The 72,089-nt window shown below is 56.3% G+C and overlaps 1 protein-coding gene across 1 annotated transcript; it reads left to right on the top strand.

Annotated features, from left to right (window-relative positions):
- Positions 1-36,762: 36,762 nt before the first annotated feature.
- On the top strand, positions 36,763-48,389 carry LOC137310880 (U1 small nuclear ribonucleoprotein 70 kDa-like; the record flags this gene model as incomplete). The annotated part of the gene is made up of 3 exons (XM_067978430.1): positions 36,763-36,962; positions 47,684-47,833; positions 48,266-48,389. Coding segments are annotated over exons 1-3 (474 nt in total), but the record flags the coding sequence as incomplete, so codon positions are not given.
- Positions 48,390-72,089: the final 23,700 nt, after the last annotated feature.

The following is a 72,089-nucleotide window of genomic DNA, read 5'->3' on the forward strand; positions in this document are numbered from 1 at the left end:
ACTGGGGCTCTGGGTCAGTGTCAGAGGGACTGCGTCTGAGAGTCTGTGCGAGGATTGTCTGTCCAGGACTGTGTCTGAGAGTCTGTGCGAGGATTGTCTGTCCAGGACTGCGTCTGAGAGTCTGTGCGAGGATTGTCTGTCCAGGACTGTGTCTGAGAGTCTGTGCGAGGATTGTCTGTCCAGGACTGTGTCTGAGAGTCTGAGTGTGAGGATTGTCTGTCCAGGACTGTGTCTGAGAGTCTGAGTGTGAGGATTGTCTGTCCAGGACTGTGTCTGAGAGTCTGAGTGAGGATTGTCTGTCCAGGACTGTGTCTGAGAGTCTGTGTGTGAGGATTGTCTGTCCAGGACTGTGTCTGGGAGTCTGTGTGAGGATTGTCTGTCCAGGTCTGTGTCTGGGAGTCTGTGTGAGGATTGTCTGTCCAGGACTGTGTCTGGGAGTCTGTGTGAGGATTGTCTGTCCAGGACTGTGTCTGGGAGTCTGTGTGAGGATTGTCTGTCCAGGACTGTGTCTGGGAGTCTGTGTGAGGATTGTCTGTCCAGGACTGTGTCTGGGAGTCTGTGTGAGGATTGTCTGTCCAGGACTGTGTCTGAGAGTCTGTGTGTGAGGATTGTCTGTACAGGACTGTGTCTGGGAGTCTGTGTGAGGATTGTCTGTCCAGGACTGTGTCTGAGAGTCTGTGTGAGGATTGTCTGTCCAGGACTGTGTCTGAGAGTCTGTGTGAGGATTGTCTGTCCAGGACTGTGTCTGGGAGTCTGTGTGAGGATTGTCTGTCCAGGACTGTGTCTGGGAGTCTGTGTGAGGATTGTCTGTCCAGGACTGTGTCTGGGAGTCTGTGTGAGGATTGTCTGTCCAGGACTGTGTCTGAGAGTCTGTGTGAGGATTGTCTGTCCAGGACTGTGTCTGGGAGTCTGTGTGAGGATTGTCTGTCCAGGACTGTGTCTGGGAGTCTGTGTGAGGATTGTCTGTCCAGGACTGTGTCTGAGAGTCTGTGTGAGGATTGTCTCTTCAGTAGTCTGGGGGACAGGCGGTGTCTGTGTTGTGAGGCTGATATTTCTTGCCTGCAGTTTATTCAGATGCTGCTGCCTGTTTACTCACGGATTTTGGAATCCGCCCGATAAACAAGGAACCAGCGACTACAGACAGTCTGGGAGGTGAAAGGACACGAGACAGATTTCCAGACAGAGTGGAGGTTGGAGTGAGGACGATAGTGACACGAGCGGGATGACAGACTGTGTCCTTGTTGCTCAATGACACGGACTCGGCTCCAACCAGCGGATTCTGGGAGCAAGAATCAACATTCAGCAAAGGAGCAGAGTCGGAGAAATCCCGAGATAAACAGCCCAAGTCGGTGCATCACCTGCCCCTCCAATCGGACCCACCCGGGTATGTACCATCCTCATATACAGGATAGATGTGTACCATCCAGATATAGAATCATAGAAAGGTTACAGCATGGAAGGAGGCCATTCGGCCCATCGAGTCCGTGCCGGCTCTCTGCAAGAGCAATCCAGCTAGTCCCACTCCCCCGCCCTTTCCCCGTAGCCCTGCAATTTTTCCTTTCCAGTACTTATCCAGTTCCCTTTTGAAGGCCATGATTGAATCTGCCTCCACCACCCCCTCGGGCAGCGCATTCCAGATCATAACCACTCGCTGTGTAAAAAAGTTTTTCCTCATCTCACCTTTGGTTCATTTGCCAATCACCTTAAATCTGTGTCCTCTGGTTCTTGACCCTTCCACCAATGGGAACAGTTTCTCTCTATCTACTCTGTCTGGACCCTTCATGATTTTGAACACCTCGATCAAATCTCCTCACAACCGTCTCTGTTCCAAGGAGAACAATCCCAGCTTCTCCAGTCTATCCACGGAACTAAAGTCCCTCATCCCTGGAATCATTCTAGTAAATCTCTTCTGCACCCTCTCTAAGGCCTTCACATCTTTCCTAAAGTGCGGTGCCCAGAACTGGACACAATACTCCAGTTGTGGCCGAACCAGTGTTTTATAAAGGTTCATCATGACTTCCATACTTTTGTACTCTACGCCTCTATTTATAAAGCCCAGGATCCCATATACTTTTTTAACCACTTTCTCAACCTGCCCTGCCACCTTCAATGATTTGTGCACATATACCCCCTGATCTCTCTGTTCCTGGACCCCTTTTAGAGTTGTGCCCTCTAGTTTATATTGCCTCTCCTCGTTCTTCCTACCGAAATGTATCACTTCACATTTTTCTGTATTAAATTTTATCTGCCACGTGTCCGCCCATTCCACCAGCCTGTCTATATCCTCTTGAAGTCTATCACTATCCTCCTCACTGTTCACTACACTTCCAAGTTTTGTGTCATCTGCAAATTTTGAAATTGTGCCCTGTGCACCCAAGTCCAAGTCATTAATATTTATCAAGAAAAGCAGTGGTCCCAGCACCGACCCCTGGGGAACACCACTGTACACCTCCCTCCAGTCCAAAAAACAACCGTTCACCACTACTCTCTGTTTCCTGTCCCTCAGCCAATTCTATATCCATGTTGCTACTGTCCCCTTTATTCCATGGGCCGCAATCTTGATGATAAGCCTACCGTGCGGCACTTTATCAAACACATTTTGGAAGTACCTCCTCTTTATCAATTTTTAGCCCATCCAGTATCTCAACTATATCTTCCTTTACTGAGACTCTGCAGCATCTTCTTCCTTGGTAAAGACAGATGCAAAGTTCTCATTTAGTACCTCGGCCATGTCCTCTGCCTCCATGAGTAGATCTCCTTTATGGTCCCTAATCAGCCCCACCCCTCCTCTTACTACCCATTTACTGTTTGCAGCCTGTAGAAGACTTTTGGATTCCCTTTTATGTTGGCCGCCAGTCTATTCTCACACTCTCTCGTTGCCTCTCTTATTTCCTTTTTCACTTCCCCTCTCAACTTTCTATATTCTGCCTGGTTTTCACTTGTGTGACATCTGTCATACGCCCCTTTTTTCCGTTTCATCTTAGGAACACAGGAACATAGGAACAGGAGTAGGCCATTCAGCCCCTCGTGCCTGCTCCGCCATTTGATAAGATCATGGCTGATCTGTGATCTAACTCCATATACCTGCCTTTGGCCCATATCCCTTAGTACCTTTGGTTGCCAAAAAGCTATCTATCTCAGATTTAAATTTAGCAATTGAGCTAGTATCAATTGCCGTTTGCGGAAGAGAGTTCCAAACTTCTACCACCCTTTGTGTGTAGAAATGTTTTCTAATCTCACTCCTGAAAGGTCTGGCTCTAATTTTTAGACTGTGCCCCCTACTCCTAGAATCCCCAACCAGCGGAAATAGTTTCTCTCTATCCACCCTATCTGTTCCCCTTAATATCTTATAAACTTCGATCAGATCACCCCTTAACCTTCGAAACTCTGGAGAATACAATCTTACTCACTATCTCTTTTGTCATCCAGGGAGCTCTGGCTTTAGTTGCCCCACCTTCTGCCTCATGGAAATGTACCTCGACTGTACCCGAACCATCTCCTCCTTAAAGGCCATAAGAGATAGGAGCAGGAGTAGGCCATTCAGCCCCTCGAGCCTGCTCTGCCATTTAATGAGATCACGGCTGATCTGATTTTTACCTCAACTCCACTTTCCCGCCCTTTCCCCATATCCTTTGACTCCCTCGCTGAACAAAAATGTGTCTAACTCAGCCTTGAATGTATTCAATGACTCAGCCTCCACAGCTTTTTGGGGTAAAGAATTCCAAAGATTCACGACCCTCTGGGAGAAGAAATTCCTCCTCATTTCCATCTTAAACGTGCGACCCCTTATTCTGAGACTCTGCCCCCTAGTTTTAGATTCCCCCATGAGGGGTAACATCCTCTCAGCAAATAGTTGAGGCCCCAACACTGAGCCCTGCGGCACCCCACTAGTTACAGATTGCCATTTTGAAAATGACCCTTTTATCCCGACTCTTTGTTTTCTGTTCGTTAGCCAATCCTCTACCCATGCCAGAATATTACCCCCAACACCATGAGCTCTTATCTTGTGCAGTAATCTTTTGTGCAGTAATCCGTCCACTCTTCAATTACAGTTTTTCCTGCCAATCTTTGATTCCAATTTACCCGGGCCAGATCCATTCTCATCCCATTGAAATTGTTTCTCCTCCAATTGAGTATTTTTACTTTCGAGTGATCCGTGTCCTTTTCCATAGACATTCTAAACCTTATGATACTATGATCGCTGCTCCCTAAATGCTCCCCCACTGACACTTGCTCCACTTGGCTGGCCTCATTCCCCAGAACCAGGTCCAGCAATGCCTCCTTCCTCATTGGGCCAGAAACGTACTGGTTAAGAAAGTTCTCCTGAACACATTTCAAAAATTCCTCCCTCTCTTTGCCCCTTATTATTATTATTATCCCAGTCTATATTAGGATAGTTGAAGTCCCCCATTATCACTACTCAATGGCTTCTGCACCTCTCTGTAATTTCCCTGCAAATTTGCTCCTCTATATCCTTCCCACTAGTTGGTGGCCTATAGAATACATCCAGTATTGTAATGGCAGTAGTGCGTTATACAGGATAGATGTATACACTCCACATATACAGAATAGTTTATACCATCCACATATACAGGATAGGTGTGTACTGTTATAAACTGGATAGCCCGGTGGTGAAGGATGGAACACTAGAGCCTGGTCTTCAGTTGCTTCCAAGCCTTTATTCACAGAGCTCCACATTCCACCCTCTACACACCCTAGGTCAGCTCTCTTATAAATGGATACAAGAGTCCCCAATTGATAAGCACCACCTGAATACAATTAACACTAATGAATATAAGTCACATGGATACAATTAACATGTGCCGGAGGATTGGAGGACTGCTAACGTTGTACCGTTGTTTAAAAAGGGAGCGAAGGATAGACCGAGTAATTACAGGCCAGTCAGTCTAACCTCGGTGGTGGGCAAATTACTGGAATCAATTCTGAGGGACAGGATAAACTGTCAGTTAGAAAGACACAGAGTGATCAAGGACAGTCAGCACGGATTTGTTAAGGAAGGTCGTGTCTGACTAACTTGATTGAATTTTTTGAGGAGGTGACAAGGAGGGTCGATGAGGGAAACGCGTTTGATGTAGTCTACATGGATTTTAACAAGGCTTTTGACAAGGTCCCACGTGGCAGACTGGTCAAAAAAGTAAAAGCCCATGGGATCCAAGGGAAAGTGGGAAATTGGATCCAAAATTGGCTCAATGGCAGGAAGCAAAGGGAAATGGTCGACGGGTGTTTTTGAGGCTGGAAGGCTGTTTCCAGTGGGGTTCCACAGGGCTCAGTACTCAGTCCCTTGCTTTTTGTGGTATACATTAACGATTTGGACTTAAACGTAGGGGGCATGATTAAGAAATTTGCGGATGACACACAGATAGGCCGTGTGGTTGATAGTGAGGAGGAAAGCTGTAGACTGCAGGAAGATATCAATGGACTGGTCAGGTGGGCAGAAAAGTGGCAAATGGAATTCAATCCGGAGAAGTGTGAGGTAATGCATTTGGGGAGGGCAAACAAGGCAAGGGAATACACAATAAATGGTGGGATACTGAGAGGTGTAGAGGAAGTGAGGGACCTTGGAGTGCATGTCCACAGATCCCTGAAGGTAGCAGGACAGGTAGATAAGGTGGTTCAGAAGGCAAATGGAATACTTTCCTTTATTAGCCGAGGCATAGAATATAAGAGCAGGGAGGTTATGCTGGAACTGTATAAAACACTGGTTAGGCCACAGCTTGAGTACTGTGTACAGTTCTGGTCACCACATTACAGGAAGGATGTGATTGCACTAGAGAGGGTGCAGAGGAGATTTACGAGGATGTTGCCAGGACTGGAGAATTTTAACTGTGAGGAAAGCACTCCCTCAGTACTGACCCTCCGACAGTACGGCGCTCCCTCAGTACTGACCCTCCGACAGTGTAGCACTCCCTCAGTACTGACCCTCCGACAGTGTAGCACTCCCTCAGTTCTGACCCTCCGACAGTGCGGCGCTCCCTCAGTACTGACCCTCCGACAGTGCAGCGTTCCCTCAGTACTGACCCTCCGACAGTGCAGCGCTCCCTCAGTACTGACCCTCCGACAGTGCAGCGCTCCCTCAGTACTGACCCTCCGACAGTGCAGCACTCCCTCAGTACTGACCCTCCGACAGTGTAGCACTCCCTCAGTTCTGACCCTCCGACAGTGCGGCGCTCCCTCAGTACTGACCCTCCGACAGTGCAGCATTCCCTCCACACTGACCCTCCGACAGTGCAGCACTCCCTCAGTACTGACCCTTCGACAGTGCAGCACTCCCTCAGTACTGACCCTCCGACAGTGCAGCGTTCCCTCAGTACTGACCCTCCGACAGTGCAGCGCTCCCTCAGTACTGACCCTCCGACAGTGCAGCGCTCCCTCAGTACTGACCCTCCGACAGTGCGGCGCTCCCTCAGTACTGACCCTCCGACAGTGTAGCACTCCCTCAGTACTGACCCTCCGACAGTGCGGCGCTCCCTCAGTACTGACCCTCCGACAGTGCAGCGCTCCCTCAGTACTGACCCTCCGACAGTGTAGCACTCCCTCAGTACTGACCCTCCGACAGTGCGGCGCTCCCTCAGTACTGACCCTCCGACAGTGCAGCGCTCCCTCAGTACTGACCCTCCGACAGTGTAGCACTCCCTCAGTACTGACCCTCCGACAGTGCAGCGCTCCCTCAGTACTGACCCTCCGACAGTGTAGCACTCCCTCAGTACTGACCCTCCGACAGTGCGGCGCTCCCTCAGTACTGACCCTCCGACAGTGCAGCACTCCCTCAGTACCGACCCTCCGACAGTGCAGCACTCCCTCAGTACTGACCCTCTGACAGTGCAGTGCTGAAATGAATTAAAAATATCAAATAATAATCAAGGGAGATTTCAACTGGCTCCATATAAACTGGCAGGAAGAGGTCGGGAGAGGGGAGAAGGGGATGGAGTTTTTCGAGTGTGTGCAGGATTACTTTGTTACACAGTTTGTAGAATCTCAACAAGAGACGAATCACTGCTGGATCTCGTAATGGGAAATGAAGCAGAGAGTAGATAAGAGACGTCAGTGTATGGGAACATCTCGGCAATAGTGATCAGAACTCCTCTTTCCCATCTACCTGCTGCCCCTCGGTGACATCATCTGAAAACACAATGTCAGATTCCGTCTGTACGTTGACGACCCCCAGATCTACCTCACCACCACCTCCCTCACCCCTCCATTGCCTTTGATTTCTCACACTGCGACTCCGGATGAGCAAAAATTCCTCCAACTAAATATTGGGAAGATCGAACCCATTGTCTTTGGTCCCCACCACAAACTCCGTTCCCTCGTCACCGACTCCATCCCTCTCCCACTGTCTGAGGGGGAACCAGACCGTTTGCAACCTCGGCCTCCTATCTGACCCTGAGATGAGTTTCTGACCCCAAATCCGCTCCATCGCCGAGACCGTCTACTTCCACCTCCGTAACATCGCCCGTCTCCGCCCCTGCCTCAGCTCATCTGCTCATCCGTGTCTTTGTTATCCCCAGACTCGACTGTTCCATTGCTCTCCTGGCCGGCCTCCCATCTTCCACCTTCCAAAGCTCTGCCCCCTGTATCCTAACTCGCACCGAGTCCCGTTCACCCATCACCCCCTGTGCTCACTGACCTACATTGGCTCCCGGTCCAGGAACACCTCGATTTTAAAATTCTCATCCTTGTTTTCAAATCCCTCCATGGCCCTCGCCCCTCCCTATCTCTGCAACCTCCTCCAGCCCTAAAACCCTCTGAGATCTCTGCGCTCCTCCAACTATGGCCTTTTTCGCATCCTCTGATTTCCATCGCTCCACCATTGGCGGCCGTGCCTTCAGCTGCCTCGGCCCCAAGCTCTGGAATTCCCTCCCTAAACCTCTCCCCCTCTCTCTCCTCCTTAAAGTTTTTGGTCACTTGTCCTAATATCTCCATATGTGGCTCGGTGTCAAATTTTGTTTGACAATCGCTCCTGTGAAGAATCTTGTGACATTTTAATATGTTAAAAGTGTGAAATAAATGCATGTTGTTGTTGTTGTAGTAGCAGTAAAGAAAAGGCAATTCTCAAAATACAGACAATAAAGGAGAGGAAGAGGAAGAGGAAGAGGAGAGAGGAAGAGGAAGAGGAAGAGGAGAGGGAAGAGGAAGAGGAGAGGGAAGAGGAAGAGGAAGAGGAAGAGGAGAGAGGAAGAGGAAGAGGAGAGAGGAAGAGGAAGAGGAAGAGGAGAGGGAAGAGGAAGAGGAGAGGGAAGAGGAAGAGGAGAGGGAAGAGGAAGAGGAAGAGGAGAGGGAAGAGGAAGAGGAGAGGGAAGAGGAAGATGAAGAGGAGAGGATGAGGAAAGAGGAGAGGAAGAGGAGAGGGAAGAGGAAGAGGAGAGGGAAGAGGAAGAGGAGAGGGAAGAGGAAGAGGAGACGGAAGAGGACGAGGAGAGGGAAGAGGAGAGGGAAGAGGAAGAGGAAGAGGAGAGGGAAGAGGAAGAGGAGAGGATGAGGAAAGAGGAGAGGATGAGGAGAGGGAAGAGGAAGAGGAGAGGGAAGAGGAAGAGGAGAGGATGAGGAAAGAGGAGAGGACGAGGAGAGGGAAGAGGAAGAGGAGAGGGAAGAGGAAGAGGAGAGGATGAGGAAAGAGGAGAGGATGAGGAGAGGGAAGAGGAAGAGGAGAGGGAAGAGGACGAGGAGAGGGAAGAGGAAGAGGAGAGAGGAAGAGGTCAGGACAGAAGTCAAAAAAAACAAATGGGAAAGTAAAGAGGAAGAACGAAATTAAATTATCAAGAAATATAAAAAGAAATAGTAAAATATTCCACAGACACATAAAGAACAAAAGAAAAATCAGGAGGGACAGGGACAGGGATAGGGATAGGGATAGGAATAGGGATAGGGACAGGGATAGGGATAGGGACAGGGATAGGGATAGGGATAGGGACAGGGATAGGAATCGGGATAGGGACAGGGATAGGGATAGGGACAGGGATAGGGATAGGGATAGGGACAGGGATAGGGATAGGGATAGGGACAGGGATAGGGATAGGGATAGGGATAGGAATAGGGATAGGGACAGGGATAGGGATAGGGATAGGGACAGGGATAGGGACAGGGATAGGGATAGGGATAGGGACAGGGATAGGGATAGGGACAGGGATAGGGATAGGGAGAGGAATAGGGACAGGGATAGGGATAGGAATAGGGATAGGGACAGGGATAGGGATAGGGACAGGGATAGGGATAGGGATAGGGATAGGGACAGGGATAGGGATAGGGATAGGGATAGGGATAGGGATAGGAATAGGGACAGGGATAGGGATAGGGACAGGGATAGGGATAGGGATAGGGACAGGGATAGGGATAGGGATAGGGAGAGGAATAGGGACAGGGATAGGGATAGGGATAGGGATAGGGATAGGGACAGGGATAGGGATAGGGACAGGGATAGGGATAGGGACAGGGATAGGGAGAGGAATAGGGACAGGAATAGGGATAGGGATAGGGACAGGGATAGGGATAGGGATAGGGATAGGGACAGGGATAGGGATAGGGACAGGGATAGGGATAGGGATTGGGATTGGGACAGGGACAGGGATAGGGATAGGGATAGGGACAGGGAAAGGGAAAGGGATTGGGATTGGGATTGGGACAGGGACAGGGATAGGGATAGGGATAGGGATTGGGATTGGGACAGGGACATGGATAGGGATAGGGACAGGGATAGGGATAGGGATAGGGACAGGGATAGGGATAGGGATAGGGACAGGGATAGGGATAGGGATAGGGACAGGGACAGGGACAGGGATAGGGATAGGGATTGGGATTGGGACAGGGACAGGGATAGGGACAGGGATAGGGATAGGGATAGGGATTGGGATTGGGACAGGGACAGGGATAGGGATAGGGATAGGGATTGGGATTGGGACAGGGACAGGGACAGGGACAGGGATAGGGATAGGGACAGGGATAGGGATAGGGACAGGGACAGGGATAGGGATAGGGATTGGGATTGGGACAGGGACAGGGACAGGGATAGGGATAGGGACAGGGATAGGGATAGGGACAGGGATAGGGATAGGGATAGGGATAGGGACAGGGATAGGGACAGGGATAGGGATATGGACAAGGAGAGGAATAGGGACAGGGATGGGGATAGGGGTAGGGACAGGGACAGGGATAGGGATAGGGATTGGGATTGGGACAGGGACAGGGACAGGGATAGGGATAGGGATTGGGATCGGGACAGGAATAGGCATAGGGACAGGGATAGGGAGAGGGACAGGGACAGGGACAGGAATAGGGATAGGGACAGGGATAGGGATTGGGATAGGGATAGGGATTGGGATAGTGATATGGACAGGGATAGGGACAGAGACAGGGATAGGGACAGGGATAGGGATTGGAACAGGGATAGGGACTGTGACAGGGACAGGGACAGGGATAGGGACAGGGATAGGGACAGGGATAGGGATAGGGACAGGGATAGGGATTGGAATAGGGACAGGGACAGGGATAGGGACAGGGACAGGGATAGGGACAGGGACAGGGATAGGGACAGGGATAGGGATTGGAACAGGGATAGGGACTGTGACAGGGACAGGGACAGGGATAGGGACAGGGATACGGTTAGGGACAGGGATAGGGACAGGGATAGGGACAGGGACAGGGATATGGACAGGGATAGGGACAGGGACAGGGACCGGGATTGGGATAGGGACAGGGACAGGAATAGGCATAGGGACAGGGATAGGGATGGGGATGGGGATAGGGATAGGGACAGGGACAGGGACAGGGATAGGGACAGGGATAGGGATATGGACAGGGATAGGGACAGGGACAGGGACAGGGACAGGGATAGGGACAGGGATAGGGATTGGAACAGGGATAGGGACTGTGATAGGGACAGGGACAGGGACAGGGATAGGGATAGGCACAGGGATAGGGACAGGGATGGGGATAGGGATAGGGACAGGGATAGGGATAGGGATAGGGATAGGGACAGGGATAGGGACAGGGACAGGGACAGGGATAGTGACAGGGACAGGGATAGGGACAGGGATAGGGGCAGGGACCGGGACAGGGATAGGGACAGGGACAGTGATAGGGACCGGGACAGGGATTGGGACTGGGACAGGGATAGGGACAGGGATAGGGACTGGGATTGGGACTGGGACAGGGATAGGGATAGGGATAGGGACAGGGATAGGGACAGGGATAGGGATAGGGATTGGGATCGGGACAGGAATAGGCATAGGGACAGGGATAGGGACAGGGACAGGGACAGGGACAGGAATAGGGATAGGGACAGGGATAGGGATTGGGATAGGGATAGGGATTGGGATAGTGATATGGACAGGGATAGGGACAGAGACAGGGATAGGGACAGGGATAGGGATTGGAACAGGGATAGGGACTGTGACAGGGACAGGGACAGGGATAGGGTCAGGGATAGGGACAGGGATAGGGATAGGGACAGGGATAGGGATTGGAATAGGGATATGGACAGGGATAGGGATAGGGACAGGGATAGGGATTGGAATAGGGATATGGACAGGGACAGGGATAGTGACAGGGACAGGGATAGGGACAGGGACAGGGATAGGGACAGGGATAGGGATTGGAACAGGGATAGGGACTGTGACAGGGACAGGGACAGGGATAGGGACAGGGATAGGGACAGGGACAGGGATATGGACAGGGATAGGGACAGGGACAGGGACCGGGATTGGGATAGGGACAGGGACAGGAATAGGCATAGGGACAGGGATAGGGATGGGGATGGGGATAGGGATAGGGACAGGGACAGGGATAGGGACAGGGATAGGGATATGGACAGGGATAGGGACAGGGACAGGGACAGGGACAGGGACAGGGACAGGGTTGGGATAGGCACAGGGATAGGGACAGGGATGGGGATAGGGATAGGGACAGGGATAGGGATAGGGATAGGGATAGGGACAGGGATAGGGACAGGGACAGGGACAGGGACAGGGATAGTGACAGGGACAGGGATAGGGACAGGGATAGGGGCAGGGACCGGGACAGGGATAGGGACAGGGACAGTGATAGGGACCGGGACAGGGATTGGGACTGGGACAGGGATAGGGACAGGGATAGGGACTGGGATTGGGACTGGGACAGGGATAGGGACAGGGATAGGGACAGGGACAGGGATTGGGATAAGGACAGGGATAGGGATAGGCACAGGGATAGGGACAGGGATGGGGATAGGGATAGGGACAGGGATAGGGATAGGGATAGGGACAGGGATAGGGACAGGGACAGGGACAGGGATAGTGACAGGGACAGGGATAGGGACAGGGATAGGGGCAGGGACCGGGACAGGGATAGGGACAGGGACAGTGATAGGGACTGGGACAGGGATAGGGATAGGGATAGGGATAGGGATAGGGATAGGGTTAGGGACAGGGATAGAGACAGGGATAGGGATAGGGACAGGGATAGGGATAGGGATAGGGATCGGGATCGGGACTGGGACAGAGACAGGGACAGGGACAGGGACAGGGATAGGGACAGGGATAGGGGCAGGGACCGGGACAGGGATAGGGACAGGGACAGTGATAGGGACCGGGACAGGTATTGGGACTGGGACAGGGATAGGGATTGGGACTGTGACAGGGATAGGGATAGGGATAGGGACAGGGATAGGGACAGGGACAGGGACAGGGATAGGAACAAGGATAGGGACTGGGACAGGGATAGGGATAGGGTTAGGGACAGGGATAGAGACAGGGATAGGGATAGGGACAGGGATAGGGATAGGGATCGGGACTGGGACAGAGACAGAGACAGCGACAGGGACAGGGATAGGGATAGGGATAGGGATAGGGATAGAGACAGGGATAGGGACCGGGATTGGGATAGGGACAGGGACAGGAATAGGCATAGGGACAGGGATAGGGATAGGGATTGGGACAGGAATATTGACAGGGATAGGGACAGGGATATGGATAGGGACAGGGACAGGGATAGGAACAAGGATAGGGACTGGGACAGGGATAGGGATAGGGTTAGGGACAGGGATAGGGACAGTGATAGGGATTACGACAGGGATAGGGATAGGGATAGTGCCAGGGTTTGGGTCAGGGATATGGATAGGGATAGGGACAGGGACAGGGATAGGGATAGGGATTGGGATTGGGACAGGGATAGGGACAGGGACAGGGACAGGGATAGTGACAGGGACAGGGATAGGGACAGGGATAGGGGCAGGGACCGGGACAGGGATAGGGACAGGGACAGTGATAGGGACCGGGACAGGGATTGGGACTGGGACAGGGATAGGGACAGGGATAGGGACAGGGATTGGGACTGGGACAGGGATAGGGACAGGGATAGGGACAGGGATAGGGACAGGGACAGGGATTGGGATAAGGACAGGGATAGGGATAGGCACAGGGATAGGGACAGGGATGGGGATAGGGATAGGGACAGGGATAGGGATAGGGATAGGGACAGGGATAGGGACAGGGACAGGGACAGGGATAGTGACAGGGACAGGGATAGGGACAGGGATAGGGGCAGGGACCGGGACAGGGATAGGGACAGGGACAGTGATAGGGACCGGGACAGGGATAGGGATAGGGATAGGGATAGGGATAGGGATAGGGATAGGGTTAGGGACAGGGATAGAGACAGGCATAGGGATAGGGACAGGGATAGGGATAGGGATCGGGATCGGGACTGGGACAGAGACAGGGACAGGGACAGGGACAGGGATAGGGATAGGGACAGGGATAGGGGCAGGGACCGGGACAGGGATAGGGACAGGGACAGTGATAGGGACCGGGACAGGGAATGGGACTGTGACAGGGATAGGGATTGGGACTGTGACAGGGATAGGGATAGGGATAGGGACAGGGATAGGGACAGGGACAGGGACAGGGATAGGAACAAGGATAGGGACTGGGACAGGGATAGGGATAGGGTTAGGGACAGGGATAGATACAGGGATAGGGATAGGGACAGGGATAGGGATAGGGATCGGGACTGGGACAGAGACAGAGACAGAGACAGGGACAGGGACAGGGACAGGGATAGGGATAGGGTTAGGGATAGGGATAGGGACAGGGATAGGGACCGGGATTGGGATAGGGACAGGGACAGGAATAGGCATAGGGACAGGGATAGAGATAGGGATTGGGACAGGAATATTGACAGGGATAGGGACAGGGATATGGATAGGGACAGGGACAGGGATTGGGATAAGGACAGGGATAGGGACAGGGATAGGGACAGGGATAGGGATAGGGATAGGGATTGAGATCGGGACAGGAATAGGCATAGGGACAGGGATAGGGACAGGGACAGGGACAGGGACAGGAATAGGGATAGGGACAGTGATAGGGATTGGGATAGGGATAGGGATTGGGATAGTGATATGGACAGGGATATGGACAGAGACAGGGATAGGGACAGGGATTGGGATTGGAACAGGGATAGGGACTGTGACAGGGACAGGGACAGGGATAGGGACAGGGATAGGGACAGGGATAGGGATAGGGATTGGAATAGGGATATGGACAGGGATAGGGACAGGGACAGGGATAGGGACAGGGACAGGGATAGGGACAGGGACAGGGATAGGGACAGGGATAGGGATTGGAACAGGGATAGGGACTGTGACAGGGACAGGGACAGGGATAGGGACAGTGATAGGGTTAGGGACAGGGATAGGGACAGGGATAGGGACAGGGACAGGGATATGGACAGGGATAGGGACAGGGACAGGGACCGGGATTGGGATAGGGACAGGGACAGGAATAGGAATAGGCATAGGGACAGGGATAGGGATGGGGATGGGGATAGGGATAGGGACAGCGACAGGGATAGGGACAGGGATAGGGATATGGACAGGGATAGGGACAGGGACAGGGACAGGGATAGGGACAGGGATAGGGATTGGAACAGGGATAGGGACTGTGATAGGGACAGGGACAGGGACAGGGATAAGGATAGGCACAGGGATAGGGACAGGGATGGGGATAGGGATAGGGATAGGGATAGGGATAGGGATAGGGATAGGGACAGGGATAGGGACAGGGACAGGGACAGGGATAGTGACAGGGACAGGGATAGGGACAGGGATAGGGGCAGGGACCGGGACAGGGATAGGGACAGGGACAGTGATAGGGACCGGGACAGGGATTGGGACTGGGACAGGGATAGGGACAGGGATAGGGACAGGGATTGGGACTGGGACAGGGATAGGGACAGGGATAGGGACAGGGATAGGGACAGGGATAGGGACAGGGACAGGGATTGGGATAAGGACAGGGATAGGGATAGGCACAGGGATAGGGACAGGGATGGGGATAGGGATAGGGACAGGGATAGGGATAGGGATAGGGACAGGGATAGGGACAGGGACAGGGACAGGGATAGTGACAGGGACAGGGATAGGGACAGGGATAGGAGCAGGGACAGTGATAGGGACCGGGACAGGGATTGGGACTGGGACAGGGATAGGGACAGGGATAGGGACAGGGATTGGGACTGGGACAGGGATAGGGACAGGGATAGGGACAGGGATAGGGACAGGGACAGGGACAGTGATAGGGACCGGGACAGGGATGGGGATAGGGATAGGGATAGGGATAGGGATAGGGTTAGGGACAGGGATAGAGACAGGGATAGGGATAGGGACAGGGATAGGGATAGGGATCGGGATCGGGACTGGGACAGAGACAGGGACAGGGACAGGGACAGGGATAGGGACAGGGATAGGGGCAGGGACCGGGACAGGGATAGGGACAGGGACAGTGATAGGGACCGGGACAGGGATTGGGACTGGGACAGGGATAGGGATTGGGACTGTGACAGGGATAGGGTCATGGATAGGGACAGGGATAGGGACAGGGACAGGGATTGGGATAAGGACAGGGATAGGGACAGGGATAGGGATAAGGACAGGGAAACGGATAGGAACAAGAATAGGGACTGGGACAGGGATAGGGATAGGGTTAGGGACAGGGATAGTGACAGGGATAGGGATAGGGACAGGGATAGGGATAGGGATCGGGACTGGGACAGAGACAGAGACAGGGACAGGGACAGGGACAGGGACAGGGATAGGGATAGGGATAGGGATAGGGATAGGGACCGGGATTGGGATAGGGACAGGGACAGGAATAGGCATAGGGACAGGGATAGGGATAGGGATTGGGACAGGAATATTGACAGGGATAGGGACAGGGATATGGATAGGGACAGGGACAGGGATAGGGATAAGGACAGGGACAGGGATAGGAACAAGGATAGGGACTGGGACAGGGATAGGGATAGGGTTAGGGACAGGGATAGGGACAGGGATAGGGACTGGGACAGGGATAGGGATAGGGATAGGGATAGGGCCAGGGTTTGGGTCAGGGATATGGATAGGGATAGGGACAGGGACAGGGACAGGGATAGGGATAGGGGCAGGGACAGGGACAGGGACAGGGACAGGGACAGGGATAGGGTTAGGGACAGGGATAGGGATAGGGACAGGGACAGGGACAGGGATAGGGACAGGGATAGGGATAGGAACAGGGATTGGGACTGGGACAGGGTCAGGGACAGGGGTAGGGTCAGTGATAGGGACAGGGATGGGGATAGAGACAGGGATATGGACAGGGACAGGGATATGGACAGGGATAGGAACAGGGACAGGGATATGGACAGGGATAGGGACAGGGATAGGGACAGGGATAGGGACAGGGATAGGGATAAGGACAGGGATAGGGATAGGGATCGGGACTGGGACAGAGACAGGGACAGGGATAGGGATAGGGATAGGGATTGGGATAGGGACAGGGATAGGGTCAGGGACAGGGTCAGGGACAGGGATAGGGACAGGGATAGGGACAGGGATAGGAACAGGGACAGGGATATGGACAGGGATAGGGACAGGGACAGGGACCGGGATTGGGATAGGGACAGGGACAGGAATAGGCATAGGAACAGGGACAGGGACAGGGACAGGGACTGGGACAGGGATATTGACAGGGACAGGGCAGGGATAGGGATTGGGACAGGGACAGGGACAGGGACAGGGACAGGGACAGTGATAGGGACAGGGATAGGGATATGGACACGGACAGGGACAGGGATAGGGATAGGGACAGGGATAGTGACAGGGACAGGGACAGGGATCGGGATAGGGACAGGGACAGGGATAGGGACAGGGATATGGACAGGGATTGGGACAGGGATAGGGATAGAGACAGGGATAGGGACAGGGATAGGGATAGGGACAGGGACAGGGACAGGGATAGGGATAGGGATAGGGACAGGGATAGGGATAGGGACAGGGATAGGGATATGGACACGGACAGGGACAGGGACAGGGACAGGGACAGTGATAGGGACAGGAATAGGGATATGGACACGGACAGGGACAGGGATAGGGTTAGTGACAGGGACAGGGATAGGGACAGGGATAGGGACAGGGATTGGGATAGGGATAGAGATAGGGATAGGGACAGGGATAGGGATAGGGATAGGGACAGGGATAGGGACAGGGATAGGGACAGGGACAGGGACAGGGATAGGGACAGGGATAGGGACAGGGATTGGGATAGGGATAGAGATAGGGATAGGGACAGGGATAGGGATAGGGATAGGGACAGGGATAGGGACAGGGATAGGGACAGGGACAGGGACAGGGACAGGGATAGGGATAGGGACAGGGACAGGGATAGGGACAGCGATAGGGACAGGGATAGGGATAGGGACAGGGGCAAGGATAGGGATAGGCACAGGGATAGGGACAGGGATGGGGATAGGGATGGGGACAGGGACAGGGATAGTGACAGGAACCGGGACAGGGATAGGGACAGGGATAGGGATATGGACAGGGACAGGGACAGGGACAGGGACAGGGATAGGGGCAGGGACAGGGACAGGGATATGGACAGGGACAGGGACAGGGACAGGGACAGGGATAGGGATAGGGATAGGGATAGAGATAGGGATAGGGACAGGGATAGGGATAGGGACAGGGATAGCGATAGGGATAGGGATAGGGACAGGGACAGGGATAGGGATAGGGACAGGGATCGGGACAGGGATCGGGACAGGGACACGGACAGGGACAGGGACAGGGACAGGGGCAGGGATAGGGATAGGCACAGGGATAGGGACAGGGATGGGGATAGGGATAGGGACAGGGACGGGGATAGGGATAGGGACAGGGATAGGGATAGAGACAGGGACAGGGATAGTGACAGGGACAGGGACAGCGACAGTGATAGGGACAGGAATAGGGATAGGGACAGGGATAGGGACAGGGATATGGGCAGGGACCGGGACAGGGATAGGGACAGGGATAGGGACAGGGATATGGGCAGGGACCGGGACAGGGATAGGGACAGGGACAGGGACAGCGACAGTGATAGGGACAGGAATAGGGATAGGGATAGGGATAGGGATAGGGCCAGGGATTGGGTCAGGGATTGGGTCAGGGATATGGATAGGGATAGGGACAGGGACAGGGATAGGGATAGTGGCAGGGACAGGGACAGGGACAGGGTTAGGGACAGGGACAGGGACAGGGATAGGGATAGGGATCGGGACAGGGATAGGGATAGGGATAGGAACAGGGATTGGGACTGGGACAGGGACTGGGATAGGGACAGGGATAGGGATAGGGACAGGGACAGGGATTGGGATAAGGACAGGGATAGGGACAGGGATAGGGATAAGGACAGGGACAGGGATAGTGACAGGGACAGGGATAGGGACAGGGATAGGGGCAGGGACCGGGACAGGGATAGGGACAGGGACAGTGATAGGGACCGGGACAGGGATTGGGACTGGGACAGGGATAGGGACAGGGATAGGGACAGGGACAGGGATTGGGATAAGGACAGGGATAGGGATAGGCACAGGGATAGGGACAGGGATGGGGATAGGGATAGGGACAGGGATAGGGACAGGGACAGGGATATGGACAGGGATAGGGACAGGGACAGGGACCGGGATTGGGATAGGGACAGGGACAGGAATAGGCATAGGGACAGGGATAGGGATGGGGATGGGGATAGGGATAGGGACAGCGACAGGGATAGGGACAGGGATAGGGATATGGACAGGGACAGGGACAGGGACAGGGATAGGGACAGGGATAGGGATTGGAACAGGGATAGGGACTGTGATAGGGACAGGGACAGGGATAGGGATAGGCACAGGGATAGGGACAGGGATGGGGATAGGGATAGGGACAGGGATAGGGATAGGGATAGGGACAGGGATAGGGACAGGGACAGGGACAGGGATAGTGACAGGGACAGGGATAGGGACAGGGATAGGGGCAGGGACCGGGACAGGGATAGGGACAGGGACAGTGATAGGGACCGGGACAGGAATAGGGATAGGGATAGGGACAGGGATAGGGACAGGGATAGGAACAGGGATTGGGACTGGGACAGGGATAGGGACAGGGATAGGGACAGGGATTGGGACTGGGACAGGGATAGGGACAGGGATAGGGACAGGGATAGGGACAGGGACAGGGATTGGGATAAGGACAGGGATAGTGATAGGCACAGGGATAGGGACAGGGATGGGGATAGGGATAGGGACAGGGATAGGGATAGGGATAGGGACAGGGATAGGGACAGGGACAGGGACAGGGATAGTGACAGGGACAGGGATAGGGACAGGGATAGGGGCAGGGACCGGGACAGGGATAGGGACAGGGACAGTGATAGGGACCGGGACAGGAATAGGGATAGGGATAGGGACAGGGATATGGACAGGGATAGGGACAGGGACAGGGACCGGGATTGGGATAGGGACAGGGACAGGAATAGGCAAAGGAACAGGGACAGGGACAGGGACTGGGACAGGGATATTGACAGGGACAGGGCAGGGATAGGGATTGGGACAGGGACAGGGATAGGGATAGGGACAGGGATAGGGATAGGGATCGGGATCGTGACTGGGACAGAGACAGGGACAGGGACAGGGACAGGGATAGGGACAGGGATAGGGGCAGGGACCGGGACAGGGATAGGGACAGGGACAGTGATAGGGACCGGGACAGGGATTGGGACTGTGACAGGGATAGGGATTGGGACTGTGACAGGGATAGGGACAGGGATAGGGACAGGGATAGGGACAGGGATAGGGACAGGGATAGGGATAAGGACAGGGACAGGGATAGGAACAAGGATAGGGACTGGGACAGGGATAGGGATAGGGTTAGGGACACGGATAGTGACAGGGATAGGGATAGGGACAGGGATAGGGATAGGGATCGGGACTGGGACAGAGACAGGGACAGGGACAGGGACAGGGACAGGGATAGGGACAGGGATAGGGATAGGGATAGGGATAGGGACCGGGATTGGGATAGGGATTGGGACAGGAATATTGACAGGGATAGGGACAGGGATATGGATAGGGACAGGGACAGGGATTGGGATAAGGACAGGGATAGGGACAGGGATAGGGATAAGGACAGGGACAAGGATAGGAACAAGGATAGGGTCTGGGACAGGGATAGGGATATGGTTAGGGACAGGGATAGGGACAGGGATAGGGACTGGGACAGGGATAGGGATAGGGATAGGGCCAGGGTTTGGGTCAGGGATATGGATAGGGATAGGGACAGGGATAGGGATAGGGGCAGGGACAGGGACAGGGACAGGGACAGGGACAGGGATAGGGTTAGGGACAGGGATAGGGATAGGGACAGGGACAGGGACAGGGATAGGGACAGGGATAGGGATAGGAACAGGGATTGGGACTGGGACAGGTTCAGGGACAGGGGTAGGGACAGTGATAGGGACAGGGATGGGGATAGGGACAGGGATATGGACAGGGACAGTGATATGGACAGGGATAGGAACAGGGACAGGGATATGGACAGGGATAGGGACAGGGATAGGGACAGGGATAGGGATAAGGACAGGGACAGGGATAGGGATAGGAACAAGGATAGGGACTGGGACAGGGATAGGGATAGGGTTAGGGACAGGGATAGGGACAGGGATAGGGACTGGGACAGGGATAGGGATAGGGATAGGGACAGGGATAGGGATAGGGATCGGGACTGGGACAGAGACAGGGACAGGGACAGGGATAGGGATAGGGATAGGGATAGGGATTGGGATAGGGACAGGGATAGGGTCAGGGACAGGGTCAGGGACAGGGATAGGGACAGGGATAGGGACAGGGATAGGAACAGGGACAGGGATATGGGCAGGGATAGGGACAGGGACAGGGACCGGGATTGGGATAGGGACAGGGACAGGAATAGGCATAGGAACAGTTACAGGGACAGGGACAGGGACTGGGACAGGGATATTGACAGGGACAGGGCAAGGATAGGGATTGGGACAGGGACAGGGACAGGGACAGGGACAGTGATAGGGACAGGGATAGGGATATGGACACGGACAGGGACAGGGATAGGGATAGGGACAGGGATAGTGACAGGGACAGGGACAGGGACAGGGATCGGGATAGGGACAGGGACAGGGATAGGGACAGGGATAGGGACAGGGATTGGGATAGGGATAGAGATAGGGATAGGGACAGGGATAGGGATAGGGATAGGGACAGGGATAGGGACAGGGACAGGGACAGGGACAGGGATAGGGATAGGGATAGGGACAGGGATAGGGACAGGGATAGGGATATGGACACGGACAGGGACAGGGACAGGGACAGGGACAGTGATAGGGACAGGAATAGGGATATGGACACGGACAGGGACAGGGATAGGGATAGTGACAGGGACAGGGATAGGGACAGGGATAGGGACAGGGATTGGGATAGGGATAGAGATAGGGATAGGGACAGGGATAGGGATAGGGATAGGGACAGGGATAGGGACAGGGATAGGGACAGGGACAGGGACAGGGATAGGGATAGGGACAGGGATTGGGATAGGGATAGAGATAGGGATAGGGACAGGGATAGGGATAGGGATAGGGATAGGGACAGGGATATGGACAGGGACAGGGACAGGGACAGGGACAAGGACAGGGATAGGGATAGGGATAGGGACAGGGATAGGGATAGGGACAGGGGCAAGGATAGGGATAGGCACAGGGATAGGGACAGGGATGGGGATAGGGATGGGGACAGGGACAGGGATAGTGACAGGGACCGGGACAGGGATAGGGACAGGGATAGTGATATGGACAGGGACAGGGACAGGGACAGCGACAGGGACAGGGATAGGGGCAGGGACAGGGACAGGGATAGGGATATGGACAGGGACAGGGACAGGGACAGGGACAGGGATAGGGATAGGGATAGAGATAGGGATAGGGACAGGGATAGGGATAGGGACAGGGATAGGGATAGGGATAGGGATAGGGACAGGGACAGGGATAGGGATAGGGATAGGGACAGGGATCGGGACAGGGATCGGGACAGGGACACGGACAGGGACAGGGACAGGGGCAGGGATAGGGATAGGCACAGGGATAGGGACAGGGATGGGGATAGGGATAGGGACAGGGACGGGGATAGGGATAGGGACAGGGATAGGGATAGAGACAGGGACAGGGATAGTGACAGGGACAGGGACAGCGACAGTGATAGGGACAGGAATAGGGATAGGGACAGGGATAGGGACAGGGATATGGGCAGGGACCGGGACAGGGATAGGGACAGGGATGGGGATAGGGATAGGGACAGGGACGGGGATAGGGATAGGGACAGGGATAGGGATAGAGACAGGGACAGGGATAGTGACAGGGACAGGGACAGCGACAGTGATAGGGACAGGAATAGGGATAGGGACAGGGATAGGGACAGGGATATGGGCAGGGACCGGGACAGGGATAGGGACAGGGATAGGGACAGGGATATGGGCAGGGACCGGGACAGGGATAGGGACAGGGACAGGGACAGCGACAGTGATCGGGACAGGAATAGGGATAGGGATAGGGATAGGGATAGGGCCAGGGATTGGGTCAGGGATTGGATCAGGGATATGGATAGGGATAGGGACAGGGACAGGGATAGGGATAGGGGCAGGGACAGGGACAGGGACAGGGTTAGGGACAGGGACAGGGATAGGGATAGGGATCGGGACAGGGATAGGGATAGGAACAGGGATTGGGACTGGGACAGGGACTGGGATAGGGACAGGGATAGGGATAGGGACAGGGACAGGGATTGGGATAAGGACAGGGATAGGGACAGGGATAGGGATAAGGACAGGGACAGGGATAGGAACAAGGATAGGGACTGGGACAGGGATAGGGATAGGGTTAGGGACAGGGATAGGGACAGGGATAGGGACTGGGACAGGGATAGGGATAGGGATAGGGCCAGGGTTTGGTTCAGGGATATGGATAGGGTAGGGACAGGGACAGGGATAGGGATAGGCGCAGGGACAGGGACAGGGACAGGGACAGGGATAGGGTTAGGGACAGGGATAGGGTTAGGGACAGGGACAGGGACAGGGATAGGGACAGGGATAGGGATAGGAACAGGGATTGGGACAGGGACTGGGACTGGGATAGGGACAGGGATAGGGATAGGGACAGGGACAGGGACAGGGATTGGGATAAGGACAGGGATAGGGACAGGGATCGGGATAAGGACAGGGACAGGGATAGGAACAAGGATAGGGACTGGGACAGGGATAGGGATAGTGTTAGGGACAGGGATAGGGACAGGGATAGGGACTGGGACAGGGATAGGGATAGGGATAGGGACAGGGACAGGGACAGGGACAGGGATAGGGTTAGGGACAGGGATAGGGATAGGGACAGCGACAGGGATAGAGACAGGGATAGGGATAGGAACAGGGATTGGGACTGGGACAGGGACTGGGATAGGGACAGGGATAGGGATAGGGACAGGGACAGGGATTGGGATAAGGACAGTGATAGTGACAGGGATAGGGATAAGGACAGGGACAGGGATCGGAACAAGGATAGGGACTGGGACAGGGATAGGGATAGGGTTAGGGACAGGGATAGGGACAGGGATAGGGACTGGGACAGGGATAGGGATAGGGATATGGATCGGGACTGGGACAGAGACAGGGACAGGGATAGGGATAGGGACAGGGATAGGGATAGGGACTGTGACAGGGATAGGGACAGGGATAGGGATAGTGACAGGGATAGTGACAGGGATAGGGTCAGGGACAGGGGTAGGGACAGTGATAGGGACAGTGATAGGGACAGGGATGGGGATAGGGACTGGGATCGGGATAGGGACAGGGACAGGGATATATTGACAGGGACAGGGATATGGACAGGGACAGGAACAGGGACAGGGATATGGACAGGGATAGGGACAGGGATAGGGACAGGGATAGGGATAAGGACAGGGACAGGGATAGGAACAAGGATAGGGACTGGGACAGGGTTAGGGATAGGGTTAGGGACAGGGATAGGGACTGGGACAGGGATAGGGATAGGGATCTGGACAGGGATAGGGATTGGAACAGGGATAGGGACTGTGACAGGGATAGGGACAGGGATAGGGATAGTGACAGGGATAGGGTCAGGGACAGGGACAGGGACAGGGATAGGAACAGGGACAGGGATATGGACAGGGATAGGGACAGGGACAGGGACCGGGATTGGGATAGGGACAGGGACAGGAATAGGCATAGGGACAGGGATAGGGATGGGGATAGGGATAGGGACAGGGACAGGGACAGGGACAGGGACAGGGATAGGGACAGGGACAGGGACAGGGACAGGGACAGGGACAGGGACCGGGATTGGGATAGGGACAGGGACAGGAATAGGCATAGGGACAGGGCAGGGACAGGGACAGGGACAGGGACAGGGACACGGACAGGGATATGGACACGGACAGGGATAGGGATAGGGACAGGGATAGGGATATGGACACGGACAGGGACAGGGACAGGGACAGGGACATGGACAGGTATAGTGACAGGGACAGGGACACGGATCGGGATAGGGACAGGGACAGGGATAGGGACAGGGACAGGGATAGTGATATGGACAGGGACAGGGACAGGGATAGGGATAGGGACAGGGATAGGGACAGGGAAATGGATACGGACAGGGACAGGGACAGGGATAGGGATAGGGACAGGGATAGGGACAGGGATAGGGATAGAGATAGGGACATGGACACGGACAGCGACAGGGACAGGGATAGGAACAGGGATAGGGATAGGGACAGGGATCGGGACAGGGATAGGGATAGGGATAGGGCCAGGGACAGGGACAGGGACAGGGATAGGGACAGGGATAGGGATAGAGATAGGGACATGGACACGGACAGCGACAGGGACAGGGATAGGAACAGGGATAGGGATAGGGACAGGGATCGGGACAGGGATAGGGATAGGGATAGGGCCAGGGACAGGGACAGGGATAGTGATATGGACAGGGACAGGGACAGGGTCAGGGATATTGATAGGGATCGGGACAGGGACAGGGATAGGAATAGGGACAGGGACAGGGATAGGGACAGGGATAGGGATAGGGACAGGAACAAGGTTAGGGATAGGGATAGGGACAGGGACAGGGATAGGGACAGGGATAGGGATAGGGACAGGGACAGGGATAGGGACAGGGATAGGTGTAGTTACAGGGACTGGGACTGGGATAGGGACAGGGACTGGGACTGGGATAGGGACAGGGATAGGGATAGGGACAGGGAAAGGGACAGGGATAGGGATAGGGACAGGGACAGGGACAGGGATAGGGATAGGGACAGGGACAGGGTCAGGGATAGGGATATGGATAGGGATAGGGACAGGGACAGGGATAGGAATAGGGACAGGGACAGGGATAGGGACAGGGATAGGGATAGGGACAGGGACAGGGACAAGGATAGGGATAGGGATAAGGACAGGGACAGGGATAGGGACAGGGATAGGTATAGTTACAGGGACTGGGACTGGGATAGGGACAGGGACTGGGACTGGGATAGGGAAAGGGATAGGGATAGGGATAGGGATAGGGATAGGGACAGGGATATGGACACGGACAGCGACAGGGACAGGGACATGGACAGGGACAGGGACAGGGATAGGGCCAGGGACAGGGACAGGGATAGGAATAGGGACAGGAGTAGGGATAGGGACAGGGACAAGGATAGGGACAGGGACAAGGATAGGGATAGGGATAGGGATAGGGACAGGGACAGGGATAGGGACAGGGATAGGTATAGTTACAGGGACTGGGACTGGGACAGGGATAGGGATAGGGTTAGGGACAGGGATAGGGACAGGGATAGGGACTGGGACAGGGATAGGGACAGGGACAGGGTTCGGGACAGGGATAGGGATAGGGACAGGGACAGGGATAGGGACAGGGATCGGGATTGGAACAGGGATTGGGACAGGGACAGGGATAGGGATAGGGACAGGGATAGGGACAGGGATATGGATACGGACAGGGACAGGGACAGGGATAGTGACAGGGACAGGGACAGGGACAGGGACAGGGACAGGGACAGGGATAGGGATAGAGATAGGGACATGGACACGGACAGCGACAGGGACAGGGATAGGGACAGGGATAGGGATAGGGACAGGGATAGGGACAGCGATAGGGATAGGGATAGGGATAGAGATAGGGACATGGACACGGACAGCGACAGCGACATGGACAGGGACAGGGACAGGGATAGGGATAGGGATAGGGATAGGGATAGGGATAGGGATTGGGCCAGGGACAGGGACAGGGATAGTGATAGTGATAGGGACAGGGACAGGGATAGGGACAGGGATAGGTATAGTTACAGGGACTGGGACTGGGATAGGGACAGGGACTGGGACTGGGATAGGGACAGGGATAGGGATAGGGACAGGGAAAGGGACAGGGATAGGGATAGGGACAGGGACAGGGACAGGGATTGGGATAAGGACAGGGATAGGGACAGGGATCGGGATAAGGACAGGGACAGGGATAGGAACAAGGATAGGGACTGGGACAGGGATAGGGATAGTGTTAGGGACAGGGATAGGGACAGGGATAGGGACTGGGACAGGGATAGGGATAGGGATAGGGACAGGGACAGGGACAGGGACACGGATAGGGTTAGGGACAGGGATAGGGATAGGGACAGGGACAGGGATAGAGACAGGGATAGGGATAGGAACAGGGATTGGGACTGGGACAGGGACTGGGATAGGGACAGGGATAGGGATAGGGACAGGGACAGGGATTGGGATAAGGACAGTGATAGTGACAGGGATAGGGATAAGGACAGGGACAGGGATAGGAACAAGGATAGGGACTGGGACAGGGATAGGGATAGGGTTAGGGACAGGGATAGGGACAGGGATAGGGACTGGGACAGGGATAGGGATAGGGATATGGATCGGGACTGGGACAGAGACAGGGACAGGGATAGGGATAGGGACAGGGATAGGGATAGGGACTGTGACAGGGATAGGGACAGGGATAGGGATAGTGACAGGGATAGTGACAGGGATAGGGTCAGGGACAGGGGTAGGGACAGTGATAGGGACAGGGATGGGGATAGGGACTGGGATCGGGATAGGGACAGGGACAGGGATATATTGACAGGGACAGGGATATGGACAGGGACAGGAACAGGGACAGGGATATGGACAGGGATAGGGACAGGGATAGGGACAGGGATAGGGATAAGGACAGGGACAGGGATAGGAACAAGGATAGGGACTGGGACAGGGTTAGGGATAGGGTTAGGGACAGGGATAGGGATTGGAACAGGGATAGGGACTGTGACAGGGATAGGGACAGGGATAGGGATAGTGACAGGGATAGGGTCAGGGACAGGGACAGGGACAGGGATAGGAACAGGGACAGGGATATGGACAGGGATAGGGACAGGGACAGGGACCGGGATTGGGATAGGGACAGGGACAGGAATAGGCATAGGGACAGGGATAGGGATGGGGATAGGGATAGGGACAGGGACAGGGACAGGGATAGGGACAGGGACAGGGACAGGGACAGGGACAGGGACAGGGACCGGGATTGGGATAGGGACAGGGACAGGAATAGGCATAGGGACAGGGCAGGGACAGGGACAGGGACAGGGACAGGGACACGGACAGGGATATGGACACGGACAGGGATAGGGATAGGGACAGGGATAGGGATATGGACACGGACAGGGACAGGGACAGGGACAGGGACATGGACAGGTATAGTGACAGGGACAGGGACAGGGACAGGGACCGGGATTGGGATAGGGACAGGGACAGGAATAGGCATAGGGACAGGGCAGGGACAGGGACAGGGACAGGGACAGGGACACGGACAGGGATATGGACACGGACAGGGATAGGGATAGAGACAGGGATAGGGATATGGACACGGACAGGGACAGGGACAGGGACAGGGACATGGACAGGTATAGTGACAGGGACAGGGACACGGATCGGGATAGGGACAGGGACAGGGATAGGGACAGGGACAGGGATAGGGATATGGACAGGGACAGGGACAGGGATAGGGATAGGGACAGGGATAGGGACAGGGAAATGGATACGGACAGGGACAGGGACAGGGATAGGGATAGTGACAGGGACAGGGACAGGGACAGGGACAGGGATAGGGACAGGGATAGGGATAGAGATAGGGACATGGACACGGACAGCGACAGGGACAGGGATAGGAACAGGGATAGGGATAGGGACAGGGATCGGGACAGGGATAGGGATAGGGATAGGGCCAGGGACAGGGACAGGGATAGTGATATGGACAGGGACAGGGTCAGGGCTAGGGATATTGATAGGGATCGGGACAGGGACAGGGATAGGAATAGGGACAGGGACAGGGATAGGGACAGGGATAGGGATAGGGACAGGAACAAGGTTAGGGATAGGGATAGGGACAGGGACAGGGATAGGGACAGGGATAGGGATAGGGACAGGGACAGGGATAGGGACAGGGATAGGTATAGTTACAGGGACTGGGACTGGGATAGGGACAGGGACTGGGACTGGGATAGGGACAGGGATAGGGATAGGGACAGGGAAAGGGACAGGGATAGGGATAGGGACAGGGACAGGGACAGGGATAGGGATAGGGACAGGGACAGGGTCAGGGATAGGGATATGGATAGGGATAGGGACAGGGACAGGGATAGGAATAGGGACAGGGACAGGGATAGGGACAGGGATAGGGATAGGGACAGGGACAGGGACAGGGATAGGGATAGGGATAAGGACAGGGACAGGGACAGGGATAGGGACAGGGATAGGTATAGTTACAGGGACTGGGACTGGGATAGGGACAGGGACTGGGACTGGGATAGGGAAAGGGATAGGGTTAGGGACAGGGAAAGGGACAGGGATAGGGATAGGGACAGGGACAGGGACAGGGATAGGGACAGGGATAGGGACAGGGATATGGACACGGACAGCGACAGGGACAGGGACATGGACAGGGACAGGGACAGGGACAGGGATAGGGATAGGGCCAGGGACAGGGACAGGGATAGGAATAGGGACAGGGGTAGGGATAGGGACAGGGGTAGGGATAGGGACAGGGGTAGGGATAGGGACAGGGACAAGGATAGGGACAGGGACAAGGATAGGGATAGGGATAGGGATAGGGACAGGGACAGGTATAGTTACAGGGACTGGGACTGGGACAGGGATAGGGATAGGGTTAGGGACAGGGATAGGGACAGGGATAGGGACTGGGACAGGGATAGGGACAGGGACAGGGTTCGGGACAGGGATAGGGATAGGGACAGGGACAGGGATAGGGACAGGGATAGGGATAGGAACAGGGATTGGGACAGGGACAGGGATAGGGATAGGGACAGGGATAGGGACAGGGATATGGATACGGACAGGGACAGGGACAGGGATAGTGACAGGGACAGGGACAGGGACAGGGACAGGGACAGGGATAGGGACAGGGATAGGGATAGAGATAGGGACATGGACACGGACAGCGACAGGGACAGGGATAGGGACAGGGATAGGGATAGGGACAGGGATAGGGACAGCGATAGGGATAGGGACAGGGATAGAGATAGGGACATGGACACGGACAGCGACAGGGACATGGACAGGGACAGGGACAGGGATAGGGATAGGGATAGGGATAGGGATAGGGATAGGTCCAGGGACAGGGACAGGGATAGTGATATGGACATGGACAGGGTCAGGGATAGGGATATTGATAGGGATAGGGACAGGGACAGGGATAGGAATAGGGACAGGGACAGGGATAGGGACAGGGATAGGGATAGGGACAGGAACAAGGTTAGGGATAGGGATAGGGACAGGGACAGGGATAGGGACAGGGATAGGGATAGGGACAGGGACAGGGATAGGGACAGGGATAGGTATAGTTACAGGGACTGGGACTGGGATAGGGACAGGGACTGGGACTGGGATAGGGACAGGGATAGGGATAGGGACAGGGAAAGGGACAGGGATAGGGATAGGGACAGGGACAGGGACAGGGATAGGGATAGGGACAGGGACAGGGTCAGGGATAGGGATATGGATAGGGATAGGGACAGGGACAGGGATAGGAATAGGGACAGGGACAGGGATAGGGACAGGGATAGGGATAGGGACAGGGACAGGGACAGGGACAAGGATAGGGATAGGGATAGGGACAGGGACAGGGATAGGTATAGTTACAGGGACTGGGACTGGGATAGGGACAGGGACTGGGACTGGGATAGGGAAAGGGATAGGGATAGGGACAGGGAAAGGGACAGGGATCGGGATAGGGACAGGGACAGGGATAGGGACAGGGATAGGGACAGGGATATGGACACGGACAGCGACAGGGACAGGGACATGGACAGGGACAGGGACAGGGATAGGGATAGGGCCAGGGACAGGGACAGGGATAGGAATAGGGACAGGGGTAGGGATAGGGACAGGGACAAGGATAGGGACAGGGACAAGGATAGGGATAGGGATAGGGATAGGGACAGGGACAGGGATAGGGACAGGGATAGGTATAGTTACAGGGACTGGGACTGGGACAGGGATAGGGATAGGGTTAGGGACAGGGATAGGGACAGGGATAGGGACTGGGACAGGGATAGTGATAGGGATAGGGCCAGGGTTTGGGTCAGGGATATGGATAGGGATAGGGACAGGGACAGGTATAGGGACAGGGACAGGGTTAGGGACAGGGATAGGGATAGGGACAGGGACAGGGATAGGGACAGGGATAGGGATAGGAACAGGGATTGGGACTGGGACAGGGACTGGGATAGGGACAGGGTTAGGGACAGGGATAGGGATAGGGACAGGGACAGGGATAGGGACAGGGATAGGGATAGGAACAGGGATTGGGACAGGGACTGGGATAGGGACAGGGATAGGGATAGGGACAGGGACAGGGATTGGGATAAGGACAGGGATAGGGACAGGGATAGGGATAAGGACAGGGACAGGGATAGGAACAAGGATAGGGACTGGGACAGGGATATGGATAGGGTTAGGGACAGGGATAGGGACAGGGATAGGGACTGGGACAGGGATAGGGATAGGGATATGGATCGGGACTGGGACAGAGACAGGGACAGGGATAGGGATAGGGACAGGGATAGGGACTGTGACAGGGATAGGGACAGGGATAGGGATAGTGACAGGGATAGTGACAGGGATAGGGTCAGGGACAGGGGTAGGGACAGTGATAGGGACAGTGATAGGGACAGGGATGGGGATAGGGACTGGGATCGGGATAGGGACAGACACAGGGATATGGACAGGGACAGGGATATGGACAGGGACAGGAACAGGGACAGGGATATGGACAGGGATAGGGACAGGGATAGGGACAGGGATAGGGATAAGGACAGGGACAGGGATAGGAACAAGGATAGGGACTGGGACAGGGTTAGGGATAGGGTTAGGGACAGGGATAGGGACTGGGACAGGGATAGGGATGGGGATAGGGACAGGGATAGGGATAGGGATAGGGATCGGGACTGGGACAGAGACAGGGACAGGGATAGGGATAGGGATAGGGATTGGGATAGGGACAGGGATAGGGATTGGAACAGGGATAGGGACTGTGACAGGGATAGGGACAGGGATAGGGATAGTGACAGGGATAGGGTCAGGGACAGGGTCAAGGACAGGGATAGGAACAGGGACAGGGATATGGACAGGGATAGGGACAGGGACAGGGACCGGGATTGGGATAGGGACAGGGACAGGAATAGGCATAGGGACAGGGATAGGGATGGGGATAGGGATAGGGACAGGGACAGGGACAGGGATAGGGACAGGGACAGGGACAGGGACAGGGACTGGGACAGGGACATGGACAGGAATAGGGACAGGGACAGTGACCGGGATTGGGATAGGGACAGGGACAGGAATAGGCATAGGGACAGGGCAGGGACAGGGACAGGGACAGGGACAGGGATATGGACACGGACAGGGATAGGGATAGGGACAGGGATAGGGATATGGACACGGACAGGGACAGGGACAGGGACAGGGATAGGGACAGGTATAGTGACAGGGACAGGGATAGGGATAGGGACAGGGATAGGGACAGGGACCGGGATAGGGACAGGGACAGGGATAGGGACAGGGACAGGGACAGGGATAGGGATATGGACAGGGACAGGGACAGGGATAGGGATAGGGACAGGGACAGGGACAGGGACAGGGACAGGGACCGGGATAGGGACAGGGACAGGGACAGGGACAGGGACAGGGACAGGGACCGGGATAGGGACAGGGACAGGGATAGGGACAGGGACAGGGATAGGGATAGGGATAGTGACAGGGTCAGGGACAGGTACAGGGACAGGGACAGGGACCGGGATAGGGACAGGGACAAGGATAGGGACAGGGACAGGGATAGGGATATGGACAGGGACAGGGACAGTGATAGGGACAGGGACAGGAATAGGCATAGGGACAGGGCAGGGACAGGGACAGGGACAGGGACAGGGACACGGACAGGGATATGGACACGGACAGGGATAGGGATAGGGACAGGGATAGGGATATGGACACGGACAGGGACAGGGACAGGGACAGGGACATGGACAGGTATAGTGACAGGGACAGGGACACGGATCGGGATAGGGACAGGGACAGGGATAGGGACAGGGACAGGGATAGGGATATGGACAGGGACAGGGACAGGGATAGGGATAGGGACAGGGATAGGGACAGGGAAATGGATACGGACAGGGACAGGGACAGGGATAGGGATAGGGACAGGGATAGGGACAGGGATAGGGATAGAGATAGGGACATGGACACGGACAGCGACAGGGACAGGGATAGGAACAGGGATAGCGATAGGGACAGGGATCGGGACAGGGATAGGGATAGGGATAGGGCCAGGGACAGGGACAGGGACAGGGATAGGGACAGGGATAGGGATAGAGATAGGGACATGGACACGGACAGCGACAGGGACAGGGATAGGAACAGGGATAGGGATAGGGACAGGGATCGGGACAGGGATAGGGATAGGGATAGGGCCAGGGACAGGGACAGGGATAGTGATATGGACAGGGACAGGGACAGGGTCAGGGATATTGATAGGGATCGGGACAGGGACAGGGATAGGAATAGGGACAGGGACAGGGATAGGGACAGGGATAGGGATAGGGACAGGAACAAGGTTAGGGATAGGGATAGGGACAGGGACAGGGATAGGGACAGGGATAGGGATAGGGACAGGGACAGGGATAGGGACAGGGATAGGTGTAGTTACAGGGACTGGGACTGGGATAGGGACAGGGACTGGGACTGGGATAGGGACAGGGATAGGGATAGGGACAGGGAAAGGGACAGGGATAGGGATAGGGACAGGGACAGGGACAGGGATAGGGATAGGGACAGGGACAGGGTCAGGGATAGGGATATGGATAGGGATAGGGACAGGGACAGGGATAGGAATAGGGACAGGGACAGGGATAGGGACAGGGATAGGGATAGGGACAGGGACAGGGACAGGGACAAGGATTGGGATAGGGATAAGGACAGGGACAGGGATAGGGACAGGGATAGGTATAGTTACAGGGACTGGGACTGGGATAGGGACAGGGACTGGGACTGGGATAGGGAAAGGGATAGGGATAGGGATAGGGATAGGGATAGGGACAGGGATATGGACACGGACAGCGACAGGGACAGGGACATGGACAGGGACAGGGACAGGGACAGGGATAGGGCCAGTGACAGGGACAGGGATAGGAATAGGGACAGGAGTAGGGATAGGGACAGGGACAAGGATAGGGACAGGGACAAGGATAGGGATAGGGATAGGGATAGGGACAGGGACAGGGATAGGGACAGGGATAGGTATAGCTACAGGGACTGGGACTGGGACAGGGATAGGGATAGGGTTAGGGACAGGGATAGGGACAGGGATAGGGACTGGGACAGGGATAGGGACAGGGACAGGGTTCGGGACAGGGATAGGGATAGGGACAGGGACAGGGATAGGGACAGGGATAGGGATTGGAACAGGGATTGGGACAGGGACAGGGATAGGGATAGGGACAGGGATAGGGACAGGGATATGGATACGGACAGGGACAGGGACAGGGATAGTGACAGGGACAGGGACAGGGACAGGGACAGGGACAGGGATAGGGACAGGGATAGGGATAGAGATAGGGACATGGACACGGACAGCGACAGGGACAGGGATAGGGACAGGGATAGGGATAGGGACAGGGATAGGGATTGGAACAGGGATTGGGACAGGGACAGGGATAGGGATAGGGACAGGGATAGGGACAGGGATATGGATACGGACAGGGACAGGGACAGGGATAGTGACAGGGACAGGGACAGGGACAGGGACAGGGACAGGGATAGGGATAGAGATAGGGACATGGACACGGACAGCGACAGGGACAGGGATAGGGACAGGGATAGGGATAGGGACAGGGATAGGGACAGCGATAGGGATAGGGATAGGGATAGAGATAGGGACATGGACACGGACAGCGACAGCGACATGGACAGGGACAGGGACAGGGATAGGGATAGGGATAGGGATAGGGATAGGGATAGGGCCAGGGACAGGGACAGGGATAGTGATAGGGACAGGGACAGGGATAGGGACAGGGATAGGTATAGTTACAGGGACTGGGACTGGGATAGGGACAGGGACTGGGACTGGGATAGGGACAGGGATAGGGATAGGGACAGGGAAAGGGACAGGGATAGGGATAGGGACAGGGACAGGGACAGGGATTGGGATAAGGACAGGGATAGGGACAGGGATCGGGATAAGGACAGGGACAGGGATAGGAACAAGGATAGGGACTGGGACAGGGATAGGGATAGTGTTAGGGACAGGGATAGGGACAGGGATAGGGACTGGGACAGGGATAGGGATAGGGATAGGGACAGGGACAGGGACAGGGACAGGGATAGGGTTAGGGACAGGGATAGGGATAGGGACAGGGACAGGGATAGAGACAGGGATAGGGATAGGAACAGGGATTGGGACTGGGACAGGGACTGGGATAGGGACAGGGATAGGGATAGGGACAGGGACAGGGATTGGGATAAGGACAGTGATAGTGACAGGGATAGGGATAAGGACAGGGACAGGGATAGGAACAAGGATAGGGACTGGGACAGGGATAGGGATAGGTTTAGGGACAGGGATAGGGACAGGGATAGGGACTGGGACAGGGATAGGGATAGGGATATGGATCGGGACTGGGACAGAGACAGGGACAGGGATAGGGATAGGGACAGGGATAGGGATAGGGACTGTGACAGGGATAGGGACAGGGATAGGGATAGTGACAGGGATAGTGACAGGGATAGGGTCAGGGACAGGGGTAGGGACAGTGATAGGGACAGTGATAGGGACAGGGATGGGGATAGGGACTGGGATCGGGATAGGGACAGGGACAGGGATATATTGACAGGGACAGGGATATGGACAGGGACAGGAACAGGGACAGGGATATGGACAGGGATAGGGACAGGGATAGGGACAGGGATAGGGATAAGGACAGGGACAGGGATAGGAACAAGGATAGGGACTGGGACAGGGTTAGGGATAGGGTTAGGGACAGGGATAGGGATTGGAACAGGGATAGGGACTGTGACAGGGATAGGGACAGGGATAGGGATAGTGACAGGGATAGGGTCAGGGACAGGGACAGGGACAGGGATAGGAACAGGGACAGGGATATGGACAGGGATAGGGACAGGGACAGGGACCGGGATTGGGATAGGGACAGGGACAGGAATAGGCATAGGGACAGGGATAGGGATGGGGATAGGGATAGGGACAGGGACAGGGACAGGGATAGGGACAGGGACAGGGACAGGGACAGGGACAGGGACAGGGACCGGGATTGGGATAGGGACAGGGACAGGAATAGGCATAGGGACAGGGCAGGGACAGGGACAGGGACAGGGACAGGGACACGGACAGGGATATGGACACGGACAGGGATAGGGATAGGGACAGGGATAGGGATATGGACACGGACAGGGACAGGGACAGGGACAGGGACATGGACAGGTATAGTGACAGGGACAGGGACACGGATCGGGATAGGGACAGGGACAGGGATGGGGACAGGGACAGGGATAGGGATATGGACAGGGACAGGGACAGGGATAGGGATAGGGACAGGGATAGGGACAGGGAAATGGATACGGACAGGGACAGGGACAGGGATAAGGATAGTGACAGGGACAGGGACAGGGACAGGGACAGGGACAGGGATAGGGACAGGGATAGGGATAGAGATAGGGACATGGACACGGACAGCGACAGGGACACAGATAGGAACAGGGATAGGGATAGGGACAGGGATCGGGACAGGGATAGGGATAGGGATAGGGCCAGGGACAGGGACAGGGATAGTGATATGGACAGGGACAGGGTCAGGGCTAGGGATATTGATAGGGATCGGGACAGGGACAGGGATAGGAATAGGGACAGGGACAGGGATAGGGACAGGGATAGGGATAGGGACAGGAACAAGGTTAGGGATAGGGATAGGGACAGGGACAGGGATAGGGACAGGGATAGGGATAGGGACAGGGACAGGGATAGGGACAGGGATAGGTATAGTTACAGGGACTGGGACTGGGATAGGGACAGGGACTGGGACTGGGATAGGGACAGGGATAGGGATAGGGACAGGGAAAGGGACAGGGATAGGGATAGGGACAGGGACAGGGACAGGGATAGGGATAGGGACAGGGACAGGGTCAGGGATAGGGATATGGATAGGGATAGGGACAGGGACAGGGATAGGAATAGGGACAGGGACAGGGATAGGGACAGGGATAGGGATAGGGACAGGGACAGGGACAGGGACAAGGATAGGGATAGGGATAAGGACAGGGACAGGGATAGGGACAGGGATAGGTATAGTTACAGGGACTGGGACTGGGATAGGGACAGGGACTGGGACTGGGATAGGGAAAGGGATAGGGTTAGGGACAGGGAAAGGGACAGGGATAGGGATAGGGACAGGGACAGGGACAGGGATAGGGACAGGGATAGGGACAGGGATATGGACACGGACAGCGACAGGGACAGGGAGATGGACAGGGACAGGGACAGGGACAGGGATAGGGATAGGGCCAGGGACAGGGACAGGGATAGGAATAGGGACAGGGGTAGGGATAGGGACAGGGGTAGGGATAGGGACAGGGGTAGGGATAGGGACAGGGACAAGGATAGGGACAGGGACAAGGATAGGGATAGGGATAGGGATAGGGACAGGGACAGGTATAGTTACAGGGACTGGGACTGGGACAGGGATAGGGATAGGGTTAGGGACAGGGATAGGGACAGGGATAGGGACTGGGACAGGGATAGGGACAGGGACAGGGTTCGGGACAGGGATAGGGATAGGGACAGGGACAGGGATAGGGACAGGGATAGGGATAGGAACAGGGATTGGGACAGGGACAGGGATAGGGATAGGGACAGGGATAGGGACAGGGATATGGATACGGACAGGGACAGGGACAGGGATAGTGACAGGGACAGGGACAGGGACAGGGACAGGGACAGGGATAGGGACAGGGATAGGGATAGAGATAGGGACATGGACACGGACAGCGACAGGGACAGGGATAGGGACAGGGATAGGGATAGGGACAGGGATAGGGACAGCGATAGGGATAGGGACAGGGATAGAGATAGGGACATGGACACGGACAGCGACAGGGACATGGACAGGGACAGGGACAGGGATAGGGATAGGGATAGGGATAGGGATAGGGATAGGTCCAGGGACAGGGACAGGGATAGTGATATGGACAGGGACAGGGTCAGGGATAGGGATATTGATAGGGATAGGGACAGGGACAGGGATAGGAATAGGGACAGGGACAGGGATAGGGACAGGGATAGGGATAGGGACAGGAACAAGGTTAGGGATAGGGATAGGGACAGGGACAGGGATAGGGACAGGGATAGGGATAGGGACAGGGACAGGGATAGGGACAGGGATAGGTATAGTTACAGGGACTGGGACTGGGATAGGGACAGGGACTGGGACTGGGATAGGGACAGGGATAGGGATAGGGACAGGGAAAGGGACAGGGATAGGGATAGGGACAGGGACAGGGACAGGGATAGGGATAGGGACAGGGACAGGGTCAGGGATAGGGATATGGATAGGGATAGGGACAGGGACAGGGATAGGAATAGGGACAGGGACAGGGATAGGGATAGGGATAGGGATAGGGACAGGGACAGGGACAGGGACAAGGATAGGGATAGGGATAGGGACAGGGACAGGGATAGGTATAGTTACAGGGACTGGGACTGGGATAGGGACAGGGACTGGGACTGGGATAGGGAAAGGGATAGGGATAGGGACAGGGAAAGGGACAGGGATCGGGATAGGGACAGGGACAGGGATAGGGACAGGGATAGGGACAGGGATATGGACACGGACAGCGACAGGGACAGGGACATGGACAGGGACAGGGACAGGGATAGGGATAGGGCCAGGGACAGGGACAGGGATAGGAATAGGGACAGGGGTAGGGATAGGGACAGGGACAAGGATAGGGACAGGGACAAGGATAGGGATAGGGATAGGGATAGGGACAGGGACAGGGATAGGGACAGGGATAGGTATAGTTACAGGGACTGGGACTGGGACAGGGATAGGGATAGGGTTAGGGACAGGGATAGGGACAGGGACATGGACAGGGACAGGGACAGGGATAGGGCCAGGGTTTGGGTCAGGGATATGGATAGGGATAGGGACAGGGACAGGTATAGGGACAGGGACAGGGTTAGGGACAGGGATAGGGATAGGGACAGGGACAGGGATAGGGACAGGGATAGGGATAGGAACAGGGATTGGGACTGGGACAGGGACTGGGATAGGGACAGGGTTAGGGACAGGGATAGGGATAGGGACAGGGACAGGGATAGGGACAGGGATAGGGATAGGAACAGGGATTGGGACAGGGACTGGGATAGGGACAGGGATAGGGATAGGGACAGGGACAGGGATTGGGATAAGGACAGGGATAGGGACAGGGATAGGGATAAGGACAGGGACAGGGATAGGAACAAGGATAGGGACTGGGACAGGGATATGGATAGGGTTAGGGACAGGGATAGGGACAGGGATAGGGACTGGGACAGGGATAGGGATAGGGATATGGATCGGGACTGGGACAGAGACAGGGACAGGGATAGGGATAGGGACAGGGATAGGGACTGTGACAGGGATAGGGACAGGGATAGGGATAGTGACAGGGATAGTGACAGGGATAGGGTCAGGGACAGGGGTAGGGACAGTGATAGGGACAGTGATAGGGACAGGGATGGGGATAGGGACTGGGATCGGGATAGGGACAGACACAGGGATATGGACAGGGACAGGGATATGGACAGGGACAGGAACAGGGACAGGGATATGGACAGGGATAGGGACAGGGATAGGGACAGGGATAGGGATAAGGACAGGGACAGGGATAGGAACAAGGATAGGGACTGGGACAGGGTTAGGGATAGGGTTAGGGACAGGGATAGGGACTGGGACAGGGATAGGGATGGGGATAGGGACAGGGATAGGGATAGGGATAGGGATCGGGACTGGGACAGAGACAGGGACAGGGATAGGGATAGGGATAGGGATTGGGATAGGGACAGGGATAGGGATTGGAACAGGGATAGGGACTGTGACAGGGATAGGGACAGGGATAGGGATAGTGACAGGGATAGGGTCAGGGACAGGGTCAAGGACAGGGATAGGAACAGGGACAGGGATATGGACAGGGATAGGGACAGGGACAGGGACCGGGATTGGGATAGGGACAGGGACAGGAATAGGCATAGGGACAGGGATAGGGATGGGGATAGGGATAGGGACAGGGACAGGGACAGGGATAGGGACAGGGACAGGGACAGGGACAGGGACTGGGACAGGGACATGGACAGGAATAGGGACAGGGACAGTGACCGGGATTGGGATAGGGACAGGGACAGGAATAGGCATAGGGACAGGGCAGGGACAGGGACAGGGACAGGGATATGGACACGGACAGGGATAGGGATAGGGACAGGGATAGGGATATGGACACGGACAGGGACAGGGACAGGGACAGGGACAGGGATAGGGACAGGTATAGTGACAGGGACAGGGATAGGGATAGGGACAGGGATAGGGACAGGGACCGGGATAGGGACAGGGACAGGGATAGGGACAGGGACAGGGACAGGGATAGGGATATGGACAGGGACAGGGATAGGGACAGGGACAGGGACAGGGACAGGGACAGGGACCGGGATAGGGACAGGGACAGGGACAGGGACAGGGACAGGGACAGGGACAGGGACCGGGATAGGGACAGGAACAGGGATAGGGACAGGGACAGGGATAGGGATAGGGATAGTGACAGGGTCAGGGACAGGTACAGGGACAGGGACAGGGACCGGGATAGGGACAGGGACAGGGATAGGGACAGGGACAGGGATAGGGATATGGACAGGGACAGGGACAGTGATAGGGATAGGGACAGGGATAGGGACAGGGATAGGGATAGTGACAGGGACAGGGACAGTGACAGGGACAGGGACAGGGACCGGGATAGGGACAGGGACAGGGATAGGGACAGGGACAGGGACAGGGATATGGACAGGGACAGGGACAGGGATAGGGATAGGGACAGGGATAGGGACAGGGATATGGATACGGACAGGGACAGGGACAGGGATAGGGATAGGGATAGTGACAGGGACAGGGACAGGGACAGGGATAGGGATAGGGATAGTGACAGGGACAGGGATAGGGACAGGGATAGGGACAGGGACATGGACACGGACAGCGACAGGGACAGGGACATGGACAGGGACAGGGACAGGGATAGGGATAGGGATAGGGATAGGGCCAGGGACAGGGACAGTGATAGGGATAGGGACAGGGACAAGGATAGGGATAGGGATAGGGACAGGGACTGGGACTGGGTTAGGGACAGGGATAGGGATAGGGACAGGGAAAGGGACAGGGATAGGGATTGGGACAGGGACAGGGACAGGGATAGGGACAGGGATAGTGATATGGATAGGGATAGGGACAGGGACAGGGACAGGGATAGGGATAGGGACAGGGACAAGGATAGGGATAGGGATAGGGATAGGGTCAGGGACAGGGATAGGGATAGTGACAGGGACAGGGATAGAGATAGGGACATGGACACGGACAGCGACAGGGACAGGGACATGGACAGGGACAGGGACAGGGACAGGGATAGGGACAGGGATAGGGATAGGGCCAGGGACAGGGACAGGGATAGGAATAGGGACAGGGGTAGGGATAGGGACAGGGACAAGGATAGGGACAGGGACAAGGATAGGGATAGGGATAGGGATAGGGACAGGGACAGGGATAGGGACAGGGATAGGTATAGTTACAGGGACTGGGACTGGGACAGGGATAGGGATAGGGTTAGGGACAGGGATAGGGACAGGGATAGGGACTGGGACAGGGATAGGGATAGGGATAGGGATAGGGCCAGGGTTTGTGTCAGGGATATGGATAGGGATAGGGACAGGGACAGGTATAGGGACAGGGACAGGGTTAGGGACAGGGATAGGGATAGGGACAGGGACAGGGATAGGGACAGGGATAGGGATAGGAACAGGGATTGGGACTGGGACAGGGACTGGGATAGGGGCAGGGTTAGGGACAGGGATAGGGATAGGGACAGGGACAGGGATAGGGACAGGGATAGGGATAGGGACAGGGATAGGGATAAGGACAGGGACAGGGACAGGGATAGGAACAAGGATAGGGACTGGGACAGGGTTAGGGATAGGGATCTGGACAGGGATAGGGATCGGGACTGGGACACAGACAGGGACAGGGATAGGGATAGGGATAGGGATTGGGATAGGGACAGGGATAGGGATTGGAACAGGGATAGGGACTGTGACAGGGATAGGGACAGGGATAGGGATAGTGACAGGGATAGGGTCAGGGACAGGGTCAGGGACAGGGATAGGAACAGGGACAGGGATATGGACAGGGATAGGGACAGGGACAGGGACCGGGATTGGGATAGGGACAGGGACAGGAATAGGCATAGGGACAGGGATAGGGATGGGGATAGGGATAGAGACAGGGACAGGGACAGGGATAGGGACAGGGACAGGGACAGGGACAGGGACCGGGATTGGGATAGGGACAGGGACAGGAATAGGCATAGGGACAGGGCAGGGACAGGGACAGGGACAGGGACACGGACAGGGATATGGACACGGACAGGGATAGGGATAGGGACAGGGATAGGGATATGGACACGGACAGGGACAGGGACAGGGACAGGGACATGGACAGGTATAGTGACAGGGACAGGGATAGGGATATGGACAGGGACAGGGACAGGGATAGGGATAGGGACAGGGATAGGGACAGGGATATGGATACGGACAGGGACAGGGATAGGGATAGTGACAGGGACAGGGACAGGGACAGGGACAGGGACAGGGATAGGGACAGGGATAGGGATAGGGATAGGGATAGGGCCAGGGACAGGGATAGGGATAGAGATAGGGACATGGACACGGACAGCGACAGGGACAGGGATAGGGACAGGGATAGGGATAGGGACAGGGATAGGGACAGCGATAGGGATAGGGATAGGGATAGAGATAGGGACATGGACACGGACAGCGACAGGGACATGGACAGGGACAGGGACAGGGATAGGGATAGGGATAGGGATAGGGATAGGGATAGGGCCAGGGACAGGGACAGGGATAGTGATATGGACAGGGACAGGGTCAGGGATAGGGATATTGATAGGGATAGGGACAGGGACAGGGACAGGGATAGGAATAGGGACAGGGACAGGGATAGGGACAGGGATAGGGATAGGGACAGGAACAAGTATAGGGATAGGGATAGGGACAGGGACAGGGACAGGGATAGGGACAGGGATAGGGATAGGGACAGGGACAGGGATAGGGACAGGGATAGGTATAGTTACAGGGACTGGGACTGGGATAGGGACAGGGACTGGGACTGGGATAGGGACAGGGATAGGGATAGGGACAGGGAAAGGGACAGGGATAGGGATAGGGACAGGGACAGGGACAGGGATAGGGATAGGGACAGGGACAGGGTCAGGGATAGGGATATGGATAGGGATAGGGACAGGGACAGGGATAGGAATAGGGACAGGGACAGGGATAGGGACAGGGATAGGGATAGGGACAGGGACAGGGACAGGGACAAGGATAGGGATAGGGATAGGGATAGGGACAGGGACAGGGATAGGGACAGGGATAGGTATAGTTACAGGGACTGGGACTGGGATAGGGACAGGGACTGGGACTGGGATAGGGAAAGGGATAGGGATAGGGACAGGGAAAGGGACAGGGATAGGGATAGGGACAGGGACAGGGATAGGGACAGGGATAGGGACAGGGATATGGACACGGACAGCGACAGGGACAGGGACATGGACAGGGACAGGGACAGGGACAGGGATAGGGATAGGGCCAGGGACAGGGACAGGGATAGGAATAGGGACAGGGGTAGGGATAGGGACAGGGACAAGGATAGGGACAGGGACAAGGATAGGGATAGGGATAGGGATAGGGACAGGGACAGGGATAGGGACAGGGATAGTTATAGTTACAGGGACTGGGACTGGGACAGGGATAGGGATAGGGTTAGGGACAGGGATAGGGACAGGGATAGGGACTGGGACAGGGATAGGGATAGGGATAGGGCCAGGGTTTGGGTCAGGGATATGGATAGGGATAGGGACAGGGACAGGTATAGGGACAGGGACAGGGTTAGGGACAGGGATAGGGATAGGGACAGGGACAGGGATAGGGACAGGGATAGGGATAGGAACAGGGATTGGGACTGGGACAGGGACTGGGATAGGGACAGGGTTAGGGACAGGGATAGGGATAGGGACAGGGACAGGGATAGGGACAGGGATAGGGATAGGAACAGGGATTGGGACAGGGACTGGGATAGGGACAGGGATAGGGATAGGGACAGGGACAGGGATTGGGATAAGGACAGGGATAGGGACAGGGATAGGGATAAGGACAGGGACAGGGATAGGAACAAGGATAGGGACTGGGACAGGGATAGGGATAGGGTTAGGGACAGGGATAGGGACAGGGATAGGGACTGGGACAGGGATAGGGATAGGGATAGGGATCGGGACTGGGACAGAGACAGGGACAGGGATATGGACAGGGACAGGGACAGTGATAGGGATAGGGACAGGGATAGGGACAGGGATAGGGAAAGGGACAGGGACCGGGATAGGGACAGGGACAGGGATAGGGACAGGGACAGGGATAGGGATATGGACAGGGACAGGGACAGGGATAGGGATAGGGTCAGGGATAGGGACAGGGATATGGATACGGACAGGGACAGGGACAGGGATAGGGATAGTGACAGGGACAGGGACAGGGACAGGGACAGGGATAGGGACAGGGATAGGGACAGGGATAGGGACAGCGATAGGGATAGGGATAGTGACAGGGACAGGGATAGGGACAGGGATAGGGTTAGAGATAGGGACATGGACACGGACAGCGACAGGGACAGGGACATGGACAGGGACAGGGACAGGGATAGGGATAGGGATAGGGATAGGGCCAGGGACAGGGACAGTGATAGGGACAGGGATAGGGATAGGGACAGGGACAAGGATAGGGATAGGGACAGGGACTGGGACTGGGATAGGGACAGGGATAGGGATAGGGACAGGGAAAGGGACAGGGATAGGGATAGGGACAGGGACAGGGACAGGGACAGGGATAGGGACAGGGATAGTGATATGGATAGGGATAGGGACAGGGACAGGGACAGGGATAGGGATAGGGATCGGGACTGGGACAGAGACAGGGACAGGGATAGGGATAGGGATAGGGATTGGGATAGGGACAGGGATAGGGATATGGACAGGGACAGGGACAGGGATAGGGATAGGGACAGGGATAGGGACAGGGATATGGATACGGACAGGGACAGAGACAGGGATAGGGATAGTGACAGGGACAGGGACAGGGACAGGGACAGGGATAGGGACAGGGATAGGGACAGCGATAGGGATAGGGATAGTGACAGGGACAGGGATAGGGACAGGGATAGGGATAGAGATAGGGACATGGACACGGACAGCGACAGGGACAGGGACATGGACAGGGACAGGGACAGGGATAGGGATAGGGATAGGGATAGGGCCAGGGACAGGGACAGTGATAGGGACAGGGATAGGGATAGGGATAGGGACAGGGACAGGGACAAGGATAGGGATAGGGACAGGGACTGGGACTGGGATAGGGACAGGGATAGGGATAGGGACAGGGAAAGGGACAGGGATAGGGATAGGGATAGGGACAGGGACAGGGACAGGGATAGGGACAGGGATAGTGATATGGATAGGGATAGGGACAGGGACAGGGACAGGGGTAGGGATAGGGACAGGGACAAGGATAGGGATAGGGATAGGGTCAGGGACAGGGATAGGGACAGGGATAGGGATAGGGACAGGGACAGGGATAGGGACAGGGATAGGTGTAGGGACAGGGAAAGGGACAGGGATAGGGATAGAGACAGGGACTGGGACTGGGACTGGGATAGGGACAGGGATAGGGATAGGGACAGGGAAAGGGACAGGGATAGGGATAGGGACAGGGACAGGGACAGGGATAGGGATAGGGACAGGGACAGGGTCAGGGATAGGGATATGGATAGGGATAGGGACAGGGACAGGGATAGGAATAGGGACAGGGACAGGGATAGGAATAGGGACAGGGACAGGGATAGGGACAGGGATAGGGATAGGGACAGGGACAGGGACAAGGATAGGGATAGGGATCGGGACAGGGACAGGGATAGGGACAGGGATAGGTATAGTTACAGGGACTGGGACTGGGATAGGGACAGGGACTGGGACTGGGATAGGGACAGGGACTGGGACTGGGATAGGGACAGGCATAGGGATAGGGACAGGGAAAGGGACAGGGATAGGGATAGGGACAGGGACAGGGATAGGGACAGGGATATGGACACGGACAGCGACAGGGACAGGGACATGGACAGGGACAGGGACAGGGATAGGAATAGGGACAGGGACATGGACAGGGACAGGGACAGGGACAGGGATAGGGATAGGGACAGGGACAAGGATAGGGATAGGGACAAGGACTGGGACTGGGATAGGGACAGGGATAGGGACAGGGATAGGGATAGGGACAGGGACAAGGATAGGGATAGGGATAGGGATAGGGACAGGGACAGGGATAGGGACAGGGATAGGTATAGTTACAGGGACTGGGACAGGGATAGGGATAGGGACAGGGAAAGGGACAGGGATAGGGATAGGGACAGGGACAGGGACAGGGACAGGGATAGTGATATGGACAGGGACAGGGTCAGGGATAGGGATATGGATAGGGATAGGGACAGGGACAGGGATAGGGTCAGGGACAGGGATAGGGACAGGGACAGGGATAGGAATAGGGACAGGGACAGGGATAGGGACAGGGATAGGGATAGGGACAGGGACAAGGATAGGGATAGGGACAGGGACAGGGATAGGGACAGGGATAGGGATAGGGACAGGGACAAGGATAGGGATAGGGACAGGGACTGGGACTGGGATAGGGACAGGGATAGGGATAGGGACAGGGAAAGGGACAGGGATAGGGATAGGGACAGGGACAGGGACAGGGATAGGGACAGGGATAGGGACAGGGATAGGGACAGGGACAGGGATAGGGACAGGGATAGTGATATGGACAGGGACAGGGTCAGGGATAGGGATATGGATAGGCATAGGGACAGGGACAAGGATAGGGATAGGGATAGTGATAGGGACAGGGATAGGTATAGTTACAGGGACTGGGACTGGGATAGGGACAGGGACTGGGACTGGGACTGGGACAGGGATAGGGATAGGGACAGGGAAAGGGACAGGGAAATGGGATAGGGACAGGGACAGGGACAGGGATAGGGACAGGGATAGGGTCAGGGACAGGGATATGGACAGGGATAGGAACAGGGACAGGGATATGGACAGGGATAGGGACAGGGACAGGGACCGGGATTGGGATAGGGACAGGGACAGGAATAGGCATAGGGACAGGGATAGGGATGGGGATAGGGATAGGGACTGGGACAGGGATAGGGACAGGGACAGGGATAGGGACAGGGATAGCGACAGGGACAGGGATAGGGACAGGGACAGGGACAGGGATTGGGACAGGGATATGGACAGGAATAGCGACAGGGACAGGGACCGGGATTGGGATAGGTACAGTGACAGGAATAGGCATAGGGACAGGGATAGGGATGGGGATGGGGATAGGGATAGGGACAGGGACAGGGATAGGGATAGGGACAGGGACAGGGACAGGGACAGGGACAGGGATAGGCACAGGGATAGGGATAGGGACAGGGACAAGGATAGGGATAGGTATAGTTACAGGGACTGGGGCTGGGATAGGGTCAGTGACTGGGACTGGGACAGGGATAGGGATAGGGACAGGGAAAGGGACAGGGATAGGGATAGGGACTGGGACAGGGACAGGGATAGGGACAGGGATAGGGACAGGGATAGGGACAGGGACAGGGATAGGGATAGTGACAGGGACAGGGACAGGGACAGGGACAGGGATAGGGTCAGGGACAGGGATATGAACAGGGATAGGAACAGGGACAGGGATATGGACAGGGATAGGGACTGGGACAGGGACCGGGATTGGGATAGGGACAGGGACAGGAATAGGCATAGGGACAGGGATAGGGATGGGGATAGGGATAGGGATAGGGACCGTGACAGGGATAGGGACAGGGACAGGGATAGGGACAGGGATGGGGATAGGAATTGGGACATGGATATGGACAGGAATAGCGACAGGGACAGGGACCGGGATTGGGATAGGGACAGGGACAGGAATAGGCATAGGGACAGGGATAGGGACAGGGACAGGGACAGGGACAGGGATAGGGATAGGGACAGGGACAGGGAGAGGGACAGGGACAGGGACAGCGATAGGGATAGGGACAGGGACAGGGATAGGGACAGGGACAGGGACAGGGACAGGGATAGGGACAGGGACAGGGATAGTGACAGGGACAGGGATAGGGACAGGGACAGGGACAGCGTTAGGGATAGGGATAGGGACAGGGACAGGGATAGGGACAGGGACAGGGACAGGGACAGGGATAGGGATAGGGACAGGGACAGGGAGAGGGACAGGGACAGGGACAGCATTAGGGATAGGGATAGGGACAGGGATAGGGATAGGGACAGGGACAGGGAGAGGGACAGGGACAGGGACAGGGATAGGGCCAGGGACAGGGACAGGGACTGGGACAGGGACAGGGATAGGGATAGGGACAGGGAAAGGGACAGGGATAGTGATAGGGACAGGGACAGGGACAGGGACTGGGATAGGGACAGGGATAGGGACAGTGATAGGGATAGGGACAGGGACAGGGACAGGGACAGGGACTGGGACAGGGACAGGGATAGGGATAGGGATAGGGACAGGGACAGGGAAAGGGACAGGGATAGGGATAGGGACAGGGATAGGGACAGGGACTGGGACAGGGACAGGGATAGGGATAGGGACAGGGAAAGGGACAGGGATAGTGATAGGGACAGGGACAGGGACTGGGACAGGGACAGGGAAAGGGACAGGGATAGTGATAGGGACAGGGACAGGGACAGGGACTGGGATAGGGACAGGGATAGGGACAGGGACAGGGACAGGGACTGGGACTGGGACAGGGACAGGGACTGGGACAGGGACAGGGAAAGGGACAGGGACAGGGATAGGGTCAGGGATAGGGACAGGGACAGGGACTGGGACTGGGACAGGGACAGGGACTGGGACAGGGACAGGGAAAGGGATAGGGACAGGGACAGGGACTGGGACAGGGATAGGGACAGGGATAGGGATAGGGATAGGGAAAGGGACAGGGACAGGGATAGGGACAGGGATAGCGACAGGGACAGGGATAGGGACAGGGACAGGGACAGGGATTGGGACAGGGATATGGACAGGAATAGCGACAGGGACAGGGACCGGGATTGGGATAGGTACAGTGACAGGAATAGGCATAGGGACAGGGATAGGGATGGGGATGGGGATAGGGATAGGGACAGGGACAGGGATAGGGATAGGGACAGGGACAGGGACAGGGACAGGGACAGGGATAGGCACAGGGATAGGGATAGGGACAGGGACAAGGATAGGGATAGGTATAGTTACAGGGACTGGGGCTGGGATAGGGTCAGTGACTGGGACTGGGACAGGGATAGGGATAGGGACAGGGAAAGGGACAGGGATAGGGATAGGGACTGGGACAGGGACAGGGATAGGGACAGGGATAGGGACAGGGATAGGGACAGGGACAGGGATAGGGATAGTGACAGGGACAGGGACAGGGACAGGGACAGGGATAGGGTCAGGGACAGGGATATGAACAGGGATAGGAACAGGGACAGGGATATGGACAGGGATAGGGACAGGGACCGGGATTGGGATAGGGACAGGGACAGGAATAGGCATAGGGACAGGGATAGGGATGGGGATAGGGATAGGGATAGGGACCGTGACAGGGATAGGGACAGGGACAGGGATAGGGACAGGGATGGGGATAGGAATTGGGACATGGATATGGACAGGAATAGCGACAGGGACAGGGACCGGGATTGGGATAGGGACAGGGACAGGAATAGGCATAGGGACAGGGATAGGGACAGGGACAGGGACAGGGACAGGGATAGGGATAGGGACAGGGACAGGGAGAGGGACAGGGACAGGGACAGCGATAGGGATAGGGACAGGGACAGGGATAGGGACAGGGACAGGGACAGGGACAGGGATAGGGACAGGGACAGGGATAGTGACAGGGACAGGGATAGGGACAGGGACAGGGACAGCGTTAGGGATAGGGATAGGGACAGGGACAGGGATAGGGACAGGGACAGGGACAGGGACAGGGATAGGGATAGGGACAGGGACAGGGAGAGGGACAGGGACAGGGACAGCATTAGGGATAGGGATAGGGACAGGGATAGGGATAGGGACAGGGACAGGGAGAGGGACAGGGACAGGGACAGGGATAGGGCCAGGGACAGGGACAGGGACTGGGACAGGGACAGGGATAGGGATAGGGACAGGGAAAGGGACAGGGATAGTGATAGGGACAGGGACAGGGACAGGGACTGGGATAGGGACAGGGATAGGGACAGTGATAGGGATAGGGACAGGGACAGGGACAGGGACAGGGACTGGGACAGGGACAGGGATAGGGATAGGGATAGGGACAGGGACAGGGAAAGGGACAGGGATAGGGATAGGGACAGGGATAGGGACAGGGACTGGGACAGGGACAGGGATAGGGATAGGGACAGGGAAAGGGACAGGGATAGTGATAGGGACAGGGACAGGGACTGGGATAGGGACAGGGAAAGGGACAGGGATAGTGATAGGGACAGGGACAGGGACTGGGACAGGGACAGGGAAAGGGACAGGGATAGTGATAGGGACAGGGACAGGGACAGGGACTGGGATAGGGACAGGGATAGGGATAGGGACAGGGACAGGGACAGGGACTGGGACTGGGACAGGGACAGGGACTGGGACAGGGACAGGGAAAGGGACAGGGACAGGGATAGGGTCAGGGATAGGGACAGGGACAGGGACTGGGACTGGGACAGGGACAGGGACTGGGACAGGGACAGGGAAAGGGATAGGGACAGGGACAGGGACTGGGACAGGGATAGGGACAGGGATAGGGATAGGGATAGGGAAAGGGACAGGGACAGGGATAGGGACAGGGACAGCGATAGGGATATGGACAGGGACAGGGACAGGGACAGGGAAAGGGATAGGGACAGGGACAGGGACAGGGATAGGGACAGGGATAGGGATAGGGATAGGGAAAGGGACAGGGATAGGGACAGGGATAGGGACAGGGATAGGGACAGGGACTGGGATAGGGACAGGGATAGGGACAGGGACAGGGACAGGGACAGGGACAGGGAAAGGGACAGGGACAGGGACAGGGATAGGGACAGGGATAGGGACAGGGACAGGGACAGGGACAGGGAAAGGGATAGGGACAGGGACAGGGACAGGGATAGGGACAGGGATAGGGATAGGGATAGGGAAAGGGACAGGGATAGGGACAGGGATAGGGACAGGGATAGGGACAGGGACAGGGACAGGGATAGGGTCAGGGATAGGGATAGGGACAGGGATAGGGATAGGGACAGGGACAGGGACCTGGATACGGACAGTGATATGGACACGGACAGGGACAGGGACAGGGATAGGGACAGGGATAGGGATAGGGACAGGGATAGGGATAGGGACAGGGACAGGGACCTGGATACGGACAGGGATAGGGACAGGGACAGGGACAGGGACAGGGATATGGACACGGACAGGGATAGGGATAGGGACAGGGATAGGGATATGGACACGGACAGGGACAGGGACAGGGACAGGGATAGGGATAGGGACAGGGATAGGGACAGGCATATGTATACGGACAGGGACAGGGACAGGGATAGGGATAGTGACAGGGACAGGGACAGGGACAGGGACAGGGACAGGGACCGGGATAGGGACAGGGACAGGGATAGGGACAGGGACAGGGATAGGGATATGGACAGGGACAGGGACAGGGACAGGGATAGGGACAGGGACAGGGACAGGGACAGGGATAGGGATAGGGATAGGGACAGGGATAGGGACAGCGATAGGGATAGGGATAGGGATAGAGATAGGGACATGGACACGGACAGCGACAGGGACAGGGACATGGACAGGGACAGGGATAGGGATAGGGATAGGGATAGGGCCAGCGACAGGGATAGTGATATGGATATGGATAGGGACAGGGACAGGGACAGGGATAGGGATAGGGACAGGGACAAGGATAGGGATAGGGATACGGTCAGGGACAGGGATAGGGACAGGGATAGGGATAGGGACAGGGACAGGGACAGGGATAGGGACAGGGATAGGTATAGTTACAGGGACTGGGACTGGGATAGGGACAGGGACTGGGACTGGGATAGGGACAGGGATAGGGATAGGGACAGGGAAAGGGACAGGGATAGGGATAGGGACAGGGATAGGTATAGTTACAGGGACTGGGACTGGGATAGGGACAGGGACTGGGACTGGGATAGGGACAGGGATAGGGATAGGGACAGGGACTGGGACTGGGATAGGGACAGGGATAGGGATAGGGACAATGAAAGGGACAGGGATAGGGATAGGGACAGGGACAGGGATAGGGATAGGGACAGGGATAGGGATAGGGACAATGAAAGGGACAGGGATAGGGATAGGGACAGGGACAGGGATAGGGATAGGGACAGGGACAGGGTCAGGGATAGGGATATGGATAGGGACAGGGACAGGGATAGGAATAGGGACAGGGACAGGGATAGGGATAGGGACAGGGACTGGGACTGGGATAGGGACAGGGATAGGGATAGGGACAGGGAAAGGGACAGGGATAGGGATAGGGTCAGGGACAGGGATAGGGACAGGGATAGGGACAGGGATATGGACACGGACAGCGACAGGGACAGGGACATGGACAGGGACAGGGACAGGGACATGGACAGGGACAGGGACAGGGACAGGGACAGGGATAGGGATAGGGCCAGGGACAGGGACAGGGATCGGAATAGGGACAGGGACAGGGATAGGGACAGGGATAGGGATAGGGACAGGGACAAGGATAGGTATAGGGACAGGGACAGGGATAGGGACAGGGATAGGGATAGGGACAGGGACAAGGATAGGGATAGGGACAAGGACTGGGACTGGGATAGGGACAGGGATAGGGACAGGGACAGGGACAGGGACAGGGATATGGACACGGACAGGGATAGGGATAGGGACAGGGATAGGGATATGGACACGGACAGGGACAGGGACAGGGACAGGGACAGGGATAGGGATAGGGACAGGGATAGGGACAGGCATATGGATACGGACAGGGACAGGGACAGGGATAGGGATAGTGACAGGGACAGGGACAGGGACAGGGACAGGGACAGGGACAGGGACCGGGATAGGGACAGGGACAGGGATAGGGACAGGGACAGGGATAGGGATATGGACAGGGACAGGGACAGGGACAGGGATAGGGATAGGGACAGGGACAGGGACAGGGACAGGGATAGGGATAGGGATAGGGATAGGGACAGGGATAGGGACAGCGATAGGGATAGGGATAGGGATAGAGATAGGGACATGGACACGGACAGCGACAGGGACAGGGACATGGACAGGGACAGGGATAGGGATAGGGATAGGGATAGGGCCAGGGACAGGGACAGGGATAGTGATATGGATATGGATAGGGACAGGGACAGGGACAGGGATAGGGATAGGGACAGGGACAAGGATAGGGATAGGGATAGGGTCAGGGACAGGGATAGGGACAGGGATAGGGATAGGGACAGGGACAGGGATAGGGACAGGGATAGGTATAGTTACAGGGACTGGGACTGGGATAGGGACAGGGACTGGGACTGGGATAGGGACAGGGATAGGGATAGGGACAGGGAAAGGGACAGGGATAGGGATAGGGACAGGGATAGGTATAGTTACAGGGACTGGGACTGGGATAGGGACAGGGACTGGGACTGGGATAGGGACAGGGATAGGGATAGGGACAATGAAAGGGACAGGGATAGGGATAGGGACAGGGACAGGGATAGGGATAGGGACAGGGACAGGGTCAGGGATAGGGATATGGATAGGGACAGGGACAGGGATAGGAATAGGGACAGGGACAGGGATAGGGATAGGGACAGGGACTGGGACTGGGATAGGGACAGGGATAGGGATAGGGACAGGGAAAGGGACAGGGATAGGGATAGGGACAGGGACAGGGATAGGGACAGGGATAGGGACAGGGATATGGACACGGACAGCGACAGGGACAGGGACATGGACAGGGACAGGGACAGGGACATGGACAGGGACAGGGACAGGGACAGGGACAGGGATAGGGACAGGGATAGGGATAGGGACAGGGACAAGGATAGGTATAGGGACAGGGACAGGGATAGGGACAGGGATAGGGATAGGGACAGGGACAAGGATAGGGATAGGGACAAGGACTGGGACTGGGATAGGGACAGGGATAGGGACAGGGATAGGGATATGGACAGGGACAAGGATAGGGACAGGGACAAGGATAGGGATAGGGATAGGGATAGGGACAGGGACAGGGATCGGGACAGGGATAGGTATAGTTACAGGGACTGGGACTGGGATAGGGACAGGGACTGGGACTGGGATAGGGACAGGGATAGGGATAGGGACAGGGACAGGGACAGGGATAGTGATATGGACAGGGACAGGGACAGGGATAAGAATAGGGACAGGGACAGGGATAGGGACAGGGATAGGGATAGGGACAGGGACAAGGATAGGACAGGGACAGGGACAAGGATAGGGATAGGGACAGGGACTGGGACTGGGATAGGGACAGAGATAGGGATAGGGACAGGGAAAGGGACAGGGATTGGGATAGGGACAGGGTCAGGGATCGGGACAGGGATAGGTATAGTTACAGGGACTGGGACTGGGATAGGGACAGGGACTGGGACTGGGATAGGGACAGGGATAGGGATAGGGACAGGGACAGGGACAGGGATAGTGATATGGACAGGGACAGGGACAGGGATAAGAATAGGGACAGGGACAGGGATAGGGACAGGGATAGGGATAGGGACAGGGACAAGGATAGGACAGGGACAGGGACAAGGATAGGGATAGGGACAGGGACTGGGACTCGGATAGGGACAGAGATAGGGATAGGGACAGGGAAAGGGACAGGGATTGGGATAGGGACAGGGTCAGGGACAGGGATAGGGACAGGGATAGGGACAGCGATAGGGACAGGGATAGGGATAGGGACAGGGATAGTGATATGGACAGGGACAGGGTCAGGGATAGGGATGGGGATGGGGATAGGGACAGGGACAGGGATAGGGGTAGGGACAGGGACAGGGACACAGACAGGGATAGGGATAGGGATAGGGACAGGGACAAGGATAGGGATAGGTATAGTTACAGGGACTGGGGCTGGGATAGGGTCAGTGACTGGGACTGGGACAGGGATAGGGATAGGGACAGGGAAAGGGACAGGGATAGGGATAGGGATAGGGACTGGGACAGGGACAGGGATAGGGACAGGGATAGGGACAGGGGCAGGGATAGGGATAGTGACAGGGACAGGGACAGGGACAGATACAGGGATAGGGTCAGGGACAGGGATATGAACAGGGATAGGAACAGGGACAGGGATATGGACAGGGATAGGGACAGGGACAGGGACCGGGATTGGGATAGGGACAGGGACAGGAATAGGCATAGGGACAGGGATAGGGATGGGGATAGGGATAGGGATAGGGACCGGGACAGGGATAGGGACAGGGACAGGGATAGGGACAGGGACAGGGATAGGGATAGGGATTGGGACATGGATATGGACAGGAATAGCGACAGGGACAGGGACCGGGATTGGGATAGGGACAGGGACAGGAATAGGCATAGGGACAGGGATAGGGATTGGGATAGGGATAGGGACAGGGACAGGGACAGGGACAGGGACAGGGATAGGGATAGGGACAGGGACAGGGAGAGGGACAGGGACAGGGACAGCGATAGGGATAGGGACAGGGACAGGGATAGGGACAGGGACAGGGACAGGGACAGGGATAGGGACAGGGACAGGGATAGTGACAGGGACAGGGATAGGGACAGGGACAGGGACAGCGTTAGGGATAGGGATAGGGACAGGGACAGGGATAGGGACAGGGACAGGGACACGGACAGGGATAGGGATAGGGACAGGGACAGGGAGAGGGACAGGGACAGGGACAGCGTTAGGGATAGGGATAGGGACAGGGACAGGGATAGGGACAGGGACAGGGAGAGGGACAGGGACAGGGATAGGGCCAGGGACAGGGACAGGGACAGGGATAGGGCTAGGGACAGGGATAGGGACTGGGACTGGGACAGGGACAGGGATAGGTATAGGGACAGGGAAAGGGACAGGGATAGTGATAGGGACAGGGACAGGGACAGGGACTGGGATAGGGACAGGGATAGGGACAGGGATAGGGATAGGGACAGGGACAGGGACTGGGACAGGGACAGGGACAGGGATAGGGATAGGGATAGGGACAGGGACAGGGAAAGGGACAGGGATAGGGCTAGGGACAGGGATAGGGACAGGGACTGGGACAGGGACAGGGAAAGGGACAGGGATAGTGATAGGGACAGGGACAGGGACTGGGATAGGGACAGGGAAAGGGACAGGGATAGTGATAGGGACAGGGACAGGGACTGGGACAGGGACAGGGAAAGGGACAGGGATAGTGATAGGGACAGGGACAAGGATAGGGATAGGTATAGTTACAGGGACTGGGGCTGGGATAGGGTCAGTGACTGGGACTGGGACAGGGATAGGGATAGGGACAGGGAAAGGGACAGGGATAGGGATAGGGATAGGGACTGGGACAGGGACAGGGATAGGGACAGGGATAGGGACAGGGGCAGGGATAGGGATAGTGACAGGGACAGGGACCGGGATTGGGATAGGGACAGGGACAGGAATAGGCATAGGGACAGGGATAGGGATGGGGATAGGGATAGGGATAGGGACCGGGACAGGGATAGGGACAGGGACAGGGATAGGGACAGGGACAGGGATAGGGATAGGGATTGGGACATGGATATGGACAGGAATAGCGACAGGGACAGGGACCGGGATTGGGATAGGGACAGGGACAGGAATAGGCATAGGGACAGGGATAGGGATTGGGATAGGGATAGGGACAGGGACAAGGATAGGGATAGGTATAGTTACAGGGACTGGGGCTGGGATAGGGTCAGTGACTGGGACTGGGACAGGGATAGGGATAGGGACAGGGAAAGGGACAGGGATAGGGATAGGGATAGGGACTGGGACAGGGACAGGGATAGGGACAGGGATAGGGACAGGGGCAGGGATAGGGATAGTGACAGGGACAGGGACAGGGACAGATACAGGGATAGGGTCAGGGACAGGGATATGAACAGGGATAGGAACAGGGACAGGGATATGGACAGGGATAGGGACAGGGACAGGGACCGGGATTGGGATAGGGACAGGGACAGGAATAGGCATAGGGACAGGGATAGGGATGGGGATAGGGATAGGGATAGGGACCGGGACAGGGATAGGGACAGGGACAGGGATAGGGACAGGGACAGGGATAGGGATAGGGATTGGGACATGGATATGGACAGGAATAGCGACAGGGACAGGGACCGGGATTGGGATAGGGACAGGGACAGGAATAGGCATAGGGACAGGGATAGGGATTGGGATAGGGATAGGGACAGGGACAGGGACAGGGACAGGGACAGGGATAGGGATAGGGACAGGGACAGGGAGAGGGACAGGGACAGGGACAGCGATAGGGATAGGGACAGGGACAGGGATAGGGACAGGGACAGGGACAGGGACAGGGATAGGGACAGGGACAGGGATAGTGACAGGGACAGGGATAGGGACAGGGACAGGGACAGCGTTAGGGATAGGGATAGGGACAGGGACAGGGATAGGGACAGGGACAGGGACAGGGACAGGGATAGGGATAGGGACAGGGACAGGGAGAGGGACAGGGACAGGGACAGCGTTAGGGATAGGGATAGGGACAGGGACAGGGATAGGGACAGGGACAGGGAGAGGGACAGGGACAGGGATAGGGCCAGGGACAGGGACAGGGACAGGGATAGGGCTAGGGACAGGGATAGGGACTGGGACTGGGACAGGGACAGGGATAGGTATAGGGACAGGGAAAGGGACAGGGATAGTGATAGGGACAGGGACAGGGACAGGGACTGGGATAGGGACAGGGATAGGGACAGGGATAGGGATAGGGACAGGGACAGGGACTGGGACAGGGACAGGGACAGGGATAGGGATAGGGATAGGGACAGGGACAGGGAAAGGGACAGGGATAGGGCTAGGGACAGGGATAGGGACAGGGACTGGGACAGGGACAGGGAAAGGGACAGGGATAGTGATAGGGACAGGGACAGGGACTGGGATAGGGACAGGGAAAGGGACAGGGATAGTGATAGGGACAGGGACAGGGACTGGGACAGGGACAGGGAAAGGGACAGGGATAGTGATAGGGACAGGGACAGGGACAGGGACTGGGATAGGGACAGGGATAGGGATAGGGACAGGGACAGGGACAGGGACAGGGACTGGGACTGGGACAGGGACAGGGACTGGGACAGGGACAGGGAAAGGGACAGGGACAGGGATAGGGTCAGGGATAGGGATAGGGACAGGGAAAGGGATAGGGACAGGGACAGGGACTGGGATAGGGACAGGGATAGGGACAGGGACAGGGACAGGGACAGGGAAAGGGACAGGGATAGGGACAGGGATAGGGACAGGGATAGGGATAGGGACAGGGATAGGGATAGGGATAGGGAAAGGGACAGGGATAGGGACAGGGATAGGGACAGGGATAGGGACAGGGACAGGGACAGGGATAGGGTCAGGGATAGGGACAGGGACTGGGACAGGGACAGGGATAGGGATAGGGACAGGGAAAGGGACAGGGATAGTGATAGGGACAGGGACAGGGACTGGCATATGGACAGGGAAAGGGACAGGGATAGTGATAGGGACAGGGACAGGGACTGGGACAGGGACAGGGAAAGGGACAGGGATAGTGATAGGGACAGGGACAGGGACAGGGACTGGGATAGGGACAGGGATAGGGATAGGGACAGGGACAGGGACAGGGACTGGGACTGGGACAGGGACAGGGACTGGGACAGGGACAGGGAAAGGGACAGGGACAGGGATAGGGTCAGGGATAGGGATAGGGACAGGGAAAGGGATAGGGACAGGGACAGGGACTGGGATAGGGACAGGGATAGGGACAGGGACAGGGACAGGGACAGGGAAAGGGACAGGGATAGGGACAGGGATAGGGACAGGGATAGGGATAGGGACAGTGATAGGGATAGGGATAGGGAAAGGGACAGGGATAGGGACAGGGATAGGGACAGGGATAGGGACAGGGACAGGGACAGGGATAGGGTCAGGGATAGTGATAGGGACAGGGATAAGGATAGGGACAGGGACAGGGACCTGGATACGGACAGGGATATGGACACGGACAGGGACAGGGACAGGGACAGGGACAGGGATAGGGATAGGGACAGGGATAGGGATAGGGACAGGGATAGGGATAGGGACAGGGATAGGGACCTGGATACGGACAGGGATAGGGACAGGGACAGGGACAGGGACAGGGACAGGGATATGGACACGGACAGGGATAGGGATAGGGACAGGGATAGGGATATGGACACGGACAGGGACAGGGACAGGGACAGGGATAGGGATAGGGACAGGGATAGGGACAGGCATATGGATACGGACAGGGACAGGGACAGGGATAGGGATAGTGACAGGGACAGGGACAGGGACAGGGACAGGGACCGGGATAGGGACAGGGACAGGGATAGGGACAGGGACAGGGATAGGGATATGGACAGGGACAGGGAAAGGGACAGGGATAGGGATAGGGACAGGGACAGGGACAGGGACAGGGATAGGGATAGGGATAGGGACAGGGACAGGGACACGGACAGCGACAGGGACAGGGACATGGACAGGGACAGGGATAGGGATAGGGATAGGGATAGGGCCAGGGACAGGGACAGGGATAGTGATATGGATATGGATAGGGACAGGGACAGGGACAGGGATAGGGATAGGGACAGGGACAAGGATAGGGATAGGGATAGGGTCAGGGACAGGGATAGGGACAGGGATAGGGATAGGGACAGGGACAGGGATAGGGACAGGGATAGGTATAGTTACAGGGACTGGGACTGGGATAGGGACAGGGACTGGGACTGGGATAGGGACAGGGATAGGGATAGGGACAGGGAAAGGGACAGGGATAGGGATAGGGACAGGGACAGGGATAGGGACAGGGATAGGGATAGGGATTGGGACATGGTTTTGGACAGGAATAGCGACAGGGACAGGGACCGGGATTGGGATAGAGACAGGGACAGGAATAGGCATAGGGACAGGGATAGGGATAGAATCATAGAATCATAGAAGTTACAACATGGAAACAGGCCCTTCGGCCCAACATGTCCATGTCGCCCAGTTTATACCACTAAGCTAGTCCCAATTGCCTGCACTTGGCCCATATCCCTCGATACCCATCTTCCCCATGTAACTGTCCAAATGCTTTTTAAAAGACAAAATTGTACCCGCCTCTACTACTGCCTCTGGCAGCTCGTTCCAGACACTCACCACCCTTTGAGTGAAAAAATTGCCCCTCTGGATCCTTTTGTATCTCTCCCCTCTCACCTTAAATCTGTGCCCCCTCGTTATAGACTCCCCTACCTTTGGGAAAAGATTTTGACTATCGACCTTATCTATGCCCCTCATTATTTTATAGACTTCTATAAGATCACCCCTTAACCTCCTACTCTCCAGGGAATAAAGTCCCAGTCTGTCTAACCTCTCCCTGTAAGTCAAACCATCAAGTCCCGGTAGCATCCTAGTAAATCTTTTCTGCACTCTTTCTAGTTTAATAATATCCTTTCTATAATAGGGTGACCAGAACTGTACACAGTATTCCAAGTGTGGCCTCACCAATGCCCTGTACAACTTCAACAAGACATCCCAACTCCTGCATTCAATGTTCTGACCAATGAAACCAAGCATGCTGAATGCCTTCTTCACCACCCTATCCACCTGTGACTCCACTTTCAAGGAGCTATGAATCTGTACTCCTAGATCTCTTTGTTCTATAACTCTCCCCAACGCCCTACCATTAGGATGGGGATAGGGATAGGGACAGGGACAGGGACAGGGATAGGGATAGGGACAGGGACAAGGAGAGGGACAGGGACAGGGACAGCGATAGGGATAGGGACAGGGACAGGGATAGGGACAGGGACAGGGACAGCGACAAGGAGAGGGACAGGGACAGGGACAGCGATAGGGATAGGGACAGGGACAGGGATAGGGACAGGGACAGGGATAGTGACAGGGACAGGGATAGGGACAGGGACAGGGACAGCGTTAGGGATAGGGATAGGGATAGGGACAGGGATAGGGATAGGGACAGGGATAGGGATAGGGACAGGGACAGGGACCTGGATACGGACAGGGATAGGGACAGGGACAGGGACAGGGATATGGACACGGACAGGGATAGGGATAGGGACAGGGATAGCGATAGGGATAGGGACAGGGACAGGGATAGGGACAGGGACAGGGATAGTGACAGGGACAGGGATAGGGACAGGGACAGGGACAGCGTTAGGGATAGGGATAGGGATAGGGACAGGGATAGGGATAGGGACAGGGATAGGGATAGGGATAGGGACCGGGACAGGGATAGGGACAGGGACAGGGATAGGGACAGGGAAAGGGATAGGGACAGGGACAGGGACCTGGATACGGACAGGGATAGGGACAGGGACAGGGACAGGGATATGGACACGGACAGGGATAGGGATAGGGACAGGGATAGGGATATGGACACGGACAGGGACAGGGACAGGGACAGGGATAGGGATAGGGACAGGGATAGGGACAGGCATATGGATACGGACAGGGACAGGGACAGGGATAGGGATAGTGACAGGGACAGGGACAGGGACAGGGACCGGGATAGGGACAGGGACAGGGATAGGGACAGGGACAGGGATAGGGATATGGACAGGGACAGGGACAGGGACAGGGATAGGGATAGGGACAGGGACAGGGACAGGGACAGGGATAGGGATAGGGATAGGGACAGGGATAGGGACAGCGATAGGGATAGGGATAGGGATAGAGATAGGGACATGGACACGGACAGCGACAGGGACATGGACATGGACAGGGACAGGGATAGGGATAGGGATAGGGATAGGGCCAGGGACAGGGACAGGGATAGTGATATGGATATGGATAGGGACAGGGACAGGGACAGGGATAGGGATAGGGACAGGGACAAGGATAGGGATAGGGATAGGGTCAGGGACAGGGATAGGGACAGGGATAGGGATAGGGACAGGGACAGGGATAGGGACAGGGATAGGTATAGTTACAGGGACTGGGACTGGGATAGGGACAGGGACTGGGACTGGGATAGGGACAGGGATAGGGATAGGGACAGGGAAAGGGACAGGGATAGGGATAGGGACAGGGATAGGTGTAGTTACAGGGACTGGGACTGGGATAGGGACAGGGACTGGGACTGGGATTGGGACAGGGATAGGGATAGGGATAGGGACAGGGACAGGGTCAGGGATAGGGATATCGATAGGGACAGGGACAGGGACATGGACAGGGACAGGGACAGGGACAGGGACAGGGATAGGGATAGGGCCAGGGACAGGGACAGGGATCGGAATAGGGACAGGGACAGGGATAGGGATAGGGACAGGGACAGGGTCAGGGATAGGGATATGGATAGGGACAGGGACAGGGATAGGAATAGGGACAGGGACAGGGATAGGGATAGGGACAGGGACTGGGACTGGGATAGGGACAGGGATAGGGATAGGGACAGGGAAAGGGACAGGGATAGGGATAGGGACAGGGACAGGGATAGGGACAGGGATAGGGACAGGGATATGGACACGGACAGCGACAGGGACAGGGACATGGACAGGGACAGGGACAGGGACAGGGACAGGGACAGGGATAGGGATAGGGCCAGGGACAGGGACAGGGATCGGAATAGGGACAGGGACAGGGATAGGGACAGGGATAGGGATAGGGACAGGGACAAGGATAGGTATAGGGACAGGGACAGGGATAGGGACAGGGATAGGGATAGGGACAGGGACAAGGATAGGGATAGGGACAAGGACTGGGACTGGGATAGGGACAGGGATAGGGACAGGGATAGGGATAGGGACAGGGACAAGGATAGGGACAGTGACAAGGATAGGGATAGGGATAGGGATAGGGACAGGGACAGGGATAGGGACAGGGATAGGTATAGTTACAGGGACTGGGACTGGGATAGGGACAGGGACTGGGACTGGGATAGGGACAGGGATAGGGATAGGGACAGGGACAGGGACAGGGATAGTGATATGGACAGGGACAGGGACAGGGATAGGAATAGGGACAGGGACAGGGATAGGGACAGGGATAGGGATAGGGACAGGGACAAGGATAGGGACAGGGACAGGGACAAGGATAGGGATAGGGACAGGGACTGGGACTGGGATAGGGACAGGGATAGGGATAGGGACAGGGATTGGGATAGGGACAGGGTCAGGGACAGGGATAGGGACAGGGATAGGGACAGCGATAGGGACAGTTATGGGGATAGGGACAGGGATAGTGATATGGACAGGGACAGGGTCAGGGATAGGGATATGGATCGGCATAGGGACAGGGACAAGGATAGGGATAGGGACAGGGATAGGTATAGTTACAGGGACTGGGACTGGGATAGGGACAGGGACTGGGACTGGGACTGGGACAGGGATAGGGATAGGGACAGGGAAAGGGACAGGGATAGGGATAGGGACAGGGACAGGGACAGGGATAGGGACAGGGATAGGGACAGGGATAGGGTCAGGCACAGGGATATGGACAGGGATAGGAACAGGGACAGGGATATGGACAGGGATAGGGACAGGGACAGGGACCGGGATTGGGATAGGGACAGGGACAGGAATAGGCATAGGGACAGGGATAGGGATGGGGATAGGGATAGGGACTGGGACAGGGATAGGGATAGGGACAGGGATAGGGACAGGGATAGCGACAGGGACAGGGATAGGGACAGGGACAGGGACAGGGATTGGGACAGGGATATGGACAGGAATAGCGACAGGGACAGGAACCGGGATTGGGATAGGTACAGTGACAGGAATAGGCATAGGGACAGGGATAGGGATGGGGATGGGGATAGGGATATGGACAGGGACAGGGACAGGGATAGGGATAGGGACAGGGACAGGAACAGGGACAGGGATAGGGATAGGGATAGGGACAGGGATAGGGACAGCGATAGGGATAGGGATAGGGATAGAGATAGGGACATGGACACGGACAGCGACAGGGACATGGACATGGACAGGGACAGGGATAGGGATAGGGATAGGGATAGGGCCAGGGACAGGGACAGGGATAGTGATATGGATATGGATAGGGACAGGGACAGGGACAGGGATAGGGATAGGGACAGGGACAAGGATAGGGATAGGGATAGGGTCAGGGACAGGGATAGGGACAGGGATAGGGATAGGGACAGGGACAGGGATAGGGACAGGGATAGGTATAGTTACAGGGACTGGGACTGGGATAGGGACAGGGACTGGGACTGGGATAGGGACAGCGATAGGGATAGGGACAGGGAAAGGGACAGGGATAGGGATAGGGACAGGGATAGGTATAGTTACAGGGACTGGGACTGGGATAGGGACAGGGACTGGGACTGGGATTGGGACAGGGATAGGGATAGGGATAGGGACAGGGACAGGGTCAGGGATAGGGATATGGATAGGGACAGGGACAGGGACAGGGACAGGGACAGGGATAGGGATAGGGACAGGGACAGGGTCAGGGACAGGGACATGGACAGGGACAGGGACAGGGACAGGGACAGGGACAGGGATAGGGCCAGGGACAGGGACAGGGATCGGAATAGGGACAGGGACAGGGATAGGGATAGGGACAGGGACAGGGTCAGGGATAGGGATATGGATAGGGACAGGGACAGGGATAGGAATAGGGACAGGGACAGGGATAGGGATAGGGACAGGGACTGGGACTGGGATAGGGACAGGGATAGGGATAGGGACAGGGAAAGGGACAGGGATAGGGATAGGGACAGGTACAGGGATAGGGACAGGGATAGGGACAGGGATATGGACACGGACAGCGACAGGGACAGGGACATGGACAGGGACAGGGACAGGGACATGGACAGGGACAGGGACAGGGATAGCGATAGGGCCAGGGACAGGGACAGGGATCGGAATAGGGACAGGGACAGGGATAGGGACAGGGATAGGGATAGGGACAGGGACAAGGATAGGTATAGGGACAGGGACAGGGATAGGGACAGGGATAGGGATAGGGACAGGGACAAGGATAGGGATAGGGACAAGGACTGGGACTGGGATAGGGACAGGGATAGGGACAGGGATAGGGATAGGGACAGGGACAAGGATAGGGACAGGGACAAGGATAGGGATAGGGATAGGGATAGGGACAGGGACAGGGATAGGGACAGGGATAGGTATAGTTACAGGGACTGGGACTGGGATAGGGACAGGGACTGGGACTGGGATAGGGACAGGGATAGGGATAGGGACAGGGACAGGGACAGGGATAGTGATATGGACAGGGACAGGGACAGGGATAGGAATAGGGACAGGGACAGGGATAGGGACAGGGATAGGGATAGGGACAGGGACAAGGATAGGGACAGGGACAGGGACAAGGATAGGGATAGGGACAGGGACTGGGACTGGGATAGGGACAGGGATAGGGATAGGGACAGGGAAAGGGACAGGGATTGGGATAGGGACAGGGTCAGGGACAGGGATAGGGACAGGGATAGGGACAGCGATAGGGACAGGGATGGGGATAGGGACAGGGATAGTGATATGGACAGGGACAGGGTCAGGGATAGGGATATGGATCGGCATAGGGACAGGGACAAGGATAGGGATAGGGATAGGGATAGGGACAGGGATAGGTATAGTTACAGGGACTGGGACTGGGATAGGGACAGGGACTGGGACTGGGACTGGGACAGGGATAGGGATAGGGACAGGGAAAGGGACAGGGATAGGGATAGGGACAGGGACAGGGACAGGGACAGGGATAGGGACAGGGATAGGGACAGGGATAGGGTCAGGCACAGGGATATGGACAGGGATAGGAACAGGGACAGGGATATGGACAGGGATAGGGACAGGGACAGGGACCGGGATTGGGATAGGGACAGGGACAGGAATAGGCATAGGGACAGGGATAGGGATGGGGATAGGGATAGGGACTGGGACAGGGATAGGGATAGGGACAGGGATAGGGACAGGGATAGCGACAGGGACAGGGATAGGGACAGGGACAGGGACAGGGATTGGGACAGGGATATGGACAGGAATAGCGACAGGGACAGGAACCGGGATTGGGATAGGTACAGTGACAGGAATAGGCATAGGGACAGGGATAGGGATGGGGATGGGGATAGGGATAGGGACAGGGACAGGGATAGGGATAGGGACAGGGACAGGGACAGGGATAGGGATAGGGACAGGGACAGGGACAGGGATAGGCACAGGGATAGGGATAGGGACAGGGACAAGGATAGGGATAGGGATAGGGACAGGGATAGGTATAGTTACAGGGACTGGGGCTGGGATAGGGTCAGTGACTGGGACTGGGACAGGGATAGGGATAGGGACAGGGAAAGGGACAGGGATAGGGATAGGGACAGGGACAGGGATAGGGACAGGGATAGGGACAGGGATAGGGACAGGGACAGGGATAGGGATAGTGACAGGGACAGGGACATGGACAGATACAGGGATAGGGTCAGGGACAGGGATATGAACAGGGATAGGAACAGGGACAGGGACAGGGACAGGGACAGGGACAGGGACAGCGATAGGGATTGGGACAGGGATATGGACAGGGATAGGGACAGGGACAGGGACCGGGATTGGGACAGGGACAGGGATAGGGACAGGGATAGGGATAGGGACAGGGACAGGGACAGCGATAGGGATTGGGACAGGGATATGGACAGGGATAGGGACAGGGACAGGGACCGGGATTGGGATAGGGACAGGGACAGGAATAGGCATAGGGACAGGGATAGGGATGGGGATAGGGATAGGGATAGGGACAGGGACAGGGATAGGGACAGGGACAAGGACAGGGATAGGGATAGGGACAGGGAGAGGGACAGGGACAGGGATAGGGATAAGACAGGGACAGGGACAGGGATAGGGACAGGGACAGGGACAGGGATAGGGACAGGGACAGGGATAGTGACAGGGACCGGGATAGGGACAGGGACAGGGACAGCGTTAGGGATAGGGATAGGGACAGGGACAGGGATAGGGACAGGGACAGGGACAGGGATAGGGATAGGGACAGGGACAGGGAGATGGACAGGGACAGGGACAGCGTTAGGGATAGGGATAGGGACAGGGATAGGGATAGGGACAGGGACAGGGAGAGGGACAGGGACAAGGACGGGGATAGGGACAGGGATAGGGATAGGGACAGTGAAAGGGACAGGGATAGTGATCGGGACAGGGACAGGGACAGGGACTGGGATAGGGACAGGGCGAGGGACAGGGATAGTGATAGGGACAGGGACAGGGACAGGGACTGGGATAGGGACAGGGATAGGGATAGGGATAGGGACAGGGATAGGGATAGGGACAGGGATAGGGATAGGGAAAGGGAAAGGGACAGGGATAGTGATCAGGACAGGGACAGGGACAGGGACTGGGACTGGGACAGGGACAGGGACTGGGACAGGGACAGGGACAGGGAAAGGGACAGGGACAGGGCTAGGGTCAGGGATAGGGATAGGGATAGGGACAGGGATAGGGATAGGGACAGGGATAGGGATAGGGAAAGGGAAAGGGACAGGGATAGGGACAGCGATAGGGACAGGGATAGAGACAGGGACAGGGACAGGGATAGGGTCAGGGATAGGGATAGGGACAGGGATAGGGATAGGGACAGGGACAGGGACCTGGATACGACAGGGATAGGGACAGGGACAGGGACAGGGATAGGGATAGGGACAGGGAAAGGGACAGGGATAGTGATAGGGACAGGGACAGCGACTGGGATAGGGACAGGGAAAGGGACAGGGATAGTGATAGGGACAGGGACAGGGACAGGGACTGGGATAGGGACAGGGATAGGGATAGGGACAGGGACAGGGACAGGGACTGGGACTGGGACAGGGACAGGGACTGGGACAGGGACAGGGAAAGGGACAGGGACAGGGATAGGGTCAGGGATAGGGATAGGGACAGGGAAAGGGATAGGGACAGGGACAGGGACTGGGATAGGGACAGGGATAGGGACAGGGACAGGGACAGGGACAGGGAAAGGGACAGGGATAGGGACAGGGATAGGGACAGGGATAGGGATAGGGACAGGGATAGGGATAGGATTAGGGAAAGGGACAGGGATAGGGACAGGGATAGGGACAGGGATAGGGACAGGGACAGGGACAGGGATAGGGTCAGGGATAGGGATAGGGACAGGGATAAGGATAGGGACAGGGACAGGGACCTGGATACGGACAGGGATATGGACACGGACAGGGACAGGGACAGGGACAGGGACAGGGATAGGGACAGGGATAGGGATAGGGACAGGGATAGGGATAGGGACAGGGACAGGGACCTGGATACGGACAGGGATAGGGACAGGGACAGGGACAGGGACAGGGATATGGACACGGACAGGGATAGGGATAGGGACAGGGATAGTGATATGGACAGGGACAGGGTCAGGGATAGGGATATGGATCGGCATAGGGACAGGGACAAGGATAGGGATAGGGACAGGGATAGGTATAGTTACAGGGACTGGGACTGGGATAGGGACAGGGACTGAGACTGGGACTGGGACAGGGATAGGGATAGGGACAGGGAAAGGGACAGGGATAGGGATAGGGACAGGGACAGGGACAGGGATAGGGACAGGGATAGGGACAGGGATAGGGTCAGGCACAGGGATATGGACAGGGATAGGAACAGGGACAGGGATATGGACAGGGATAGGGACAGGGACAGGGACCGGATTGGGATAGGGACAGGGACAGGAATAGGCATAGGGACAGGGATAGGGATGGGGATAGGGATAGGGACTGGGACAGGGATAGGGATAGGGACAGGGATAGGGACAGGGATAGCGACAGGGACAGGGATAGGGACAGGGACAGGGACAGGGATTGGGACAGGGATATGGACAGGAATAGCGACAGGGACAGGAACCGGGATTGGGATAGGTACAGTGACAGGAATAGGCATAGGGACAGGGATAGGGATGGGGATGGGGATAGGGATATGGACAGGGACAGGGACAGGGATAGGGATAGGGACAGGGACAGGAACAGGGACAGGGATAGGGATAGGGATAGGGACAGGGATAGGGACAGCGATAGGGATAGGGATAGGGATAGAGATAGGGACATGGACACGGACAGCGACAGGGACATGGACATGGACAGGGACAGGGATAGGGATAGGGATAGGGATAGGGCCAGGGACAGGGACAGGGATAGTGATATGGATATGGATAGGGACAGGGACAGGGACAGGGATAGGGATAGGGACAGGGACAAGGATAGGGATAGGGATAGGGTCAGGGACAGGGATAGGGACAGGGATAGGGATAGGGACAGGGACAGGGATAGGGACAGGGATAGGTATAGTTACAGGGACTGGGACTGGGATAGGGACAGGGACTGGGACTGGGATAGGGACAGCGATAGGGATAGGGACAGGGAAAGGGACAGGGAAAGGGATAGGGACAGGGATAGGTATAGTTACAGGGACTGGGACTGGGATAGGGACAGGGACTGGGACTGGGATTGGGACAGGGATAGGGATAGGGATAGGGACAGGGACAGGGACAGGGATAGGGATATGGATAGGGACAGGGACAGGGACAGGGACAGGGACAGGGATAGGGATAGGGACAGGGACAGGGTCAGGGACAGGGACATGGACAGGGACAGGGACAGGGACAGGGACAGGGACAGGGATAGGGCCAGGGACAGGGACAGGGATCGGAATAGGGACAGGGACAGGGATAGGGATAGGGACAGGGACAGGGTCAGGGATAGGGATATGGATAGGGACAGGGACAGGGATAGGAATAGGGACAGGGACAGGGATAGGGATAGGGACAGGGACTGGGACTGGGATAGGGACAGGGATAGGGATAGGGACAGGGAAAGGGACAGGGATAGGGATAGGGACAGGTACAGGGATAGGGACAGGGATAGGGACAGGGATATGGACACGGACAGCGACAGGGACAGGGACATGGACAGGGACAGGGACAGGGACATGGACAGGGACAGGGACAGGGATAGGGATAGGGCCAGGGACAGGGACAGGGATCGGAATAGGGACAGGGACAGGGATAGGGACAGGGATAGGGATAGGGACAGGGACAAGGATAGGTATAGGGACAGGGACAGGGATAGGGACAGGGATAGGGATAGGGACAGGGACAAGGATAGGGATAGGGACAAGGACTGGGACTGGGATAGGGACAGGGATAGGGACAGGGATAGGGATAGGGACAGGGACAAGGATAGGGACAGGGACAAGGATAGGGATAGGGATAGGGATAGGGACAGGGACAGGGATAGGGACAGGGATAGGTATAGTTACAGGGACTGGGACTGGGATCGGGACAGGGACTGGGACTGGGATAGGGACAGGGATAGGGATAGGGACAGGGACAGGGACAGGGATAGTGATATGGACAGGGACAGGGACAGGGATAGGAATAGGGACAGGGACAGGGATAGGGACAGGGATAGGGATAGGGACAGGGACAAGGATAGGGACAGGGACAGGGACAAGGATAGGGATAGGGACAGGGACTGGGACTGGGATAGGGACAGGGATAGGGATAGGGACAGGGAAAGGGACAGGGATTGGGATAGGGACAGGGTCAGGGACAGGGATAGGGACAGGGATAGGGACAGCGATAGGGACAGGGATGGGGATAGGGACAGGGATAGTGATATGGACAGGGACAGGGTCAGGGATAGGGATATGGATCGGCATAGGGACAGGGACAAGGATAGGGATAGGGATAGGGATAGGGACAGGGATAGGTATAGTTACAGGGACTGGGACTGGGATAGGGACAGGGACTGGGACTGGGACTGGGACAGGGATAGGGATAGGGACAGGGAAAGGGACAGGGATAGGGATAGGGACAGGGACAGGGACAGGGACAGGGATAGGGACAGGGATAGGGACAGGGATAGGGTCAGGCACAGGGATATGGACAGGGATAGGAACAGGGACAGGGATATGGACAGGGATAGGGACAGGGACAGGGACCGGGATTGGGATAGGGACAGGGACAGGAATAGGCATAGGGACAGGGATAGGGATGGGGATAGGGATAGGGACTGGGACAGGGATAGGGATAGGGACAGGGATAGGGACAGGGATAGCGACAGGGACAGGGATAGGGACAGGGACAGGGACAGGGATTGGGACAGGGATATGGACAGGAATAGCGACAGGGACAGGAACCGGGATTGGGATAGGTACAGTGACAGGAATAGGCATAGGGACAGGGATAGGGATGGGGATGGGGATAGGGATAGGGACAGGGACAGGGATAGGGATAGGGACAGGGACAGGGACAGGGATAGGGATAGGGACAGGGACAGGGACAGGGATAGGCACAGGGATAGGGATAGGGACAGGGACAGGGACAAGGATAGGGATAGGGATAGGGACAGGGATAGGTATAGTTACAGGGACTGGGGCTGGGATAGGGTCAGTGACTGGGACTGGGACAGGGATAGGGATAGGGACAGGGAAAGGGACAGGGATAGGGATAGGGACAGGGACAGGGATAGGGACAGGGATAGG

The sequence above is a fragment of the Heptranchias perlo genome, unplaced genomic scaffold (genome assembly GCF_035084215.1).
Source record: "Heptranchias perlo isolate sHepPer1 unplaced genomic scaffold, sHepPer1.hap1 HAP1_SCAFFOLD_285, whole genome shotgun sequence".
Lineage (NCBI taxonomy): Eukaryota > Metazoa > Chordata > Chondrichthyes > Hexanchiformes > Hexanchidae > Heptranchias > Heptranchias perlo.